Source organism: Telopea speciosissima, unplaced genomic scaffold (assembly GCF_018873765.1).
Source record: "Telopea speciosissima isolate NSW1024214 ecotype Mountain lineage unplaced genomic scaffold, Tspe_v1 Tspe_v1.0012, whole genome shotgun sequence".
NCBI lineage: Eukaryota > Viridiplantae > Streptophyta > Magnoliopsida > Proteales > Proteaceae > Telopea > Telopea speciosissima.
In genome coordinates, this window is record NW_025317348.1 from 622,489 (window position 1) to 693,702 (window position 71,214).

The 71,214-nt window shown below is 46.0% G+C and overlaps 2 protein-coding genes and 3 long non-coding RNA genes across 5 annotated transcripts in view; 4 read left to right on the forward strand and 1 right to left on the reverse strand.

Moving 5' to 3' along the window:
- The first annotated feature begins 17,956 nt into the window (after window positions 1-17,956).
- Window positions 17,957-39,002, forward strand: LOC122647121. The gene is made up of 3 exons (XR_006330804.1): window positions 17,957-17,967; window positions 27,306-27,307; window positions 38,653-39,002. It is a non-coding gene; the product is annotated as an uncharacterized LOC122647121 (long non-coding RNA).
- Window positions 28,161-37,796, forward strand: LOC122647097. Its single transcript, XR_006330780.1, has 3 exons — window positions 28,161-28,534; window positions 29,268-29,270; window positions 37,783-37,796. It is a non-coding gene; the product is annotated as an uncharacterized LOC122647097 (long non-coding RNA).
- Window positions 39,003-46,673: 7,671 nt separating the features above from the next.
- LOC122647066 (ATP synthase subunit a) lies at window positions 46,674-49,568 on the reverse strand. The gene has a single exon (XM_043840583.1). The coding sequence runs from the start codon at window positions 47,429-47,431 to the stop codon at window positions 46,703-46,705; it is 729 nt and encodes a 242-aa protein (XP_043696518.1). The 5' UTR covers window positions 47,432-49,568; the 3' UTR covers window positions 46,674-46,702.
- A 12,876-nt stretch (window positions 49,569-62,444) lies between these two features.
- LOC122647117 overlaps window positions 62,445-71,214 on the forward strand; it is a 14,017-nt gene continuing 5,247 nt past the window's right edge. Inside the window, exon 1 of the long non-coding RNA XR_006330801.1 lies at window positions 62,445-62,457. This is a non-coding gene — a long non-coding RNA (uncharacterized LOC122647117). The remainder of the gene's footprint in view (window positions 62,458-71,214) is intronic.
- On the forward strand, window positions 66,460-67,406 carry LOC122647074 (60S ribosomal protein L5, mitochondrial-like). Its single transcript, XM_043840590.1, has one exon. It carries the CDS (start codon window positions 66,460-66,462, stop codon window positions 67,018-67,020), a length of 561 nt encoding a protein of 186 aa, XP_043696525.1. The 3' UTR covers window positions 67,021-67,406.

Genomic DNA, 71,214 nt, shown 5'->3' on the forward strand with positions numbered 1-71,214 from the left:
GGGCAGGGAGCCAGGATGATCGGAGGTCTACTACAGGCTATTGCATCTTTCTTGGAGAAGCAGCAACGGCCTTAGACAACCAAGCAACTCCATAGCGCCAAAAGGCGCCCTTTGTGTTGTAGTAGGGCCGTTGCGCGTTAGGTAGTAGGGCCGTAGTTTGCTGGCTAGGCCTTTCTTAATGAAAGGGTCGAGAGGATAAATATATCGATCTCGACGGATTCCGATTACCAAGCTCTGAACCTCGATCACTCAATTCAGGCTATTCCATGAGATCGGGGAGGGTGGTCGTAGATCAGAAGATCATCTGGGTCTTCGCCATTTACTCAGTTCAAGTGTCCCCCGTGATAGGAGCACCAGAGCCAGGTATAGCACAGGCAGAGGTGGTTGTTTCATCCGTTTATCGAATTGATCCCACGAAACCAGAAGCAGAGGGAGCAGCCGATGCCAGCCAGCACGTGAACTGATGAACCGACTATCTCTCTCACTTTTAGGGCCGATGAAGAAGAAGCGGGGGAACCTGACCTAACTGTTGATCCGAAACCGGAATGGGGGGATGGGAGGATAGAACCGACCTCACCCGCGACCTCGTTCTCCTATCCGTTGATGATTCGCTCCCCGGTCGCGAGTAACCCGATCGACTACTTTCTATTGAGAAATTCCCCAACCTACAACTCTACTTGCCGATCGGGCTAGGGATATCTTTGTGCCTAACCGGAGCTGGGGAAGGGAGAGTCGGTCGGCTCAAAGCCCGATGGTTGGAACAATGGCATGTGCCACAGGCTATGGATGAGATCTCGGCCCCCACTCCTCAGATCGTGGGGGGAAAGGATGATCAGTCAGTCTCCGCTCGACTAACAAAGGAGATCGGTTATGGACGGATGGAGCCATCAAAGGCTGGTCGAACCAACTGGATCATCACGGTTTCCGGCAGCTATGCGATCATCATTCATCACTTCTCGAATTCCGACAATCCCTCCCGGGCTGGCTGGCTGGCTGACCACTTCCCCTGCTTTTCAACGGCTTTCTTCCATTCCGGCAGACGACGATTTTATATTCCTGAGCCTCTAATGCTAATGCCCGCCATCGCGATCTCAGCAATATTGATTTCTCATGTACGGCCAACCCCTCTTCCCTATAAAGTGTCGGATGCAAATCCAACAGAACGCTAGCATTCCATTCGAGTCCTTATGGTTCGGGATATTGGAGTTGTGGGACATCGGCAGCGTACCGGCTGGGAAAGATAGGTTTAGACTTTTTCCGGGTGGGGTGACCGGATCGAATCCTTCCTATAAATAAGAAGTTTAGATTGATTCAAGCCATTCATTCCTAGACCACTAGGGGAGACACCCACCGATTGGGGGAAAGAGACGTGGGGAGGCATGGGCAGGCACAAAAGGAGCTTCGTCTTTAGTCTAGGGGGAATCCGCGCCGAGTTCATACCTTGATTTGGCAGGTGAGCCAGGCTTGGAGAAGGCTTTGAAAAACCAACCCGTGATTGAAAAGCCATTGCTTCAGGTTCGGGGAGATTCAGCTTTGCTAGGGATTTCAAGCTCGGCACCTTTAACCTCACCTGTTCTAACCTTAAGTAATAAGCTGACCTTTTTCCCTATCCCCCATTTTTCCGAGGATATTCAATTGGTTATTCCGTCCCGGCCGGGATATCAGAAGGGTATAGCGAATATCACGATGGGGCACCAGCAGTACAACCATATCCCTATTCGGTTCGGTCGGGCGATGAAGAAGAGAATTGTTTGGAGTGAGAGAAGAAGCTAAAGATGGTCAAGTGGCAACCGACCTGGACATTTGATTCGGATGAGGCCGGGGAAATTCGAATAGAACAATTGAGTGGGGGATAGGGCGACATAGCCGCCGGGATAGGGGTTCAATGATGGAGGGCCATTGACAGGAAGGAATAGCCGTCATGCCCAACCCGGCTAAGATTTTTGAGTCTTTGTCTTTGCCGGGGAAACGGAACAAATACCGGAATTGGACGACTACTCACTAGTTGGTATGGTTGGCCAGAGGAGGGGAGATAAGAACCCCAGATAGTCTTTCCTTCCCTCATTTCCTGTACGGAGAAATAGATACGTAATGGGTTGAGGTCCAGTGCATCAATCATAGTAGTTTAAGTCCAAAAGTTGCCTCCACTCGACTGCCATAGCCCCCAACGCAAAGGTAAAAGATAAATGGATATGAGGGTACCAAACCTGATGGATTAAGGGAAACAAATCGATGTTTGGTTAAAATCTATTTTTGTATAGGTGAAAGCACTCTTACAGCCGCAGCGAGCATCCGTCTCAGGAAGACGGAGCGAGCTAAGGCAACCTCACCAAGCGTAGGCAACCTGACCAAAAGGGGATAATCGGTAGGCCGAAGGTGCGAAGCTACCCGCCTGCGAGCGTGTGCTTGCAGAGGCGGAGAGTAGGTTAGTCCCTCTAACCAGAAAAGACTATCTTGACTAGACTAGAAAAAAGACTAGCTTTCCCTTCGGTTCGGTCTCTCGTAGGCATCTCTGGTGGGCAGGTGTATGTGTATATAGCTAGGCCTTCCCTCCGGCCCTCCCCTTAAAGAGCGGTAAGTCACTTTTATCAGAATAGACTCAACTCAACTAGACTAGAAAAGATTAGCCTTTCTGCCTTTAGAGATAAGACTTCCTTCTTTCCCAGCGGCCCTTCCCTTAAAGAGCAGTCCAGTCAGTCAAGTCAGGCAATAGAGCAGTAGCCTTCTTTCCTTTCCGTAGGTAGATAAAGTCACTCTAACAAGAATCAATCTAAATGACTCTAAAAGAAATGATAAGATAGCCCTTTTGGTCAGTCGGAAGGAAGATCTAAATATAGTTCAAAAAGTTCCCCACTCCTGCTCGGTTGGAGCGAGCTCGTCCATCCCTTCCCGCTAGGGCCACTCCCGTTCCACGAAGGTGGAGTCAAGGTTACAAAGTAACTTTCTATCATCAATCACCGCGAGTAGAAAGCCTTGGTCTTGTTGGCCCCACTCGCTATCGGATTCGAACCGCGTTTGAATGGAACAGATTTGGAGTCTGTCGTGTTTACCATTTTTACCTAGTTTGGGGGGGCGAAGCCAGATACTTGTGCGGAGATGAGATTGATGCTCCGCTCGCCCTCTTATCGCCACTTTATCCTCTAAAAACCTACCCCTTCGCCGAAGCTTCTGGCTTTTGATCAAGGCCCGTAGACTCTCTATGTTCGTAGTTGTAAGGGAATGTACCTCTTGCAGGGAGTCTTTGGTCCCGAGGGGACCCCTCTTCTTTAACGGGCCGGAATTCTATCTAGACAGTTCCGCATGTGGCGCTTTCTTCGAGCTGTCCATCCCTATTTGCCCCTGATCCCCCCGTGCCGTGGTCCCACTGCAGGTAGCCCCACCCGTCTTGTTGCAGCTTTTCGTCCGTCCAACATAGCAAACTCGCCTTTGTTTGCTCTCCGCTTAAAAGAAAACGCCCCAACAAGCAACGGCCTTAGACAATAAATACGCCTCGCGCGCCAGAACAACAAATGCGCGGGCGCGGTAGCGCATCCGTTTTCTTTGCGGGGAAACACCAACAATTCTCAGATGCAATCATCTCATACCCCGACAACATTGTATATGACCCCCCGGGAATAAATCTGCCATTTTTAGGAGTCAGTTGGAGGATCCCGTGGTATGTGAACTGATTGAATCAGCTGCAAGAGTTGTTCAACTTCCTCTATAGCAGGTTCCAGAGCTGGAAGCAGCAAAGGGAGATTCCAGATGGTTTGGTGATCTCGCCAAGAAAAGCATTCTTCAACTTGATATCATCAATCAGGATAAGGATAGTCCTAAAGCAGCAAAGGAAATCAGGAGGCCCAAGAATCAGTATAAAACCCGCCTGGCCATTACGAACTAAAATACTAATCCCCTGCCTTAGGTGATGTCCGATAGCAACCCAGGAGTGAAAAATGGATGAACCGTCAGGCAAAGAACGCTAATGGACGTGAAGAACTGCCCCTGCGGAAGAGACTTAGCTCAACTATGCCTAGCCCACGCCGGCTCTAGTTGCGTCACAAATCTCCAAGCCCATTTGACAAGCAAGGCTTGGTTAAGGTAATGGAATTTTGCATCCCAACCCAAAAAAAGAGTTGACCGGAAAACTGCTTCCCACCGCATTAAGTGCATGCAAGATCCAAGGTCTTGGCCACTCCATAAGAAATCTCTTTGAATAGCTTCCAACAACCAACGGGAATCCAAAACAGCGAAAGGAAGTCAATTTGAAGGCTATGGAGACAGGATCTCAGTAGTTAGATCTGACCTGCAAATGAGAACAAATGGACCCAGGCTAACCTTTGCCGTCTTTTATTCAACACCAGCTCCCAAAGAGCTTTAGAGCACCGCCCAGTGAATAATGGCAGCCCAAAATAAGTGGCAGGCATGGATTGTGAGAGATGGAAACTGGAGTCAAGTCCCGAAGCTGCTCCCTAATCAATAAGCCTACCAAGGGAGTCCGCCATCCAGATGAATCGGTATGGTCTCTACGAGCCTTGTCTAGTCTCTCTAGTCCCCGGAAAGTCACCATAGGGGTAGATAAGATTGAGTATGAAATCGTGGATACACAAGCCCTGATCCACTCACACCATGACGAGGTGAAACCAAACTGCTGCAGCATCCTCAATATTTCAGAAGATATCAATTTTGATATCTCTTCCTTCTTCCCCGGTTAGCTTTTAGCAGTGGTGAAAGGAAATTGTTAGCTGACAGGGAGACAGAAGAGAGGTAGTTTAAAGCAGAAAGTAGAAAGCCGAGCGGAGGGATGGAAGGTTTAATCTACGAGCCACTTGCACTGAACTGCCCCATTTACTAGTAAGGGCCAACTTGACTTGCCTACCGACCGAGACAGGACTAAAGCGTCACGTAGGCCCTAAAGCACTCTCTCTCCCCAACCCTCTCTCAAAAACTTTTTAAGGTCCGAAGGACACTTAAAGGTTCCGAAGGACTAAATATGCAAGCGGTAGTTCGGTATCAGCTGTCTCATCTGGTCAATCTCATCCCGCACAAGAAGGAGCAAGCTACCTGTACCCGGAAGAGAAAGAGTGATTTGATCTCTCTATAGACCGAGTGCCTTCTCCCTTCGCCCGGAAGGAAAGCACTGACTTGAACTACTTTGACCACTGCGCTTGCCCAGAAGCGAAAGCGAATCCAAACTATTTACTTAAAAAAAAGCGGGGTTTTTGCTCTAAGCCCGCATCTTCAGCTTCTATTGGAGGGGCAGCGGATCCAATCCATTCGAAGGGGGAGCAGAGCAGCAGGCAGGCAAAGCAGGGGAAGAGATATGGATTGAACCGGAAGCAATGCCCTTCGGAGCGACTATTGGAAGTTGCTGATCTCTTTTTCTTGTATTCTCTTCCTTGGGAAACACACCTCCCACATCATCTGTTGTCTCGCATCCATCGGGATGAGTGTTGCGTCTGTCTTATCTTCCCCTAAGGTCTATTGTATTGAAAGGCCATCTCTCGAATCCGAGCAACGAAACGAGGAAGTTGGTGAACCATATAGATATTCAGTAATGAATACGATGTGGATCCGTTCCAAGGCCCCTCATTCAAAACCTCAAGGCGGTGGGACGATTCCTTCTGCGCCCAGGCCCAGTACTAAAATAAATCCTGAAAGACGGAAGGAGGGGGACAGAGCTTGAGGAAGAGGTAGGCGGAAATCAAAAAGGCAGGCGAAGCCATAAGAGATAGGCAGGCAATCAGGTAAGCGAACATTCCGGTAGCAGGCCTTCCGTTCGATCTCTTTCTTTAGCTCCCCCTGATAGAGCTCCGCTATTAACTAAGTTAGGTGAGTAGCGTTTCGTATATGACTTATTTAGCTTTCCTAAATATAGTACCTAATTCTTACTGTACCATGGGCGCAATCAGGCTTTCATTCCTTCCTAACAAGTGGGCTTTCGGGGTGATAGAGTAGCAATCCATTACATTCCACACATAACCGCCCATCCCGAAGCCTTCCTCTCGGTCGCCACGCCACCTTTAGCTCTAGTTGGCATCAAAGGAAAAGGCAAAGGATCGTTTTCACTGGAATGCTTTTAACGCAAGAAAGTCTTGGAATTAATCGGAATAGCCCGATTGTCCGCCTTGCCCAACTTTTTTTGTTGATCGGTGCGTGACTAAAGAGTCCGAACAGAGCAAGACTCGAAAGGCATGTCCACCCACTACTCCTTACTTCCTTTCTCTAGGATACAACGCCGCCTAGCCTGCTTTCCTAATTGGCTTCCCCCACGAGAGCCAAACATCCTAGCTTCCTCTAGGCTCCTCTTCCAGCTTTCTTGCTGTTCGGTTTTCCCCTTGAGGTGGTCTGCCTCATGTAGCGATTTTTCAATTCTTTGGAATCTTCTTGTCGATCCGCCGTTTGGTATAGTGTTTGTTCAGCTCCCGTGTCAGCGGCTGTTGGTATCTCTGGACTTTGGGGCTATTGCGCTCGTCTCTCTGTCGAAGAAGTCCTTCGTTCACTTCCATTGATTGCTTTGGCAGGCGACTTACGACTCGGGAACAACCAAATAGGGCACTTCTTATTGGAATTCCGAAAAGATCTAAAAAAATGTAAATACCTCCTGAAATACCGGTATACTCCTCTTCCCGGCCTTCCTCTCGGTCCCCCTTGGGTTGACCGTAATCGGGACTTGTGTTTTGTGACAGGGCAACCTTTAGGGTTGTATTCCTCTTGGCCTTTATTCACTTTGTCCCACCACTTTGTTGTGTGGCTAGCGGCAGAAAAGGTGAAACCTGGCATCCGATTTCGCAATTATGCTATTCTCGGTGATGATGTTGTAATCGGGGATAGGGAAGTTGCCTTGGCCTATCGCGACATTCTGGATAAGTTGGGGGTGACAATTTCCACCAAAAAGTTTATTATATCCACACAGGGTGCTTTTGAATTTGCAAAGCGATTCTGTGTCAAACGAGTTACTATCGTACCTTACCTGTCTCTATGAAATGTTGCATGATGACAAGTCACTTGTATGGACTTATCTCCGTTGGTCAAAAGTATGGAGTGAAAAGATTCTCCACTTTAGTTAGACTACATGGGGGTGGTTATCGAGTGTTAGCATCATTACAGAATATCCGTTCCAAACATTGGGAACGGGTTAGAAAGATGGCTGAGAAGCCGGTGAAAGGTAGCAATTATCCTTTAGAGTTTTGGATGAGTAGGGGTTACCCGATGGGTCCATACTTGAGAGGGCTCTAAACAAGCGCCTATATAAGGGAACATATTAAACCTAAGGAACTCCAGTGGATTCCCGATGAGTTTACCTTTGATGGAGAGGTAGAGTTCCGTCAGAGGACCATGGTAAGAAACTGGGTCCAATCTTGGTTAAAATATCTCTACTGGTATCATACAACCGCATGGAATGATGATGCGACCCTTGAAGAACTGTTCCAACCTCCCGTTGTAGAAGTACATTGGAAGGCCAGAGACGTGAATTCGCAAGAGTTTCGGACTTTTGGTCTCCTTTGGAAGACCTACGATTTTCTTATTGGTAAGTGGTGGAATTGGTCACCTCCGTGTTTAACGGAGTTTCGTGATCCTCCACCTGAAACATGTTGGATATTCGGGGGTATCAGTGGCAGAGACTACTTGGTCAAGCCTGAGGAGATTACACAACAAAGGGCAGGTAAGTGGGTCATCAAAGTACCGCTTGCTAACGAAATTTGTCTAATAGCTCAAGTTCCGGTTTCCTCTATCTTCTGTTCTGCTCGGCTTGCAACAAAGAGCTTGACTTTGTTGTAGTACTTCCCGGAACAAGAAAAGAAGTGGCTTTTCTTCGAGTGCCGAAACTGTACGCATCTCCCGACACTTCACTAACGGTTTTCTTTCTCTAAGCGTTGTCACTTGACTTAAACAAAGACCTTCTTACCTTTAGGGCTTTCCCGACTGCCTTCCTTCAGATTCAAAGTCTCTACTTCGTAGCCTGCTCTTGCTGGTCCTCCCGGTAAACAGTGTACCGCTTCTTTTCTTACCGCTTCTGACTATTACCGACAGCCGACTGACAGTTCTCCGCATCCAACTGCTTCTGACTGCTGCTTTCTTTAGTCCTGCTTGCTATTACCGACTGCGGAAATCAATTCAAATGATAAGTCGTAGAGGAAATACTTTTTTTTAAACAGCTAACCGTTAAACAGTGAAGTAGACGTACTGCTCTGGCTATTACCTCACACTCCACAGATTCTATCGTGCATTTCTTGCAACACTTTCTGGGCTTCGGACTCATCAAGACACCTCAAAAATCTCTGTTGTGCTCTTCCTTTCTCCCCTTTCTTTATCACCATTGGGCGCTCTCATTGAATAAAACATAGGGGATGAAAGACCTGCCTTTCGTTCCTCGAGTCACTCCTCTTAAGGCACCCTCTTGAAGAAGAAAGCACTCATTCATATATCTTTAAGTTGTGAGATAGGATTTTTTCCAGAGAAAGCCCTCGGGCTACGGTTTGCCACTACAAAGCCTGCAGGTGGAAGAGAGAAAGATCCTGTCTTTCGTTCCCCGTTATGGTAAGCCGAGTCACTCGCTTGACCTTCACTCCTTCTTTATCGGGAAGCTCTGGAATCATAGGTTTCATCGAAATCCTCAGCTTGAAAGTCAGTATCTAGCGGTTCACTATAAAACCGGAAAGACAACACTGTCAATCAAGCCTGCCTTATAGACTCTGTTGTTAATGAAAGAGGGGCCCCGGGCTCTATGTTGTAAAAGGGAGTTCCCGCTTATGCGATTATTAAGAAGAAGAGAAGTTTAGAGGATCTAAAATCAAGAGGTTTGAATCTTCTAAAAGCAGCAGCTCATCCGCCATTCGTGAGATAGGACGAGCCCTAACATATTCTAGTAGCCTTAGTCACAGGGATCGGGCATTCAAGGTGTATGTGCTCTTCCGGTGTAGGAGCTGGTGCATTGGCTTTAGCTTGTAGTGGCAAGCCATAGCTTTCAATTGCTTCCTCCCCGTTCTAAAACGGTTGTTCTTCCGGGTAAGGGTACCGTTAATTTGGCATGTTCTCTAGTGTCGAGACAAGCATTAGCAGCAAACCCAGTATCGGCATAAACAGTAAGAGTAAGAAGATGCCTTTGTTTTTGATCAAGCGCAAGAGCATTCTCAAATTCATTGGATCTTTTCAGCTGACTGTTGAGAGCTTTTCCTCAAGGAGCACGAGAGTTGAGCTGAGGTCATCGTCTTCCTCTGGTTCTTACCTTGACGCAGTTCTCCTGAACAACCGCACCAGGCGGTGCTCTCTCTCTTCAAGGACTTAGGAAAAGCCTGGTATAGGCGGCCGAAAGGTTTAGCTTATGCCAAGGTTCGAGGTCCGATCTCACCATTTGTAATCTTTCAGTGGTATAGGTCTAGGGTAGCTAGGTCTGGTCTAAGGTTCTATTTCTTTTATCTTTGTTTGGCCTATGCAACTAAACTTTTGAGCGGATTGGGTGAGTGGTAAGTTCCCATCTCGTCCTCGTCTCTTCTGACAGGCTTTAGAAGTAAGTTTGATAAATCTCTAAATCGAGAAATGTCTTCAATTGTCATATATGAAGAAGAAAAGTTTGAAACAGTTATTTATTTTTCTGAAATCTCTGAAGAGATGAAATAAAGTATAGAAGAAAGCGCAGCACATTAGGAAAGACAGTCTGTTTATATTTATATAGTAGGTCTAAGTCACTTCAAGCGTCCGTTCGCGTAGGTGTTTTAAAAAATTTTTATTTTTAGTCGAGATTGGGTTGGTGTTCAGTGTATCAGTAAAGCCCAAGATAAAAGGAACGTGGTCTTTTCTAAAGCGTACTTCTCATACCGGGAGGAATCGTTTAGTAGGGACTAATTGGTTCAGATTGAACTTGAAATGTCAATGTTTCAGGTAGGGCTAGAGAGTCAATCAAAACCAAGGTTGCTCCTGTAGTTAACCCTGGGCCTTTACTGACTAAAGAAGGAAAACCACTGTGGGGGGATGATTCTAACAGGTCTTGCCCCGATCTCACCCGTACAGCTGTTCAAGAACAGGATCTCAACACGGCGTCGAGTAGTTCCTAACAGCCTTTTCACACCCGAAAAGGAAGAAGAACCTTATTGATTCCAACCTACTTCACTCGTAGCGAGGATAAGAGCTAACAACAACCCAAATGAACGGATTTACGCTCTTTTCCTTGATCCTCCTTAGGAAACTCTCGAAAGGTGTGCAACCAAAAGGTACCATATCATATGTGTAACGAGAACGGAGAGGAAGAATCTACATCGATCACGATGCGAACAACAAGGTAATGGTGTCCTCGACCAAGCCGAAAGACGGATCTCATCACAATACTTGCTTTCCCTAAACTCACACCTTTCAAAGCGGCTGTTCGGGGTGCCAATCCTCTCCTTGTTACCCGGCCCCTAGTTCTGTTGTTGTCCTTCCGGGGGCATGTGCTAACAGCTCCTACTATTACTTCAAGTGAAGTGAGAATGCTCGATAAGATTGAGATAAGGGCAAGTCTTTAATCCATATATAGATTCGGGGGGGTGAAGGAGATCTAAAAAAAAAAAAAAGCAATAGAAGGTTTAGGGGCTGGTATACTCGAATGAGATGTTCTACCTCCGATGTTGTGAATTCCAGTTGCCTATAATCTGACCGCTACTTGAAGTCGAGAACACTTTCTGTGAGTCATGCCTTAGCTTTTACTTCCACGTTGAAGCCCAAAGGGCTCCCAGCTCTTTCTAATTCAAGTTTCGAATCCCCCGGGTTCAGGCATTGGAGAATCAGCCGAAGAATAGAATATGATATGGTAAGGTTCTAATCAGCCTCTCTCAAGTTGTGCATCCTTCTCTTATGGGGTTAGTCGGCTAAGAGGAGCCCCTATAGAATCAGCTTCACCTAAAATGTTGGAATCTCTACCGCCGAATCGGTGGCTAAGACTTGAACTCTCATTTCAAAGTTTGGTATCTGGGCCTATGATTGAGAGGGCAAGAAATAGAACCAATAGTAGGTGCCGGGCAAGAAGGCCTAGGGAAGGTCGGATTGAACCTTTACTTTCAGCCACCTATAGCTGCAAATGCTGGTTTACCTCTTGTCTCTCTGAAGCCTACTCTTGAAACTTGGCCATATATCTGGTAAAGTCGGTTGACTGGCTTTGCCATGGGCGAGAAACCCATTTATTCGATCGGCCTTAGAAGGGGGAACAGGTGACTGCTCAGAATACGTGGTTGGAGCCAAGGCCAGGGCTTTATAATACGTATGAGAAGAGGAGCCGCGGGATAGGCCTATTATAAAACTATAGGCTGATTTCATTTTACCCTTCCTCTCCGGAGGTGCAGCTATATTGGTAGAGGGACGAGATGGGAAAGGTAGGTAGTGCCAAGGGAAGTAGTTAGAGTGTATCGCTAGAAGTAGGGCCCTAGTTCGTATAGCTACAAAAGCACGACCCTCAAGCGAGAAAGCAAATTTGAAGCACGGGGTGTTGTTAATCCGGTAAACTGGAAATGAAAGGATAAGGTGGCTTGCCAAGCAAATACTATTAGTGAGGAAGGGCTGCCCTCCGCTTTGTAGGGGGGAGGACCGGGCAATAACCGATATAGAAGGGATTGCTACGATCCCTATGGGCCTTACTTCAATACTAGGGACGGAGATACGAGACTTTAATGCTAGCCAACCCTTCATTCCAACATCCATTACATCCTCGTCTCATTCTGCACCCATTCCGATCTATCTATCGCTAACCAACTCCCTCTCCTTCAACAATTACATCTCATAACGGAAAAGCGCTGCTTATACGATTGAGGGGTTGCCCACTTACACAACCAGATATCCATTCATACAACATACACGGGGAAGCGACTTTCTTTCTTTGCTTTGACAGGCGAGAACCCGGGCCGCAACCAGATTTTTATTGATAGCCGCGATTTACTTTTGCTGCTGCTAGGGGGCCTTTAGATACTAAACTTCCCTCTTCAATAAGAAATAGCAGGCATGCGACATTCCCTTCCCATTACTAGTGATTGCTTAAGATCGATGAGGAGCGATGAATGAGGGGGTTGGAAGTCAAGAAATAGACCGGGCCGAAATCCGGGAGTTAGAGCTCATTCAAAAAGTCTCTCTTTTTTTGGATATCTTTTCGAATGAGCTTCTTCGTGAGTCTTTCGGCGGGTCAAATGGAATTGATAGATAACTTCGTTTATCGGACAATTGCTTTAGCGAGTGCCCTTAGTGCGGGCATTTACTTTCAACCCGCAATTCCCGCGCTTCAGGAGCAACTGGTAACGACAGGGACCATAAGTTCGAGTATATCGGAGAGTCCGTCAGTAACCGACCTGGTAGAAATGCAGATTTCGAGTGAAAGCGCTGTGCAGAACCCACTGTATGTGGCTTTTTTAGTGGGAACAGTAGCGCTGCTAATCACTGTAAAAGCTATGAGGGGAAACTGATTCGATTGGATCTTGATTTACCAATAAAGTCTGTAGTGAGTGGTCTTTTATTATTCTTGGACAAGGAAAGAAAGAAGGGTGGGCGGGGGGAGATTTGATTGGTATAAAGTAGTTCTACTGAGAGAGATGGGGGTTCAACTCCCCCTGAATCTGGAAGTGGAGCCTTCAGAAGAGAACTATAAACAACTAACTAAGTCAGGAATAGTAATGGGTTACCTTATCTAGCTTTCAGTAAATGAAGGTATACGCTTGGGCCCCATACTGATGGGTCCCTTCACTCAATTCAAAATAGACTAACTAAACTCAGAACTCACATTCATGAGCGGAGCGCCATGCGTCCAATTAGTTCCATTAGAGAATGTAAGTCATAACAGCAGGTAGTAGACTTACTTACTAACTCATAAGAGTATGGTACCTAACTCAACATCCACTTTTAGTGGAAGTCGAAAACTCATAAGAGATGTACGAAATAGCTGATGTTGGTCATAGCTCAATCAAAGTTGTGCTTGGACATCCGGAAGGTAGAGAGAAAGAACCTAAGGGCAGGTTAGGCTTGAGTACATAGACAACAATGCTTTAAAACGAAATTGTATAAGATAAGTGAACAAGTAAGCTAAAGGCAGACTCTCTTTCTTCTAGGGCAACCTAGAAGGGGTTAGTCGTATGCGTTTTTGGGGGTAGAGAAGACTGGGTACAATCCGGGCAAATGGAAGCAAAACCATCCATATCTGCTTTCAGTCCCTCTACCCGGTGTATGTCATACTTTGAATCGAAATTTGGTAGGTGTGCAGCGGTGAACAGATTTTAAGGTAAACCCAATCACTTACGAGGCAGCTTTCGGACCTTTTCCAAGCAAGGATTCGCGTTCGGAAAGCTGCTTCTACTTTCCACCTTTCTCTTTAAATTCCGCGGGAAGATGCAGTTGGCTAGTAATAAGCTTCATTGAAGGGCAATCAATCCCTCCTTTGAAGTGAAAGACGCTGTTTTCTCCGTGGATGGAGGGAGTGCCGCTGGGCTCGCGCTGGGGGGGTCGCATCCGGCTATATATAAACTAAACCGAACTGCCTACATAGCTTCTTAAGAAGAATCAGACCCCTGTAGTTCAATTTTTGAACTTAGCGACGCAAAAAACTCTTCCACTTAGGAAAATGTTCTTTTTTCTTGTTTATGACGCTCTCTTCTTGCTATCGTATCTCTAAAAGGAAGGAAGGAAAAGAGAAGTGGAAAAGAAAAGGGGGGGGCAAGTGTTCTTCGGTTGCAACGAAGAGGTGACTGAGGAATCTACCTTGGTCTAACAAGGGTAACGCGGAAGCCCGAACCGTAGACTTTTGTCGATGGAAATATGGGAGTGTTCAGATCTTGACCTGGCCTCCTGGAAGCTAATAAAAAGCGAAACCATGCGTAGATTTTCTCAGTCACTTCAAATGTTATCGCCAATCCGATGGCATACAAGCTTTTATTTTGTTAGGAAATGCTTTCCTTTCCTCTTCCTAGCCACTATAATTTTTGTTTTTTATATAATTTGTCTCGAACTGGGTTTGATTGATTATTTTCGGGCGCTGCTTGAAAGGATAGTTTTCTCTCTCGGCGGGCGAGCCCTATCGCTTGCTCTATGTAAAGGAATGGGCTGCTCTGGGGGGCTTGCCTTGGGAATTGCATGTGCTTTTAGGGCGCTCCTTTCTACGGAAGCAACACCCTCTCTGGGAAATATGGTGTTGCCGGATGAGGGCACCTCCGGGACAAAGCAGCCTCATCCATCCAGCAGCAGCTCAGCCCACGACGCCTGGGTTGACAGCTTATTACGATCGCCTTCCCCTTCGTCGGCCCCAGACCAGGGGCAGCTCGCGGCGGAAGGAGCAAATCAAGGATCGTCTTCGGAAAGCTCTTTCGAGATACGGGTTCTACTGGAGCCTTTCCCAGATGACAATGAAAACGGGAATGAAAGGCCCCACCCCGTGGAACGCAATCGCAGCCTGGAGACCTCGTTGCACCAAAGGCTAAAGGCCTTCGGTAACGAAAAGTCTCCCTTTCTTATGGGGAAAACAAAGACCCAATATTTATCAGACGTACAAGAAATCTTAAAGTTGGCTCCTACGCAGAAGGAGTATAATCGTTCCTTAGAGTTCGAAAATAAAGATCTATTTATTCGGGAGCTGAAACACGAGTGTGCTCTCCTTTTCAAGACCGAGCTCGCTCGGCATCCTGGTGTACTAGAAAATTGTATTGATAAATCGCCCGATAAAGCCATCAGCTCTTTCTTTGACGACAAGAGAATAGAGTTGGAAAAAAAACTCGAGGGGGTCGATGTCCGTGTTCGCGATTACGATAGGGCGGAAATCAATCAAATACTAGCGATGAAAAAGGATCTCAATAACCCTAATTCGTTATCTTTTAAAGAACTTCTGAGCGAGTATTTCCCCGATTAGGGGAGCCGGTCCGTGTGCCGGCCCTGGATGTAGCCATTGTAAGTCAGAAAGGCGAACCGGGTAACCAAAGTCACGATCAGTGTGAGGTTGAAATCTAGATGGGCTTTTTTGACCTTTAGACGCGCTGGTTCGAGTCCAGCTCGTGACAAAGAAAGGGCTACCTTTTCTCTTAAGAGAATCTCGATATCCTCACTGAACACAACTTCAATTTAAAATTGAAAAATGCGGCAAAAGGAAGGAAAATCCATGGACCGACCCCATCGTCTCCTGAAGCAATCCCGTTTGGTTCCCCACAGCCCAACATGAGTACCAGTGACAACCCATCCCTTACCCTGGAGCAAGTGAATGCTCAAGTGCAAGAATTGACTAGGTTGGTGGCCAACTTATCTGATCTGATGCGTGCTAACGCTAGGCCAAGTCAACCTGAGGCTCAAGATCATAGCCATCAAGAGCATAGCCACATTCGCCCAGCCCGTGGCGATGCATCGGAAAATCCCAATATGGTCTTAGGAGAGAACGACATCGTGATCAACTCTAACCCCACTCCACAACCCACGGTTGAGTCTGCTGAGACTCGTGCACTTAGAGAGAAGGTGGAGAAGTTAGAGAGCGCCCTCAAGAATGTCAAGGGCGTGGAGGTGCAGGTTGCTCGACACCGAAGGAATGTGCTTCTTCCCTGAGGCAAAAATACCTGAGAAGTTTAAATGGCACTCTGACAAGTTCGACGGGACCGGTGATCCTCGAGCTCACTTGAGGGCCTACATCGGACAGATGAGAGTCCAAGGATTTACCGACCAACAAATGGGCCAAGCGTTTCAACTCACTCTTTCTGGACCAGCCCTTCGTTGGTTAATGTCCCTCGAAACCTCCCAGACTCGTACTTGGGAGGATATAATGAAAGCTTTTAAGAAGTAGTATTCTTACAATACTGAGATGGAACTTACCCGCCATGACTTGGAGACCACTAGATAAGAACCGAAAGAGGGGTTCACGGCTTTTCTGATGAGGTTTAGGAAGAAGGCAGCTCAGATGTGGGATCGCCCATCTGAAAAAGAACAGGTTAAAATGGTCATTAATAATCTGCAACCTCAGTACGCCCAATACCTCTTTGCTCAGCCATTGACTACCTTTGATGGGTTAGCAGAGGCGGGTCAACAAATTGAGAACGCGATTCACACAAACACTCTCCCTAAGACTGAAAGCAAAACCACTGCAGGGACGAGTGGGACAAAGAAGCCCTACCAAGCCAAGAATACTGAAGTAAACACGGTGACTCACACGCCACCGGTAATGATAGACCAGAATCCGGCACCACGCCAAAGGAGGCAGTTCACTGATCTTGGAATGCCCCTAGTTTGGTGTTTAAGAAGTTACAATCCAAAGGTCTGTTGACTAAAGTAAATCCAAGGCCAGTGCCTGATCCTGCACCAAAGTGGTATAAGCCTGAGCATTCTAGTCTTTATCATCAGCAGAAGGGCCATGCCACCGATAATTGTCTTTTACTCCGACATGCCATCCAAGACCTCTTGGATGAAGGAAAATTTAGAATACAGACTAAGCAACAGCCCAATGTGCAGACTAATCCACTACCGGCCCATGACGGACAATCCAAATCCGTCAATATGCTTGAAGAAGGAGGGGATTTGAAGGATCCCTCGGTTTTGATCCAGCCAGTTGAAGGTGAGTTAGAAATACCAGAGTTAGAGTGGACTGCAGTTAATACTGATATCTGGACTATGCTACTGACAATCGAGGCACTTGAGGATGATGAGGTAGCCTTGATACACTTTGATGATAATAAGGATGATGAGGGTTTCGGCTTAGAGGCGTTATTTTCTTAAAACCCTGAAACTAAAGATCCTTAAATTAACATGATCCTTATCAGTGACGGATCCGAAGAGGAATCGGACCTTTATGCTGAAATTGAGAATTTGACAGCTCAATTCGATGCCGAACTGTACTTCGAATCCGACTTCGAGTGCGATCCGGTCAATGAAGGCACCAGAAGTGGAAAAGTGTTCAAGCCGTCTGAATTGAGTGTGGATAATCCCGCCGAGTTGGCTAGGCAGAAGAATAAAGGTGCCACCGTCACTCAACCCGAGCCTGAGAACGAAGTGTTAAAACAGCTAAAGAAGACGCAGGCTAATATATCAATCTGGGGTTTACTGACGGCCTCACCAGTCCACAGAGATGCAGTCCTAAAAGCTTTGGCTAAGGTTCACGTACCATTTGAAATTGAACCAGCTTAACTAGCTAACGTGGTCGGTGCGTTGTATGCAGTAAAAGCCATCATGTTCACCGATAAGGACCTCCCGACTGAAGGGACTAGTCACACCAAGGCTCTGCACATTACCGTGGATTGCAATGGGAACAGGATTCCACAAGTCTTGGTTGACAACGGTTCCGCCCTCAATGTTTGCCCTCTCAGGATTGTAAAACGGTTGGGGTTTGATCCCAACGATCTTCGACCCTCTACACAAGGAGTGAGAGCGTATGATAATACGAGGAGGAATATCATCGGCATACTAGCCACAGATATCACTGTGGGACCGGTTCAATTTAGGGTTGAGTTCTAAGTTATTGATATCCCCTCCTCCTTCAATATACTCTTGGGAAGACCATGGTTCAGATCTATCTATTTCCTTGGGTGGCTAGCCTGCCTTTACATATGCGATTGTTCGCTCGACCTGGCTGCCCAGTAACGAAATATATAGCTATCAAAAAAGCTAGAAATAGAACTAAACTTAGTTGTCTCTAGGAATTCCCAAGCGTTAGCGAAGAAAGAAGCCTACTTGAAGAAGGCTGCCAAGAGGATCAAGCCACATCAAAGGGTGGAGATTATGCCCCTGCATTACATGAGCTTCTTGACTTGGTAATTTTGGGCTTGAATGGATCCAGTTGTATAACTGGTCCATTGGTTCATTATGAGCCAGATCTGAGCTAAACCCTTTGGGTAATAGGCCTCATTCAAGCTGGGAAAGTTTGGTCAGTTAATAGAGCCCTCTAGAAGATAGCTCAGTGATTACCTTCTGTCTCTTTTTCTTTCTCCTCTCCCCCTCTCTTATGGTTGTGCTGCTTTTTCTGTTTCTTACATGAAATAAACTTCTTTAAGTGTGGATGCAGGTGTCTCATGGAAGTCGAATGTTCAGAAAAATGCCTAAAGGTGACCTGATAGTGAAAAAAGCAAATGGCAGGAATCCTTTAACTATGTACAGTACTGTAACGCTTGCACATGAAAGAATTGGGGCTAGATTCTTGAAATTGAAGTGGCAGAAATTTAATGGTCTGGCTAGTCAAGTTGGTGGCACCAGAAATATCTTCTGTCAACTGTTTGGAAATCAGAAGGCAGAAAACACATTTTGGTTGGACAGTTCTTCGATAGAACAGGTTTGTTTCTAGCTTGCAGTTATGTGTGTCACATGTTCATGCATGTATGCGTTTCTGTATTTGCAACTTTATGATTTTCTCTTGCAGTCTCGAACTTCCATACTTTAGAATTTGTCAATGAGTGTTGACCATAAAAGTTCTATTTTTCCCACTGAGTAACAGAAACTCTTATTCTTTTTTAACTTTGACATGTGGTGTCACCCCTGATCAAGAAAACCAGGACCTGTTGTGTGATTCTCATTACAGATTTCTTATCTTCCTACAAACCTTTCTATCACACGACAGACTAGGCTTTGCTATTTCAAACATCCTATCACTTTTGGTAGTCAACCCTTATAACTAACGATCGTGGGAGGAGCAGAACTTCTTTGTTGTTTCTGAATAAGTCTTCCTATACTATGCCAGTATGGCGGAGGTTAACCCCCCCCAAAAAAAAAAAGTAAGAAGAACCTTTAGTGTTAATGTGAGTGAGTCAATAAAATTGATGAGAAGTCATATCCTTAAATTCAGTCATTGGACTGTCTATTTTCAACCAAAGGAGGCTTAAGATCGGTTTTCCCTTTAAGCTGTTGAACAGTTAAAGCTTTATCAAGAGCTATCACCAGTGAAAAAGCTTCCACCCTCCTAACAGCAGTGTCCCACAGATGTGATTAATTTAACTGTGCACTATTGGGTTATTTTTCCATATTCATCTATTTTCATTAGCCAGTAACAAGTTATACCCATATACTCTCAAAAAAAGCCGTACGACTCTTTTCTCCCTAGAAGTAAATTCCTTCCAGATAAAAGGTTCCAAGTGTTGTTTTATTTTAAGAGACTAAGCTGGCAGAAGTGGACTCTCAATTGATTGCTAATTTCTGGGGATCAAATGTGTTGGACTGGATTGACATATCTGCTGAAGGGGCTTTGGGAGGCCATCTTAAGACATATTTAGATTTATTTGGCTGGTTGGTTTTAATTGTTGTGGCTTTATTTATGTCTCTGGTCTCCTCAACAGGCAGAATGGCTATGATTGGGTTGTAACCTCTGTATATTGTCCTAATAAGGAAGGGGAAAGAGTTAAATTCTGGGAAGATCTTTCTTACATCAGATTCTGGAAGAGTGAAGGAATCCTTTAGGGATGCGGGGAAGATAAGTTTTGCTAGAGTCTCATATCCTTGACTTGAACAAAAAGAACTTTAATGTTTGTCTGCTGTGGGGTTAACTCAGCATGAACAGATGGGGGAAGAATCTGTAAGGTGTCATCAACCAGAAAGAAAATGGAGGAAAAAATAGAAGCTCTTTGTTGTTTGAGAAATAGCATAAAGTAAAGGACCATTTACTGACTCTCACTGTTTCTAAGATGGGAGATGGATCCAAAGTGAAGGTCTGGGAGTATAATTGGGTTTGCAAGTTGCCTACTACTTTGGTTTTTCGATACATTGTACAATCTGGTGCTGGATATCAGCACTTGCAGTGTTAGTTGGAGGTTATGGAAGAATGCTGTTAAGAGTTTGTGGTGGGGATATGTCTTTGAACAAGGTTCTTACTATGGAGATTCTGGAGAGCAGGTGGTGGGTCCCGGGTCTAGAATAGGATCTAGGGAACCATGGAGGTGGGAACCACACTCAAACCAGGATGTGTTTGGAAAGATTTGAGAAATACGGGCAAAACTGTAATTTCAGGACAATAGTGGACCCTCCTTGAAGGCTAAACAGATTCTGGGATGAAAAGGTAATTAAATCTGGACAGGGGGCTTTTCTGTAATTAGGGACTAAATATGGTAAATAGATATTTTCAGAGGGGCAAATCTTGAATTAGGAAACTAAAAAAATAAAAAAAAAATAAACTCAGAATCGGTAGTAGGGGAACAACCCAGATTTCAAGAGAAATCTTATATCTTAAAGTGGACTGATCAGATGGATCCCAGATTCTGGTCGAGAGTTCTCATCAGTCAACTCTATCCATTCCCAGATTATCTCAGTTTTCTCAGCTCATCTGCAAGGTGCGATGGGACTGCAACTGGAAATCCCAGAAAACAGAGCATATAAACCAGTTCTGTGGAAAGGAGTAGAATAATAGTAAACTATAGAAAGAATTCACGGAGAAGAGTAGCCACAAAGTTTCAGAACAATCTAGTTAGTATTGGATGAGTTATTACAAATTTTAGCAAGCTTAAACTTGACCAAAAAACAGAGTATCCTCCCAGACTTAGAAAGAAGGAGGGGAGAAGAGAGACCGAAGGAGAAGAGATGGAATAGTCACACCTGAGATTAGAAACTGAGAACTGAACGAAGCAAGAGTGAGGAGAGATCAATCGAACCAACCAAGTAGTCTCCAGCGAGAGCAACAAGCAATCATGAAAAATCTTCTGTTCATTGAACCATATTCTGTCGATGGGGTACATGACTACATGCATATATACATATATTTGTAAAAGACAGGTGATAACTCAAGACTAACTGAACTATACTCCTAATGTTGATCTAAAACTGAAACAGAGTTTGAACCCAACTAAAATTAAGTACCTATTGACAGCTAAAACAGGCATGTAATAATATACGTTAGTTTACAAAACTTAAAAAAATGAAAGACCCTTTCTTTTTTACTAGAATTGAAGGTCAGATTTAGGCCTGGTTCTCCTTGGCCTGGGTTTACAAACTGGATCATATCTATCCAACCAGGCTAGTGCAACTGCATCAACTCTACCTCTCTTGAAAGAACTTGACTCCGTCGAGTTAGGTCTCGAACCCAAGATTCCCTTGTTGTTATCTCATCGCTGAGGTGGCACATATCTTGGGAAAGATGATGGTCGGAGTACAACTTCCTCTGTAAAAGTAGATAGAACAGGCTTGCGCATTACTGGAGGAGAAAACTGTTGCCGTCGTGGCATATCCACTAAAGCATGAGGCAACATCCAATATGTCCGCCCACCTTGCTTCACTTTGATGGTGTTACGTGTACCATCATAAAGAATACCAGCCTTAAGTTGCCATGGTCGCCCTAAGAGAATGTCCCAATTTGGTAAGGGACTGACTAGTCAAGGCACTTGATAGTGAAGTGGCCCAAACTGTAGATGAACTCGAACAATAGCATCAACCTTTTCTCTAGCAGTAGGTCCAAAACCTCTCACGTGAATCGTCTTGAGGAGCTTCTTCCGCGGAAGATTAAGTTCATGTACTAGGTTGGCTGAGACGAGGTTGGCTTCAGCTCCATTATAAACAACTGTTTGGACTACAAATTATTCCTTATCGTGGACGAAAATACCCTTCTGTCTTAAGAGGGGAGCTTTTTCCACTAGTCCATTAGGAAAGGAAGTATGATTAGCCGAGTAGGCTTCAACCTCGTCATCAGAATTGTCGGGTCAATTTTGATCAGGAGGATAACCATCATAACATTCGTCTTCGTCCTTGCTGTCCTTATTTTTTTACTCTTTCTAAACTACGTTTGCAGAACGAGTCTTGTGGGGGCACTTATTGCCGAAGTGACCTTTCTCACCACAATTGCCACATACTATATCTTCAGCCACTCGTTTCCCTTGGAGCTTTCGGGCTTCTTTTCTTCAACCTTCTGGTGCTCAAATTTCTTGTCCTCAGTTCTAGGTGTTGGCTTATAAGCTGAAGAAGTCCTAAGCATTCCCTTCAGATAGCTATGCTTTTCTTCCGCTGTCTCTGCATGAACGGCTGCCACATCTACTGATTTGAAGTCTCCATTGGCAAGCTCTAATCGGATTTCTTTGTTCAAACCACTGATCCTACTCTGGCTCGGAAGGACTTTCTTCTTTGCTGCTTAGCCCCAACGACAAACGAACCGTAGGGCGGGGCATTTTCGGGGAGTAGCCCGCTTCCTCCTTACTTATGTGATGTGAAGTGCTATATGAAAATCAACACCTTTTCTCGATTGGAATACGGATGAGATCAGAGACGCCATCATTGGGGCAAACGATGCAATAGCTTCGGTTAGAGCAAAGCCCAAAATAGCATAACCAAATGATTGTTTTAAAATAAGTCAGAATCGGACGTGCCCGCCCCTAGAATTTAATTTACTCGTGTTAATACATCAACAAAATATGTACTGTTTCCCCCCTCCTTCTTTATGTCATCCAGTATTTCAAGTAGTATAGACGCATCGAGTGTCTCGTCTGACATCAGCTCAATAGCCCGTAACCATTTGGCATCTGACGGTAGCAGCTGGTCTCCGTAAACACACTTAAAGGTCGCCTTGAGTGCTTCAACTAAGGTGTCCTTAAGCGCCGCTTTAAGATTTTCATCATTCTTGGCCTGTGTTTCTTTCTTTTTTATTTTAGGCGGACGCCTCCTTTTAGGAGGGGGACTGGTGGGGGAACCACTCGTACTAGCACTAGCCCTAGTACGAGTACGAGTGGCCAGGGTTTTTGCCTTGTTGGTTTAAAAAAAATTAGAAAGCCCATGACCCCGAGACAGATTCCAATAAAAATATTCAGGTTGTTAGACAACGGTAAGAAGTTTTATAAAAAAGTGAATTTATCCAGTTGAGGCATTCTTGATTGCTAAATTATATGATTCCCTCCAGACAGAAAGAGACTCCTTCCTGTACGAGTAGTGAAGAACTATAGAGAGCTGCGGTTGGTTGTTGACCAACGGAAAGCATGGGATGCACCCTTCCTTTCGAACCATGTCTCTCTGAGAAGCGCTTTTGACCACTGAGCTTCTCAGAGAAGTCTGGTTTGAGCCCCAGGTGCGACAGCTCACTTATTTACTTTATTTACGAAATTTCCTACAATAAATTGGAAAGATAGTCGGGCCCACTACGGTCAGATCGCCTATCAGCTTGAAAGCCTGACTATTCCATCTGCATTCTGAATGATTCATGATGCCGTAACCTGATCGAATCTGTGTCCGATGGAAGGAGAAGCAGAGTTTTCCCTTTCTTTTCTTGCGTTGCGCTCGCTCCTTTCTCTCACGTTGACTCTGGGGACACGAACTCCATTTTGACCGGCTGTCACTAGTTGCTAGCCCTGCTTTCACCGTTCGCAGCTCCGCACCAGCGATCCCAATTTGTATAGGCAGGCTCCAGAGCCAAGCCACCGAGGTCTTCTTTTTTTTATAGCTTCCGCCCTCCGCTTCTCCCCCACCCACTAAAGGATGTCCCCAAAGCCTCCTCCTCTTTGTTCATAGGCTTGTCCTTTCCTCCTGGCGCTGAACGCCCTCGCTTTCTCAATCTTCCGACCATCTTTTTTTCCCTTCTTCTTGCCCTGTCCTGTTCTCGAAGGGATGAGGGAGCATCCGTTCTACTCCCAGCTATAGTCAGTTAAGGAGGCATCAAAACCGACGTTCTACGTCCGTTTTGATGGAGAATCATGCGTCAACAGGTTTTTCGGCGGTTTAAACGACCGAAAAAGCCAGTTGACGGCGAAATGAAACCCTTGGGTCGGTCGCCGATTTCACATATCGGCTCCCTCCCCTGCTTGCTTCGCTCGCTAGGAAGGGCAGGCCCGTGAGGGTTTAAGCGAAAGGAGGACACCAACGAAGACCTAGCAAAAAAGATTCTTCGAAGGATTACCTCTGCACCATCTAAGAGATAAGATTAAGGCGGAATGGTTAATCCCGAGCTTGAATGGGAGACAAGGGAAGCAAAGAGGCCTCATACGAACGGCAATTTAATAGCCGCGGTTTAGGTGGTAACCACCAATTTCACGACCGGGATTTAGGAAGATTGGCCCCACCGCCCTGACTTTTGGGTCTGCTGATGAGAGAAGGCCAAGCCCCCTTCTCCTGAACACTGACACACTCTCGTCGCCTTACTCATCACCGTTTGATCTACGGTAGATCGCTTAGCTCTACTTACTACTCCCCTGTCCGCCAGCCAGAACAAACCTACTTAATATACTCACTCGCCTTCGCTTCTATCTCTTTCTTTAATTAAGCTAGCTCTTGGTTAGCTATGAACAAGGAGTGAAGAATCGCTAAGGCCAATCATTTCCTAGTCTCTCCTATATCCTATTGCTATTCTAGCTGGGATATTCTCTCTATTAAAGCATATAGGAATCAGAGGTAATATTGTATAAGTCTAGTCAACAATCCTTTAGTTCCATTCGTTCGCTTTAAAGCACGAGCTGCGGGAAAGAGATAGATTTTCGATCTTGTACTAATCGCCAATCTCGATTCAACTACAAGCCTGCTATTCACTCGATTGAAAGTCGGATCTTGTCTTCACTCCTAAAGGATCCTAAACCTCACCTCAGAGCTTCACAAGAGCAATCACAGTCGAAAGAGCAAACTGATTCAACAATCGCTATTCTTTTTAACCGCTAACCGTGCCATGAACAGCGTTCAGAGTCGATTCTGTAACAGGAAAAGTTAAGACCGCTACTGCTCTACGCCTTACTAACAGCTATACCACACTAACTCCGTCTATTGCTCCTATAGGTTCTGCGGAATCGAAACTCCCTTTAGATAGAGAAGACTAAGAAAAAGAAGACTTTCTGTCGCTCGTCCCTTCTAGCCAAGCCAAGTCAAGCTTTCCAGCAGTCAAGCCAGATGCGGATTTAATAGCTGCGCTTACTCCTTCAACCCCGAAAAGATCGGATTTGCGCTAATGCGGATTCGATAGCGCCGTCTTCTTCCTTCACACAAGGCCATGCCTTTAATACGACAGGACCAATGGCAACTGATGAAACAAGAGAAAAAGCTATCGAACCACACTAACTAATTGGCCTGGCCTATCCGGTTCTATAGATTATACTGCCAAGGTGCCAAGCTCAAAGCTTAAAGGCAAAGATCACATTCCTACTGTCAAGCTAAAGGCGAAAGAAGTGGCTTAGCTTAAAAGCTCCTCTTCATAGACACATGGGCGATCCAAGGATTTAGGTTCAAATAAATCTCCCCTTCGAACTTCGGATTCGTTCAAAGAGAAAGAGTAGTACTTGCTATTTCTTTCTCCCTCTCGCCACGTGAAAGCTGCTAGTCGAACTAGAGCCTTATTCCCGTTCCTGACCCATAGCCAATAGGGCACTTACTCTACCTATTGAGTTGAGTTGTCTCCCCTCGGGTGTCAAGGTAGAGTGATTAGAGCTTACTTCTTCTTAAAGGGATCCATGTCATTTCACTGAAGACCAAAGACCGCTTATTATTCTTTTTCACATGAAACCATGAACAGGGTTCACAGTCGAGTTGAACAAGAGCAAAAGGACTGACCTCTTCCCCTAACCCTCGGCTCACCGTGAACTGGGTGACTTTTCACTCCCTTTAGTTCAAGCGGAAGACTAAGACGAATCAGCCTTTCGGATAGTACGTGGGATCTTCTACTTAGAATACGATAACGATACCACCAAAGGTGCAAAGCGGCTAGGTCTGGGATCGATCCCATCTAGCAAAGAAAGCAGTCACGCCAGAAAGAAGAAAGTCAAGCTTGAAAGCTGCCCTTATTCCATTCCTTCAACATCTGCAGAGCTAACCCCTGAAGTGACTGCAGGCCCTTAATAGTACCCTTCCTCCAACTGCGCTTAGTCCTTCAAACCTTCAAGCATCAGATTCGTTCACAGCTTTCCTCCCCGACGGTCTAAACCAGGTATGGTATTCACTCGATTTAAACGGGGATCAGAGCAGGAATAGCCCTTTTCCTTTTCTTTTAAAGAAAGCGAGGTACGTGCCGATTTCCTATTAGCTTGTGTAACTCATGTCACCTAACGAATCAATTAGCTGTACTGATGAGCTAGTTTGCTATATTTTGTGTGTCTACATGGTTGATTGGCCGGCTTCCCCACTACTTGTATTGATTTCGTCCCCCTGTATGCTGTGTACCGCGTGCTGGCTTCACTCCACTTGAAGAGAGTCTCTTAGTCACCAGTGTATTAGAGTTAAGAGAAGGGGAACTATTTACAAGGTAGCTTGCTTACTTAGTGCTTGTGCTAAGGAAGGGATTCGTGTACTGATTGCTGCCTACCTCTTTGCTTTACACATTAACACAGCAATCTTCGCTTACCTGATTGGCTTAACACAGGAATGCTTACCGAAGCCCCTATCTGTACGCGCCTGCCTTGAACTCCTGAATGAACTCTAGAACTAAAGGAAGGGTGATGCTTGTTAAACAAAGCAGCGTGTGGGGCCGCCACGTATAGCTGTAGTTTATGCTGTAACTGTAGTTTATGCTGTAGCATCGGTTATTGCTCTGGTTACGAATGACCCAATCTATCTATGGCAACAACCCCTACTTTTAGTAGATGGAGATGCGCACCTAGGAAAGACGGATAGACCAGACCCACTACTGAGATAGACTGACAGAGAGGCTACGGTAGTGCTCCTAGAGTCTGAAGCACCATCCTCGTTTGTTTCGTTCTTAAGGCACTAGGAAAAGAGACGGAAAAAGCGCGGAATAGACCTAGGTGTCGGCCAGTGCCGGGGCAGAGATAGGGACCATGAAAGCGGGAAGCGAAAGACAGTAAAGCAGGTTCTCGTCCCATACCCTTCACTTGATTTAGGGCCTAAGGCTAACGTTCCATTGTCCCCTCCAGTGCCTGTACGATCTGATCTTTCATTTCAGGTACTGGCTCCTCAAGTACTTCGAAGACCGATCAAGTCCAAGCTTGAACCACCGGAATCGGCTTGGTCATCATGTCAGCTGGATTCTCTGCTGTGGCAATCTTCTTCACTGTAATAAGACCCTGAGATCACATCCCGAATGAAGTTCACTCTGATATCAATATGCTTGGTCCTCTCATGGTAGATCTTCTTTTTGTTCAGATGTATGGCACTCTGGACATAGGTGTGAACAAAGCATCATTCCGTCAATTCGTAAATCTACAATAGCGATAACTCTCTTTTAAAACACTGTAGCAACAGTCGGCACTCGAGTTCTTAGTACCAGGAGGTGCAATTAGTGCGTCATCTGTTGTCTTGTCCAAGTCTTTCTCACTCGCATTCTCTTTATCGAATACTTCGTGAATTAAATCTCCCAACCTGTAAGTAGAAATCTGGGCGGGTAGCTTTCTTGCTAGTTGAAGGTCTCTTTTGGTTGCTTAAAGGCATTCTCGCAGAAGAAGCCATGTTTATTATTAGTAAAAAACTAGACTTTCCTTGGTCCTCTGGGTCTTTGTAACTAGTTGCCTGCCCGAAAATGCTTTCAATTTTTCTTTTAGACGTCAACTTCATTTGCTCTTGCCTTGTGTTAGCTCAGGCATGCTTCCTCTTGCTTAATGGCATCCCTTGTTGCTTGTTTGCTTTCCTTTTCCTTCTCTAGAAGAATACTACCTCAGTCTCTAATGCGCAATCAATCAGTTGCTTGCCTTGCCTGCGTTAGGAGAGGAGTGAACGGAGGAAAGAAGAGTTATGGCATCTGAGTTGAGTTAGTTAGCCTGAAGGACAACGGTTGGCATTTCATTTAGTAATTCCTCGAGCTAAGGAGGTAGGGCTGGGCTAGCAATAGCGCTACGAATCTAAGAGCTATGAGCGAACAGACCGCGGAGCTGTCGGGGCCCCGCAGGGACGACCTGAGTTTGAGAGAAAAAGCCTAATAGTTCAAGGTGGCCTGATTCTTCCTGTTATGCCTTAGAACCCTTAGGGGAGTTGGCATTAGTGTTTGAGAGTTACTAATTAAGACTCCGTTCGATTAGCTACAGAAAGAGCCTTAGGGCGCAGTTCTGTCCGGTCTCTGAGCCGGCGTAAGACGAGACCAAGTGAGCGGTGCAGTCTAGAGAGCGAATTGAGTTCCGAGTGATTGCTTGGTAAGTAAGTGACTTAAGGAGTGTACGATCAGAGAATGTTAGGTTTCCAATCAACTAGAAAACTTTAGTCTAGCTTCCTGAATCGGAGGTTGCAAGATCATTAAAATATTAATGTAATGGAATTGTTTCGGAGGTCTGAACCAGAGCTAGGCAGCTTACAGCTATTAGCTATTTGAGTTACAAAACGAGATCGAAGTTCGAAAGAAAAAACCTAGTTAGGTACGGAAGAACGACGAGAGCTAAGCAATAAATCTAAGAGTGAGGTCTTGGGTAGCAAGATCTTGAAAGAAGAGTTATGTCTTCCTTCCGGCTTTGAACCTGAAGGAGGAGTGGCAAGAGTTTAGTTAGGCAGCAGTACTTCCTTTTCGAGTTTCAAACCGCCTTCTCGAGAGAGAGAGTTGGTCATAGAACGAGCTCCGCTAAGCGACTAGCTGGCTTGTTTCCTAAGTTCGTAGCTCAAGTTTACCTTAGCAGCAGCAAACCTTACTTAGCTAGCGCTACCTTTAGAAAGCAAGTTAGCTACAGCTGAGCTGCCTTACTCTAACAAGTAAGCAAGTAAACTACCTTTCCTAAGCCTAAGTTTACCCGGCCTAAGCAACTACTGCAACAACAGTTCCCTACCCGGCTACGGGCTAAGCTCACTCGTTTACCCGGTAGCTCCGTTCACTGCGTTCACTGCTACGTTCCTAGCTCCAGTTTGACTTTAGCTACGAACTCATAACTACTAGTTCTCTTAAAACATAAACTCATTCATAACAATGTCAGCGCATCGGGATTATGGTTTATAATTGGTCCAGAATAGGCCCTCCATCCGCCTATTATCTGACTACCGTTTGTTTAACTCAACAACAGCAACTGCGTTGCCTTACTTGGCTGGAAGTACAAGAAGGTGCGTAGCTTGTTAGGAATTAGCTGGCTTAGAGATGAGAAGACTGATTAGTAGTTCTATTACATAACTCGGGCGTACCTGCTTGCTTACCCGCTCACTCGAACTGTAGTTCTCGTTCACTTCTCCTAGCTTTTTAAAACAACCTGATCGGGACCTCTCCGAGTTCCCTCTTTCGGCCGTAGATCACTGAACTATGCGCCTATCTTCGCTTTTCGATCAGCCGTAGCTCCCCGTTCACTTAGCCTACGAACTACTACCCGGCTCACTCGAACAAGAACTCCAGCTTGGCTCACTTCTGGCTCGCTTAGCCCTAGCTCGAAACAGCCAACTCACTTCGCCTACGCAACGAAGAGAAGTAGTTTACTTGCTTGCTTGCTTGCTTAGCTCGAACATGCCAACAGCATTCCGTTCACTTACGTCGTTTACTTGTTAGCTAGCGCTATTCCATAATTTGCTTTCAGGGAATCTAAGGTTCTGAAAGAACGTAGTAAGTGGTGAACGAAGTTTACTCGCTCGTTAGAGGAAGTGAACGGTTGGCTCGAAGAGGGAAGAGATGCGCTAGCTACTTGCTTTGTTAGAAAGCTAATACTGTTGAGAGGTAGCGAAGAGGACAGATAGGCTAAAGAGAGGTTAGCGCTAGCTAGTGTTAGAGAGCTTGCTGGATGAGAGCAGAGCAGACTAGACTGAGTTCCACTTCCATACTCCAGTTTACAGAGGGCTAATGGCTGGCTTGTTTGTCTAGTCCCACCTCTTCACCCCAACCTCTTCCTTCCTATACTAAGAGTCATATTCAAAAGGTATCCCAACACCGGTAATGCCCCATCTCTTAGTCAATCCGCTACGCACCTTAAGCGCTAGAAGGAATCCGGAAATAGGTTCACCCCTTAGAAGTGCGGTAGTTCAATCCTTGCCTTGCCATCGAGAGTGAAACTTTATCCAACTCTTTCAGACCCTTAGTGGAAAGCAGCAAGGAGGAGAGCAGCAGGTAATTTATTAAGGAAGGAAGAACTCTTAGACAACGAGAGGCGTAGCGCTTATCGTTTAAAAGGAGATTTCTCTTTCTCTAGATTTATCTTTCGAGATGCGAAGTTAATGTCATAGAGGCATATTTATATGTAGTGGTTCTCCCGAGGCACATGCGAACTCAGAAGCAACAGCAGCATTATCTTTAGCATCCCGCAATTCCTGCTTCTTGATAGCACAGGAAAGATAGAAAACCAGTAATCCAGCATCTAGATCTGTTAATTATGGAATTGATTTAAGTAAGAGTTACCGCAAATATTTCATCTTTCATAGTCAACTCTCTAGTAGCGTTAAGAAGTCACTCTTCTAATACGAATACTGGTATAAATCATAGCTCCTTTCCTTTAGCTCTTACACTAAACTAAGTAGAGTCTATATCACCGTAAATGCTGAGATAGAAAGCTTTCACTTAGCCCTCGGGCTGTGAACCATTGTCACTCGTATGGATGTATGTACCTCCGCGCCTAGAAGAGAGCTTTCACTGGGGATTAAAACAATAGGGGGTACCGGGGGGTGATATTGGCATGTATTCCCCACGGAGAAATTACCATTGAGAGTATACATACGTATACCTCTATTATTATACCCGGCATTCGCTGCCATAAGACAGCCCTGGTATTCCCACATTGATTTTTTCTAAGACAATGGATTTTCTGCTAACAGCGGATTCTATTCCGAGAAAAACATCGAGAAAGAGAAAGATAACTCTTATAGTCTTCTTAGGCTCTGGTGCAAGCTCCGATATTTAATGAAAATCTTTTCCATTTCCTGAGTTGATGAATTTCTTTTGGATGGATAAAAGGTTATTACAAGATGCTCTTCCCTTAGTCTTATCCTATTTTCTCTTCATTCTCGGATGTGGCCAAGGGAACAAGCAACGGCGCAACGCGCGAAAGCCGTTTCGCGTTAGCTTGGAGTTTTCTTGCTTGCCCTACTTTCCACTTTGAAGCCAAGCCAGCGCTGGGACAAAGGCGGTAGAGGGCGGCGGGTGGGGTCGGCAGTAATGGCTGTTTCCCCTTCCTTCTTTAGGGAACAAGTCCTTGGCAAAGATGGTACCGAACCCGACCTATCCGGAAGAAATGATCCCATCGATTCTCATTCTCAAGCTGAAGCATCAAAAAAGAGTACTTCTTAGAGAGCTACCTTCGCTGATGACAAAGACAAAGGGGCAAGGATCTCGTGGAAATGTCCCATCAACAAATAGAAAGAAGGTTAGCCCGAGAAAGCACCTTGGTTTAGGTTCTTTTTCATTGGCATGTGATAGGGCGGGGTGGTCTACCGGTGAGAGCCAGAAGGGAAAGACATACATGGCACCAATCTAATCTCAAGAACTCTGATTCAACCATTTCTGTGTCGCTGACTGGGGTCTCTCCCCCTCTGGGGAATCCATAGAAAGCAAAACAATTCCATAAAGTGACAATTTCAGCTATTGCTGTCGGTCTCGATTCATTCTCTTTTCTAGTCTGATCATGGCATGTGTCACGCTCATCTATTCTATAGTCAAAGCAGGAGCCCCTCCTTAGCAACGTGCCCCGGTTGTCATGTTTGTGTTTGTGTGTGTCTGAATGTCTGAGTGGGACCTTTCCTCGTGAATTGCCTTCTTCGAGGCATGATCAGGGGCACTCTTCAATGGTACGCACGGGCCCTTTCTCGATATGGGTCATCCTTAGTTTAGTATACTCAAAAACTCCGTTTGGTGGGTCTAAAGTCAAGACCAAAATCTCCTCTTTTCGGAAGAGCGTGAAAACTTGAAAACTATGGCCAGATCTTGGTAGGGAAATGGGGCTTTCCGACCCCTTGGGGCCGGGTACTTGGGATCTGAAAGGCTTAGGCTTGTTCTACGCTTTAAAAACTGAGCTTCACGGCGATCCTCGAATTGGGAGGAAGAGAACCAGCACCTGAACGCTTACTCTTACTGCTCTTCTCAGGTTCACCTCTTTTCTTAGGATTGGCTGCCCTGAGGTTCTTGTTTGGAGTCATTTGTTTATCACAGAACAAGTCCCCCTCAGTCACTGCCATAGTTGACCCAGTATCAACCCTCTCTTCCAGATCCTCGCTTCTATGGGCCAAATCACTCTCCTCGGGAGTTATCTCCTTGACTACACCCTTCTCGGCTTTGTTACCCAGACACTCATCCTGAGCAATCTCTTCCGGTTCAGCAGTGTCCAGATCTGGCATCTTTGCCTCTTCTTGTTCAGGGTACTCTAGAACCGCAAAACGGTTCGGGCTGACTAAGTCCAGTTGGGTCATTCCACTAGCACAACTAGTGTCCAGCCCCCCCCCTTTGCCATTGTCACTACTGGTACCTGACCCCGTCGGCTCGACATTTTTGCAAACACCGACCCTTACTCAATAGGGCAATGAAAAGAGGAGAACGAGGACAGCTGACTACCGCTAAAAGTCAGACTACGAGTACACATTGTATGATTGAAAACTGCCGCTGCGTACTACCCGGTGCTTGCGGGTCTGACTGGTGCCTTCTCTCCAACAGCTGCTTCAATCAATGTTAAGTCTGACTACGAGGCTTCTTAGCCCGCAGCTGACTACTTATTGAAAGACCGAACAGGAAATTCAAAGTCGTACTACAACAACTGTAAACATTCCCTCCCCGCTCTGACTTTGATCGACTTGCCCACACAGCGTCTTTTTTGAGAGAAGAGGTCAAGGGGCTAAGTGACTCTCGAAAGTCGTCTTTTGTATCGCGTCAAGAGAAATGACATAGATAAGATCATTGCTTGAAGAGTTTCATTGTCGAATTGATCTCGGAATTGGATCCCAATAGTAGCTGCTGCCCAAAGGTGCTTTATGAAAGCCGGTCCACAGCAGTGAAAGTACGATTGATTCCGTCGATCGAACGAAAACCGCTTCTTGCTTTTTTTTGCTTCTCTGGCTTGACTACTCTGCTTGCTTAACACAAGTGTGATTTAACCTTCACGGACCACTTCACTACCCGACTCGAAAGCAAGAAGCAACGGATTGAGCTGCGCGAAAGCCGTTTCGCGTTAGCTAGGCCGTTTTCAATAAGGGGCGCGTTAGCGCTTTACTAATAACATAGAAAGGGCTTTTTTTTTCTCGCTTGTTTGAGACCATTTAAGGCTTTCTTCAATCGGCAAACAGGGGATGGATCGGAATCTGGCAAACATACAATCTGAATCTCGCCCCCCAACTAGGGCACTACCACACTCGGATTTACGGACGAAATCGTATAGAATTGGGGGCAAAGCGCACGGAGCAAAGAAGGTCTTTACAAGCCTTCTTTCCATATAATTTTCTTATTATTACTCTATCTGATGAGAGGTAGCAGCATCTCGGCCAATTCCAGGGTTCACGGCATTCTAACGGGTTACTGCCGTAGTTGGAGCGAGTCACAATTCCGATTCCATTTGAACGAGCATTCCTACCAATTCCATTTGGAGGGGTAGCAGTAGATCCTGTCGATTAACTCGGTTCGGTCCAGCAGCTGTTCCGGGTCCAGTACCAACATCAGTAGCACTACCATGAGTTGACTAAGCGGATGTTGCACCAGTAGACCAGACCGGGATAAAAATCCATAGCCAAATCTTCTGGGTCCAACAACAGCATCTAAGGAAGCGAAAGCCCAACCCCCTTATTTAATTGTTGAAGGCCTAACCCCCTTATTTACGTATTCGCGAAAGCTGTAAGTGTAAATGTGTAAAGGTTCCGTCGATGTGGCCCAGATGATTCAATAGCCAGTGTACAAAGTTCTAAATCCTTTGGACGATATTCGGATGGAGGTCACCTTGATTCACGGTTTTTGCTCAACTCAACAATAACTCCTCCCTTGCTTCTTAGGTCGTTCAATTTCTAGGCGAGGGTGGACCGGTACAACCAGGGTCACACGGGTGCAGAGGAAGAAAAGGGCCGCTCGAAGTCAAAAGCGCACGAGGGTGTCGCGCTTCCCGATGGACTGGCACTCCGATAGGTCAACCGCTATCGGATCCCCAGTTCAAAAAGACCCAGTTCCAATCTGCAAGACGCATAAGGGGGTGGATGCTTTATATGTATGCCCTTCCTTGAAGCGGTCAAGTCTTTCTTTATTGCTCGATTCGGCTTGATTCGTGGAGAGGTGTCGCTGGGTGGAAATGGGCGATGAAGGTATAAGAGAAAAGCGCAGAGCTTTTTCCTTATTCAAAAGCTCACTAGTAGTCGCTTAAGGCAACAGGGAGGCCTTTCATTGTTGTAAGTAGGGGAGCCTCCTCAATAATAAGGTGCGAGTAGCTTCTCTTTTTCTCATTGAGTCGGATGAATCGAGGGCGTTATAGCGCCTTCTGATATAGTAGGTTTAGTCTCAGTTTCCTTAGGTTCATTTGGGTATGGAAAGGCAGAGGAGGCACTTGTGGAAAGGCTTACAACTAAAGGTGCAGGTTTGATAGGTCTAGTTGAGTTGTTTGTTTATCAACCACTCTGCTAGTCGGCGTTGGCTCCGCTTGTGACTGACTTTCATGAATTCCATCTCCCCAGGATCCGCGATGCCCTGGACGTGTTTATACCTGCTTCTTTGACTTCAGCGAAATCGCTGACCTTCGATCGCTACTTTGACGTGCCTCTTTCAGAGCCTTTATCGCTTTAGCTACTAAATACGGCACGTCAAACTGTGATTGATATCCGCCGGTGTCGGTACCTACGACTGTGGAATGCTTATTTTATGTTATTAAAAGAGAAACTCAAAGTAAAAACTATACTTTGTCTTGCACACTGACTTCAATCGTATAGAGATTTCCCACTGTCTGTGTCGATACCAGAAACTACGACTGAAACCTACACCGCTAACGAAGGGTAAGTGATTGCCTACTTTCTATGTCCGGAGACGCTTACTGCACTGCTTCTTCTGTCAAGGCAGGCAGGCGGTTATCAGGATGTAGTCAAGGAGGTAGGCTTAGAGCCAGCAATAAAGCTAGCAAAGACAGCTCTACCGCGAGCGAGTAGCCTTTGCCAAAGAAGCGCTAAGAGCTTACTTGTTTGTTGCCTTGCCAAAGTTAGGGGATGTCAGGAGTGAGGGAGTGAGATAGAAGTTTCACAGTGAGAAGTGTAAGGGTAAAAGAGAAGTGTCAGAGTTCGAATAGAAGGTAATAGAGTGAAGGACGTGGCCCTTAGGAAAGGGCACGAGAAGAGGAAAGGAAGAGTTGTAAGGAGAAGCTACTCTGTAAACACAATCAATAAAGAGTTCCGTTAGCGGTCTTCGATGAACAGAGGCGGGCTAGTAACAGATTAACAGATGAAGCCCACGGAGCGGTAACGGTAAAAGATCCCTAGTCTGATAGCTTCAGTTAGTAGTTTAAAAGCTATGTTTTGAGTGTGAGTTCCTCTTTCGACACAATAATAAGCAGTGTTGTTACCGTGTCCAGTATCGACAATGCAGTCTACAGATGCGGGCACAGAGTCGGCTTAGTAACAGATTCATTCAAAGAGGTTAGTTACCCGTCTTCGATTTAAAGATTCGGTTTAGTGAGAATAGCTCTAGTCTGAGAGCTTAAGTTATGAGTTGAAAAGTGAAGTATGGGCGGGGACTTCCTCTTTAACCACAATAGGGTTCAAGCCTAGCGCGCAGAAAACAGAGAAGAAGCAGGAGCCGAGCAGTCCACCGATTCGGCTATCAATCATTTACTTGCCTTGCCTGCGTTAGGAGAGGAGTGAACGGAGGAAAGAAGAGTTGTACCGAAGACTTTCTCTTAGCATACAAGACAGAGTTCCCTTAGCCGTGCAGTGAGCGGTACTCCGTCAACAGAGTCGACAAGGCAGTCATAGGTAGCAAGACAGAGAGTAGGATTACCAGTCCCCCTTGCTTCTTTCATAGGTAGGGGCTTTCACCACTGCAAATTGTTCCGTTCCTGCATTCATTAAAGAGTGAAGTTACCGGTACTCCATCCACAGTGCTGTCATAGGATCCTTCCCCGGATTCGGGTTAGTCTTAGTCTCCCTAGCGGCTTAGTCACAAGCTCCCTGCCCTCTTTTTTTATAGCTTATAGCAGAAGTCAGGAGTGTGCAAGTCTAGTTGTCACGAGCAAGGACTTCGTCTTTCAATAGAAGAAGCATTATCGAGTGCAGTCCAGCGCTTCTTTTAGGGGTAATAGCCCTAAAAGAAGCAGTCAACGGTAGCCGACACCGGTTTAGTTACCATAGCCCTAGTCTTTTAGCGGACTCAAGGTGACTTCTAACCTGTCGGTTAGCCTCAGAGCACACAATAAAGAGTGCCGTTGGCGACTCTGGTTTCGGGTCTTTCTCAATAGTCTTATAGCGTATGTCAGGTAGTTACAAGTGAGATAGATGTGTAACTAACCTCTAAAACTAAGCCAAGGCCCGCCGATTGAAGGGTAACAGAAGGTAACCGGTTAGCGAGCGGTGTCGGTAGGCGAAACAGTGCCTTTGTCGGCTTAGTCTCTTAGCGAGTCAGGTGCCTTTGTCGGCTTAGAAACAATTCCCTCGATAAGCGCTGGTTAAAGGGCTAAGCTCAATTCCCGAGAGAAGCAAGCGCTATAGAAAGAATAGCTTTGAAGCCACGTTTAGAATGGTCGAATAGGTAACAACATACGTTTATGGCGCTGAGAAGCTTGAAGCCAAGTATTCAGCTTCTGCTGGATTATCCGCTTCTTGAAAGGCAGGCTCAGTCAGGTTCGCTCGCTAGTTATATGCTTAACACATGCATCTGAGGTCAGAGGTGCCGCTAAGGTGAACGCTCAGCTTCCACCGCTTTGATTGGTGATTGCCTATCTTGCTTCAAAAACGTGCTTCACCTCCATTGTCCATCAAAATACCATTTTGTTAAGTTCAACTCGTCACAATGAATGTCCTTTTCTGAACTTTGAACTCCGCTATCAGACGGGGGATTTACTAAACCGAAAAGGTGGACTAAGTACCGCTAACCCGAATGAATCGATGACCGCTATCGACGATGGCTATTCTCACTAACCGGATACGCTAACGAAACTGTTGACTTCAATGCCTTAGTGCTTTGCTTCTTCTTCTGTGTGTTATCCTTTGCTTTGCTCGTCTTTCCATCCTTTCATTCCTTCCCCACCCCTCTCAACTAATTATCCTTAACTCATTATCCGCATTCCACTACCGCTTCCTGCTAGCTAGTCAATTCAAAGTTTGACCTGTCGGTTAGGAAGGCGGTTCAGGACGAGGTCGAGCACTAGAAGTCACCGTACCACCGGAGAAGAGAGAGAAGAGGAGGACGCCACGGTTGGCCGCGAGGAATCAGACCCGTTCCCAGAGGAAGGCAAAGAGGAGGCCGAAAATAGAGAGGGAGCCCCGATCGCTTGATTGCACGATAGAGGGCCCAGATCGGCAGAGTCTGCTTCGCGCACATTTTTAGTAAGCATGCCCGGAGAAGAAGGAATAAATAAGCTACCATCGAAACGCACTATCTCAAGGTTTGGGGAAGCCAACAGCGTTAGATGGGGTACGCTTTAGGCCGGGGCTTACGACTTTCACCCCCGGGCGCCGCTAAGGGAAGGGCTGCACCCGACGGCACACTCCACGCTAGGGGAAGGGAGGCGAGCTCACCCCGACCCATAGTCGGGAACCCTTGCCCTTGGGTTGACTAGCGTGTATGTAGTTTCAAGGGCTAATCTAGTTGCATCATGTGTTAAGCATATGTTGATGAAAGCAAGGATTGCCTTTCTTTCCCCTCTCATCTAAGTTTTGGTTTCCTCTAGTTTCGAAACCTCTGCTTCCAGTGCTTTAGTCATTTTAGAAACTTTATAATAACTTGCATACTATAATGGGAACTGGCAGAACTGGAGCGGTTGCTGGGTGTACTGGAGCTGGGGCAAACCATCGGTAAGGAAAATCTCCATGCCCTTCTCTTCTTCAAGCCAAGCCTTCCCTAGCCAGTCATCAAGTCGGAGACGGAGCTTAGTCACTCGCGGGGATTAGTCATTTCTTTCTGCTTGTGCGCCTGACCATCGGGGATCATAGACCAATAAGGAGAGGGGCCAGTCTTGCTACTCACCATAGCACTTCCCTGGGAAGACGGGATGAGGTAAGCCAATATTCATATTCCAGTGCCGACTGCATGTACGACTAATTCTTAGATGCGTCATAGAATGATGCTGACTTTATTCGCTGTCGCTCATAGGATTCGGCTCATCATCTTCTCATGAGCTTTGACATGATGAGATAACTAGGTTTTTCTAGTCTTGCCAAGAGCGTTGTACGCGAGCCATCGTTGCTCGGATTGGAGAGCTCCTCCGGGAAGAGAGTTTCTTTAATATGCGCAGGCTGCTTTCGGTTGGTTTCATAAGGGCTAAACGCCCCCTTTCTTTGTTATGGAAAGGGGTGCCTAATACGGAGTTTATGAGATAGGCTTTATGTATTTTGATGGGTGGCGTGCCTCTTCACTGGCCTTCTTTTCCTATGTAGACTGGCTGGCCAAGGGTTACACTCTGGCTTGGCATTGGGATTTATAATACCAACCCATATTGAATCTAATTGCTTATCGAAAGCATTCTGTGAACTAAACCCTTCGTGACGCCCGCCTTCGGATACCCCCTTTTTTTCCCTTAAAGCTTCTTCGCCTAATGAACAGAGACCACTCTATTTAAATGTCAATTGGTGGGCCTTCGTCGCCTGCTTTCGACTCATCTGAATACACAGAGATTTATACTTGCTCCTAGTCTGAATACAAAGAGAAGAAAGAAAAAGACCAACCAAGCCCACTCAGGAGATCCTACCAAAAAAGATCAACAGAAAGAATAACGCTAGATGAAGGGGAAGTCGTTTACGAGTTCGGGGTAGAGCTACAGAATAGCTTTCGATGCCAAGAGTTCCTCTTCCAATCTTCGCCTCTTCATCTTCCTAACCTAAGACGAGGAGAAGGAAACGAAGTTAGAATGCCAATGCTTTTCACAGACGGAGATGGACGAGAGAACTTTTGTCACCAAAGACGAGACGAGCGGGAAAACCCTCACTTCTAATAGTAGGACAGCAAGGCTGCTGCTTCAGAGCTTTCACTTTCAGTCCCTGGTTCAAAATCATTCTTATTTCCGGGCGGAAGGCAATCAGTCGAAAGAACGAAAGTCAGAGAAAGTCGCAAGCAAGGGTGCTCGTAGATCAGCTCGACCACCGGGAGAGAGTGCTCGTAGATCAGGGATTTCGATTCCATTCCTTTGAATTGGACTTTGAAGCAGAATTAGACGCGGATTTGAAGTCGCCAGCGGACTTACCCGATGTTTTCTCCTTTTTTTGGGGCCCCGGGTCAGGAGAGCTGAAAGGAGAGTCAGTATAGAATACTGGTAACCGCTGACGAAGGCCATTATACATTCGGGAATAAGTGATGAAGTCTTCAGTTCAGAGTGACGAACAATTCACCAATGAGCTAAGCCTTTGTAGGCGAAGAATTGGGGACAAAGGAGATTTCGACTAGCACTTCCAGAGTCAAGTAGACTTCCCTGCGTTCCCAAGGGCGTCCCCTTAGTATCCCCGGCCAGTAGCAAGACCATACGCTGCTCACGCTCATCTTATTTTGAATTCCACCTTTCGTTCATTCTCCTAGAAAGACAAAGTCATTCAATATTAGAGTAACAGGCTTGGTTCATTTTTCGCATTTTAGCTAAAAGCTTGAAGAAAATAGACAGCCCTTTAGAGATAGGAGCGGCACCGGACTAGTTCTACTTAAGCCATTCCGTATCCGGCGGATTTAGCCGATGATTCAAAGGCGGATCACTCATCCGCGGATGCCTAGATTCCTACACTAAAGACTTTCCACTCAATTCATTCTTTTTTCGAACGAGTCAAGCTCGCCTCTTCATCCCACAATGAGGCCTTTTCGGAATGCCATGAATCAGACCTGCTTTTTACTTTGTTTTGATACCAGCGAATGCTCTTCATAAGATCCACGAAGCATTGCGAAGGGCATGATCGTCTTTGCTTTAGTACTGCACAAAGCTTTCTCCTTGTCAAGAGGCATCACTACCTTATTTGCAGGTGGTCTTTTAACATTGCTATAGGCGCAGGTGCTACTGACGCATGGACGGTTGCTAAAGACTGCTACCCTGGGGAGGCTCGATCGATTAGAAAGGAAGAATGGGAAGTGCTAATCATTGTTACCATGCATGCACGGGGAAGAAGCTCTAGTGGCTTTCAAGGTGAAAGTCGGTTCTTTCAAAGCTAGCTATTTGTAGCCGCCCTATTTAAAGGGCTAGAAGAGGTTTTTTTTACCCTCCCTGCGAAGTACTGATGTGAACTCCCTCTTAGTGAACTAAAAGGAAAGAAAATTCTTTCACAAATGACACATGGGAGAGATCAAAAAAGGGCAATGCGTCTTGTATGAGAGTCCTCTTTCTGAATGGAAAAGAGATTTGAATCGGTTTAGTTTAGCTTGAATTTAGGAGTGAAAAGGAAAGCATACAATCTTCATTGCCTCATGGTGAAGCACCTACATTGCAACCTCTACTGCCTCTACTAGTCCTTATGTTATGTATTGAGCACGCCCTTCCTTCTTGCTATGCTATGAAGAATCCCCTGCAGGCTTTGCTTTGGTCTGCGAATGCTACCTCTTCTACAGCCTTCTCAACGGGTGATGAACCAACCGCAGTGTCTGAACGTGAACAATCTGAGATTGCCTCATCCTTCGCGGCTGTCTGCGTTTTTCACTACCTTCCCCGGTCCGTACCTTTGAAAGAAGCCTTACCACCAGCAAATGCTGGCTCTGATTAAGAGTTCTTGTTTCCGCTTCCTTGATACACTTGGTTCGCTTTGAAGACCGCACCGTCGCTGACGTATGTATTTAACCTTTTTTCTTCCACTCCATACGATGTGATGGCTGGAGACTGATTTTGACTTTTCTCTGTCTCTGGACAGGTCTATAATCTTCTTTCCTCTCCCCGGATCTCAAGAATCCTTGTAGAGAGCCCCCGCTCCCCTAGAAGTGAGTCTCTTTGGAGAAGAAGGCTCCGACAAGAGTGAGCAGGCACGCTCTTCTGAATGTGGTTCAACATCCAGGGCGCTCTCTATGTCAATACCATCCGTTTTAGTCTTTCGTGAACTCAAAGAATAAGGATAGCATCTCGCCACTCTCATTCATAGAAAGTCGCCCGGAAGGGCAAACAATCTCCTCTTTTTATCATATTTGGTATTGTATCTATGGCAATCCGGAGCAGGCATAACATTCTCAACTACAACCGCCGTATTCACTCGTTCTTTGGGGTTCTTTCACTCCTTCAATCAGAGGCCAAATTTCACCGGTCGTGTGGGTGAAGGGAAAGGTTGTTGAAGAGGTTCCGAATTCGGGGTGGAGCAAGTACCTATAGAAAGATCGATTCCTTAAAGACTCTATTGGCGTCTATAAAGAATTTGATCTTTTAAGTAAACCAACCGCTTTCACCGGGAAATGCAATTCAAGAATGACAATTAGCATTACCTCACTGAACCAACTTCTTCAATTATCTACTTGCAGGGTGGTCGTAGATCAGGCTGATTGAATCTTTCGTCTATATTGGGCTAAGACCTCTATCTTGCTATTAGGTAGGTTTTTCAAAGCCTTCAATCTATTTCCTTTTGTGCTTTCCCGGGTGGCTAGCCTGCCTTTGCAGTCCATATTTCTACTAGATTTTTCGGTTGAAGAACTAGTAGCTTATCACACCGTTCAATTGAATCAAAGAAGCCTTCCTTTGGTTCTACCTTTCTCTCTGGTTGAGTACCTTCCTTCTATGTAGTGAATTCCAGAATAGTGCGATGGAATGGATTCAATGACAGCGTCCCTCTTTCGGTCTTGATTCGATTCTTCCATGGGGTATGGAGGTTGCATGGCGGGACTCCCAACTGATTGAATAGGTGATTTCCGATCTAAAATGGTCGAGGAGTAGGCATTGGCAACAGCAACCTTTTCTCCTGTCTTTCTTTCCGTTTTTGTCTTCCACATGCCTACTCGATCGGATCCTCTTCCCTTCCCTTTTCTAAAATGCCTGATTGGTCTGCAATCAGTTACTGATGCTTTGTTGAATGAAGAAGAAGCTTGTTTCAAGATCATCTGTTCCTTCCGCCTCACTCCTCACCGAAACCAGAAGGCACACTACCAGGCCAGGTAGGTAGTCCGATACTTCTCCTCTGATTATAAAGAAAAGAAACCTCCCAAAATTCGTGTTGTACTGTATTAGGGGAGGCGGTGAAAGCCCTATATATTTTTTTTATATAAAGAAAAAAAGATAGATGGTCATGGTTTATTCTATATTGGCCCGGGTGGAGTTGGATTGGATGTCTTGGGTGACTCTCCAATCAAGGTCCCAATTAGGTTTTCTCTCTTCCAATCAACCAAAAGTAGATTTTTTTTAGTGTGTAGAACTCAATGCAATTTGCCACTCCGAGCCAAAAATGAGTGGCTTGTAGTGGTTTTTCAATAGGGAAAGTAGTTTCTCTCTGAACCTAGAACTAGATGATGAATCAAAGTTCTTGCTTTTTTGAGTCAATATCATCTTTTTAGATGTTGGAATTTATTTAGGAAAATGCCTTCATGATCAGAGCACGGAGTATTTCAAGTAAGCCAATTTTTATCGAATTAGGACCGCCTGGGGGCGGAGTTCCGTGTTCCAGAAATAGCGCTGTTAGTTACAGCGGATCGGGTCTAAGGCTCTGTGACTAAGAGCGTCTTTGACTATTTTCATTCTCATTTGTAAACATTGGATTTAAAAAAACACACACACATTCGGATGGATGGATAATGAAAAAGAAGAAAGTGTTGGGCGGGCCCATCTCTAAGACTTGCTCATAAAAAGAAAGAAGGCTTTTAAAAAGGGGTTTACAGGAGGGGTCCGGTGCTCGCTTAGTGGCAAAGAGGTTCACTCAACAATATGGGCTTGATTATGAGGAGACGTTCAGCCCTGTTGCTAAGATTACCACGGTTCGTCTCCTTGTTGCCATTGCTGCAGCAAGGCATGGGCCTTTATATCAACTAGGCTCTCATCGAGACCTTTCTTCACTACGGCAGCCACCTCCAGGTTTGACTTTACCCTTTTCTGATCAGTACAACTCTAATCTGGTTTGCCGTCTTTATAATACAGTCGCGAGCCAACTAGGGAAAGTACACAATCGGAACTTGAGCTGTTGTAGACTGAAGTCTTGCAGATCCTAAGAAGAGGATCTGCAAGACTTCAGTCTTTCCCCGCTCGGTCATTGGAGTTCTGACCTTCTTTACTGAATCCTGTCCACAAATATCAATGTGGGATTATGACAAGCAACAGTCTCCAGGTACTAAACCTGGAAGTCGCAATGATTAAGTCTTTCTCTTCCATGGCCAGCTCTGTCTATCGCTTACAGCGCCTTGCTCACAAGCTCTTCTACGGTTCGAAAGCAAGATCCTCGAAATAATACAATTGACTATGTCTTGAACGTTTGTCTTTGTCTTGGTTGGCTTTGTCACGTCACTGGAGTTAGCTCTGCCTTCTCGCTCGCATCATTCGCTCTGTTCGTTGGGTCCTATCTTGTAGATCCATCAGTCGTCCCCGTCTCCCGCTGAGACTTGGAAGCTGGCCGAGGAAAAGTTGACTTTAGAAAAAATAAAATTTTTTTATCCATTATGTCGAAAATTCTTGATGAAAAGTGGAGGTTCCCGCTTGTGCGTTTGACCGGAAGGATTAGTCACTAACAGAGGCGAGCCAGTTCATCAGTTCGAGGGCCAGCCCAACAAGCTTACCTTTTTATTTAAAAACGGGGAAAGGGCTTTTTTTATAGAGAGAGAGTAAAGGGAAGGAGTTGGACCAAGGACGAGATACGATAGACGACCCGCAGAAGGGCTAGGGCTATTGACCCATTGACTCACTTATGGCGCAACAAATGGCAAATGGAAAGGTCGAACTCTCTTTCAGAGCCTTCCTCTTGGGGAGCAGACCTAAGTGTATTTAGAAAGAGACCGGTTCTTTCCTCTCTTTGAATGTTGCATTGAGTGGTCCTATTGCCGACGGAAAAGGCAAGTTTTCGAGTTCCAGTGCGTTCTGTACCTCTTTCCTTTGAAGGCTGGCTGACTCACAAGTATCAACAGCAGTTACGGGATCACTAGTAGATTATGGCAGTTCATGTTCTGGGACATTTTTGGGGGTCAAGTTACATAAATGAGAGAGGCTATCCGGCGATCCAGGGCGGAGGTCAAGCGCAAGGGAAGTTCTTTCACCGTTTCCGGTTCGATGTTTGTGGCGAGGCAAGGGTTTGCCGATTTCTTTTCTAACCAATCACCATTGGAAAGCACCCCGGAGAGAAAGCAAACTGAAGAAGGAAAGACATCAATCAATCATAGTGGGAAGCGCTGCAAGCTGCTTACTAAGAGGGCGCTATTTAAGGGGCACGCTCGACAGCCAGCCACTGTCACCTTATCAACTGCCCTAACTCTAGTCCTTTGAATGGTACCCGCCCATCAGCCATGAAGTTACCGGACCAAGCGCGGAAAGACTTTCATCTGCGCTGTCAATTTCTTTTTTTTTCGAGCTTTCGGACTTCTACGAATGGATATTGTGCTGGGAGATCAGGTTAGGGGATTGTGACCACCGGAGATTGGACAGAAAGAGATTGAGCGGACCTATTCACCGACCTGGAAGCAGACCTACTCGCAGACCCTGGAGTTGACAGGGCATCGGCCTATATTATCAAGCGTCCTAGGGCTCTCCCTGGCAAAAGAAAGAACCAGCATAGGCACACAGCAGGAACTATTCCAAATGTAGAGTTGCAGGAGCTGTGGAACTATAAAAAAGCCGGATGGCTCGCATTTCTTGGATCGCTACGTCGCTTATAGAAAGAATGATCACTGGGCGAGCAAGCTGAAAAACTACAGCGCGCGCTAGCAGCATGCTTCAAAATGGATGCGCGCGCGTTAGCGCAACGGTGCTCTACGATCAGCTTTACTCCGCCCAAGTGCTTGCTGGCTGCGCTAACGCGCCTTTACTAATATAAAAGATAAGCGCTTATTTCTACTTATTTCTCAAAGTCAAGCAAGAAACCTTTCGAAATTTTACTTACGCCCAGCAAGAAATCCGTTGCGCGGTTAGTAAGCTTGTTTGTTTTATATCATATCAATAAAGGCGAAAGATTGACTGGAGCAAGGGTGGTCTACGATCACCGGGTGAGCGATTTTATATCAAAAAAGGCTTTCCTTTGTTTGATTGCTCGTTAGCGCTTTAGTTTGATTGCAGGAGCGAAAAAGGGCAAGGCATCACAATGACACCTGCGCCCTCAACAGCCCACTTAATGACTCTCATCTTGTCTTTCAGTTCGTCCAGCCGTCTTCTAGCTTCGACCAAAACCTTCTCAGGGTCCGCCTGAGGCGGCCTGGCCTCTTTTGCTAATTGGTCTGCTTCTTTATTGAGCTTTCGCGGGAGGACCCTTAAGATAGCGCCCTTCTGTTTCGATTCCTTTTTGGGAGATCTTCGGATGTCTTTTTGATTAGATTGAGGAGCCTTCTTTCTGCCCTGCCGTGTATCCTGTGTCATCCAATGGAGTTCCTTATTCATGCGGACTCTTTCAATCAATACCAATGGGAAGAGTCACAAGGGAATAAGAGAAAGAGGAGGGAAACAGCCAGAGTAACACCTTCATTGCGTTTCCCTACGGCTGACAAGTGGTATCAGAGCCAAAGGTTAGGCCAAGCCATGGCTAGTGGGAAGAACCCGTAGGCTAGTGCCGTCGAAGAGGCTCGACGGGAGCGGACTCGTGATCGTGTGGATCGCCTTGTTACACAACTGAAGGGACAGATTTCGAGCGGCTTCTCTGGAGAAAGATAGGCTGGTCAGGCGGACCATGATGGAAGGCCAAGGACAGGGGGTCGTGGAAGTGTTTCGAGCCCAAATGGGTGGCCTGACGGACGAGGTCACCATACTAAAGAAGGCCGTAAGCAGTGGCTCGACGGAGATGGTTCGAATCAAGCGAAACCAAAGGCATTCGTTGGCACCCGAGATGCTAAGGCGTTAGAGAACAATGGGATATGGAGCGGCTTGTCGGACAACGTCCGAGGAGGCGTCGGTGAATACGGCTGCCATGTATCTTGATGGTTCAGCCAAGTTCTGGTGGCGGACCAAAAGACGTAAAGAACGCGGAGCGTGAAGTGCAATTAGATCAATTTGGGGGACGAGTTTCAGGCAGAATTGAGGGTTCCTGCCCGGTTGTGGTCCGCCATGTTGATGAGCCTGAAGCAAACAGGCCCCATACGCGAGTATGTGAAGGCCATCTTTCGTAGTTCTCCCTGGACATTTTGGATATGACGGAAGAGGACCGGCTCTTCGATTTCATGAAGGGGCTCCAACCAGCGCCAAAATGTCCCTTTACTTACTAGATAGGGGGGGGGCGGCACAGGCAGCTAGCCTGCGTCATTGAAAGTACTTAGCCAGGGGGAGTCGAGACCAGGCCAAGGGCAAGGGCCTAAAGTCTCGAAAAGGCAAGGACTCCAAGAAGAAGCCAAGCCTAAGGCCAAGAACAGCGAGCTCAAGATCAGGAGCCAAAGCGGACCGATAAGAAAGAAGGAAGGCTTCATCTGCTCCAAGGCAGAGCGACTGCCCTAAAATCAAAATGGAAACAGTGAGTTTCTTCCGGATTAACGGATCGTCCAACTGGAAATGATAACAGAATGCATAGGTCATTAGAAGGAGTTCCAATAAGCGGATAATTATGGTATACCACCTTACTTATTTCCTCTATGAGGGAGAAACACAATTGAAGAAGCCAAAAAACGTGAGCGCCTAGCGCGATACGGCTTTTTGGCCGTATCTTGCTGGGCAAAACGACAATGTTTGTTAGCCAAGGAAAATTACTCGTGGTAAAGACAAGATAGACTTTGACCATTTAGGAATCTTTTTTTTTCGAAAAGGGGGAAAGTGGCTCCCTCCGCTCGCTCCTTCACCTCGTAAACTCGGTAAGCTCACCTGATCTACGACCACCCTCGCTTTTGTTCAATTATAAATTTTTAACCACTTTGATGGAGATTTGTAGCATCATTCAAGTAAATACAGATTGAGATCGTAGAAACATGAGCTTGTGATATAGCTACACCTAATTCCGGACCGGTTAATGCAAGAACTATAAATAAAGGACCAGGATCTCCTATGAAATATAAAATATCATTCATACATAGCATAGTCCAAGCGGACCCACTTAAAATCTTTACTGAACTATGACCGGCCATCATATTAGCAAATAAACGTATTCCTGAGCTTAATGCGCGAAAACAATGAGGGATTAGCTCAAGGAGTACTAAAAAAGGTGCTAACGGCAGTGGGACTCCTGCGGGTAATGAGAAGCTTAAAAAATGAAGCCCATTTCTTTGAAATCCCACAATAGTAATGCCAATAAAAATCGGAAATGAGAGACCCAAAGTAATGAGAAAATGACTTGTAACTGTGAAGCTATAAGGTATCATACCCTGGGGATTACGAAATAACGAAAAAGTAAAAGTGACCGAGATGCGAGGGGAAAACTTTTGTTTAACATTTCCGGAAAGACCACCTATTTGTTCGTTTACCGGGTTCGGCACGAAATCATGAATAAGCTCTACCAAGGATTGCCAAGCATTTGGTACTGAGTTTCCCCCTCCGTTTTTAGTAACAAAATGAACCAGAAGTAGGACCAAACTGAGAGTTAGCAGCATAGACAAAGATGGATTTGTGAATGATAAATACAAGTTTCCTATATTCATAGGAATCAATGGGAGAATGGCAAATTGCTCAAGTGGGCTGTTGGGCGTAATCGTAAGAAACACTTTTTATTTCATCCCTGTAGTTCCGCTTCATGCTCTAAAAATTCAGAAAGACTTGTCGGAAATCGCCGGTTGGGTTGGTCCGACCAAGAAAGGCATGGGAGCAAAGAATCCACTCCCTCAGCGAAGAAGAAAGTCCTGAGCGCTAGCGCGCCAGAACCAAGCAACGGCTAGCGCGCCCTTTAGAGTAAGTAAAGCGCGGTAGCGCATCCAGCAATCAAACTACTTCGCCCCTAACAGAGTCAAGGCAACGGTGCTCTACGATCAGCTAGCTCAGCCGTTGCTTGGTTGCATGGGGCGCGTTAGCACGCGCAGTAGTTTGATTGCTGCTAGCGCGGCGCTAACGCGCAGTAGTTTGATTGCTCCATAAGCGCTGACGCGCGCCAGAAAGAAGCAAGTCCTTCCGCGAACAAGCAACGGTGGTCTACGATCAGCTAGCGCTCAGGACTTTCTTCTTCGCTTATGGACTTGCTTGGTTCTCGCTTGGGCCGAGTGTTGTAAAGACTGGCTACCTATAAAGATCCATCACTGCACACTTTCTATATATCTGTCTCCATTATCGGCTGCATGCTCTAGTTATGAATCGGGTATAGAACCAATGGGGATGCTTGGTTACAATTCCGAATCCGCTATTACTGCTTTAGTTTTTGTTGTTTTTGATGTCGAAACGGTCTTTATCCATGGGCAATGAGTTTCGATGTATTGGGCGTATCCGTCTTTATAGAAGCTTTAATTTTCGTGCTTGCTTATCCGGTTCAGTTTATGCATGGCGAAAAGGGGCATTGGAATGGTCTTAGCTCCTGAATATTCAGACGAAAAAAAAAGGAAGGGTGCTGCTTCACATTGAGACAGTGTTGAATTCAATGGAATTTCCCTTACTGGCTGGATCCTCTTATTCCTCTCGACTCAAGGGTAGGTAGCTACCTCAACAAGCAGTTTTGTTAGTTATGTTGGGTCGCCTCTCTTTCTCACCTTGTTGTTCACGTGACGCTTTCCCCCGATCGGTGGTCGGGGGGGCAGTGGGGCTCTGGGGAACTACCACCACTGCTACCCCCCCTCCCCAATCGATGTTTGGGTGCTTTCATCTTTAGGGTTCCCTCCGGTGTGAACTAGAGCTGGAAGACTGCCCTCGTTCCAACGGGGTGTTTGAGCTTAAATAATCAAGTGTTCCGCATGTGGCTCTTTCTTCTCGCTGATCGCTCTCGGATTTGCTAAGATCAGGGCAGCAGTCAGGGGTTCAGGAAAAGAGAAAAAGCTGCGTACCTAACCTAGTCTTAGTCATTTGATCGCAGCATGTCGGCCGTCTCCATGGGTAGCTCACGACAGAGGGCAACAGGCATCTATCTCTCGTCTAGGTTCTCGTTCAATCTGTTATCGTCCTACCCGAGCAATGGACGAACTCGCTGTTGAAGTTCCGGCAACTTGTTCCCTTCGCCGCTACACTAGGAGAGAAAGCTCTGTGAGCTCCCGAATGTGAATGCCTCTCTTCTCTCTACGATACGGGATAGCTCAAAGCCCGATGGTTGGTTAAACAGGAACGAAAAGGAATAGAAAAATATCGGGGGAGGGTGGTCTACGATCACAACCGAGAAACCAGGAGTTCTTTCATGGAGCTCTTCTTCCCCGTGGTTGTCGTCCTTCACGAAAACATCTCTCAAGGGCGGGTCCGTCCGCAACAGATCTATCATATCAGGATTTCAAGGTTTTCATAAGCAACTCCGCCGCTGCTGGAGAAGAGGAAGGCATTTCGGGATTTCGAGCGTACTACATATCTCTGAAGACGGGAGGTTTCATCCTAAAGAAGGTTCTATCATATCCCGTCCCAATTTAGCGAGGGATTGAGGCTTCAAAGGCTGGACTAGCTGCTGCTACGCCACTCGAATGAATCGGTCGCCTACGACTTCACCAGTGTATATTATTCTACGGGAAATCTGAGAATATGCTATTCGTTGGTCGTGCAAGACGGGTGGTACCGGTGACCCTGAACAATTGTGCAACGCAGGAATCGGTTTCGTAGCCTTCCTGAAAGTCATCACTCTGCTGGTGATCGGACTCTATGTTCTGATGTGCATCGTTCTGACTTTGGGCTACCTTGTTGTGGTTTGGAAAGCCTTTTTTATTAGGGTAAGTTAAATTCCGGATCAACAAGCTCGACGAGAGCCACCTCGTCAGTCCTTTTGCTGCCCCGTTCGGTTATTCCAAATTGTAAGTTTAGTGCCCTTGCTATCGGCAATGCACCTCCTCATTTCTATACTCCTTGGAGAAGGACATGGGACATAATGAGATTGGAACACGAAAAATACATTTTTTTTTTGCCTCGTGTCATAGCCAAGATTGAATCGCTATGAAAGAGCAAGGTCCGTGACGAAAATGATGAGGAGAATCGGGAGGATCCAATCGATTCGATAGAGGTGGAGCAAGCCCTACCGGTGCCGGCACTATCTGTTCCATTACCTACGCCCCTTTACTTGTTGTCCGGCTGGTCGAGCTAGCTGTCGCCCTTTACGTCAATAGGGGGGTTAGGATCAAGGGATGGTCGAGCTGATCTACGACCACCCTCTACAGTATTGCCTGATCGCAAAATTTTATTCAAGTCGTCCTTCCGATTAAGGCCCATCTTAGAGAAAAATGGATGATCACAACAGCAGTGCAAGTGGGGTTGATGGACCCTAGGCACGTTATGATCAGATTTTCCTCCAAGGAAGATTTTATAAAGGCTTGGACGAAGGAGATCTGGGTCATTAATGGGCTCGTTTCTTTCGTTGGACGCCTTGGTTTAATCCAGCAACTGAATCTGCATTGGCACCGGTGTGGATCTCTCTCCCTCATCTTCCTTTGAATTTCTTTAATGAATCATGCCTCAGATCTATTGCAGGAGCTATCGGAAAAGTTTTGAAGATTGACGGGCCGACTAAAAGACTCTCGAGACCTAGCTACGCTAGGGGTTGCGTTGAGAATGATCTAGAGAAGCCGAGACCAGAGAAGATCTGGATTGGAATGGGCAAGTGTGGTAAGTTAGGGAGATGGCAGCAGATAATATACGAAAAAGTTCCTGGTTTCTGTAGTTTCTGTCGCAAGCAAGGCCATGATCTCTCGAACTGTCGTCTTAAAGCCAAAAAGGTCGAAAAGATCTCTACTAAGCAATGGGTGCAAAAGACATTCACATCCAAGATCAATTCTACAAATAAGAGAAAGAAAGTTCAGAGCTCGTTTTGCAAGAAGATAAAAACAAAGATATGGGTGCAACGTCGTCGGAGAATGCTCTTGGATTGGAGAAGTTAATAAAGACTGCTGTTACTGAAGCGGGGAAGGATAAGGACAGATCAGAGGGAAATCAAACTACTGCAACTTCAATAGACACAGGGAAAGATGGAGCCAAAATAAATGATTCCTTGAGGAATGATCCTAATGAGTTGATAGTGGTGAACGACTCTCTGCAGGAGAAGACTGAGTTTGGTAAGCATCTAGATGGGGATGCAGTTACACCAGTGAGTTTCATCTCTGAGGAGGAGGACCAACGTCGGACAGTAGAGAGAACTCGACGTGAAGCTATTCTCAAAGATAATCCTGTGGATGCAGCTATGGAGGGTGATCATTTTGAGATGCTGAAGAGGGGCTTAAAAAGTTAAAAAAGTTCCCCTTTATGCAGCCCTAATAAAGCCGAGATTCTTGAAGATTGGGTTAACAATCTAACTCTCGATCAGGCTATTGAGAAGCTAAAAAAACTCTCTCGAGAGAAAAGACGGTTAACAACTTGGTTACGAATGTTTACGGAGTAGAGATGTCAGGAGATGAAGATGAAGGTCTGTTTGAAGACAATGCCAAGAAATCCAGAAAGAGGCTGCTGCTTCAGAAGTTGGGGAAAGGGATGCTTACTAGGTCCAAAGTTAGGACCACAGATGAGGCAGAGCAAAGCTATCCAATTAATGGATAGCGTTCTGGTATGGAACATCAGGCGGGCGACTAAGCCCCCCCTATTGGAGTAAGGCCGTAGATTAAAGGAGTGGATTCGCCAGAATAGATGCTGTATAGTAGCCATCTCAGAGCCTATGATCAATGCAAAAGAATGTTTAAGAATTAATATAAGATTGAGGCAATCTTCTATTACCATCACTAATGAGAATTTCGGCAATAAAATATGGGTTTTCTGGGATGAATGCATCGAAGTGCTTGACTCGGTTGTAGCAGATCAGATTCTCTCTCTTAAGGTACGATATAAACCTCTGAATGGATTTTTCTGTGCATCATTCATATATGCTAAATGCAACAGAGTAGAAAGGAGGTTGCTTTGGGAGGAAACGCATGCTATTGCTCAGTCACTTTCTATTCCCTGGATGATTGCTGGTGATTTAAATATCATCAAAAATCCGAATGAGAAGATTGGGGGTGCGGGTCCGGACTAAAATGCTATCTATGAGTTTCGTAGTTGTGTTGAAAATCTGGGGCTAGTGGATGGTGGCTTCGCTGGTAGAAAATGAACTTGGTGTAATAACCAAGAAGGTGCAAGGTCTATCTGGGCCAGATTGGACAGGGTTCTTCAACACAAGGAGTGGGTGAACTCACTGAACAACCTGAAAGTGCAGCATTTGGCAAGGCTCTCTTCCGACCATGCCCCTCTTCTCATCAATTTTGAAGCTTCTCAGTTTAGGGTAGTTTTAAATTTCATAAAATGTGGCTGTCTCACGATCCATTTTTATATATGGTTAAACAATCCTGGGATGGTCCAGCTTATGGGAGTGAACTAAGCAAATTCGCCTTCAAGTTAAGAAGACTTAAAGAAGACTCAAAAGTATGGAATCGTAATGTATTTGGTAATGTCTTCCAGAATGTCAGAAATGCAGAAGACGACGTCTTGGCTAGAGAGCACGACTTAGAAGTGAATAACTGTGATGAAAATCTCAGGAAGCTCAGAGATGCTAAAGTTATGTATCAGCAAACTCTACTTCAGGAAGAGACCTTTTGGAGGCAGAAGTCCAGGGTGAAATGGTTGGCTGAAGGTGAAAAGAACACTAAGTTCTTTCACTTGACTGTCATGCAGAGAAAAAGAAGAAGCCACATCAGGAGAATAAAGTAGGAGGAAAATTCTTGGGTGGAAGATCGGGAGAGAATCAAAGCCGGAGCCGTGGAGTTATTTCAACCTCTCTTCGGATTCCCATGTTAAAGATGAGTGATCTACGACCACCCTGTATTCCCAGTTTCATTACTGAAGAGGACAACGCGACTCTGACCTGACAGCCCTTCCAACACTGGATGAAATAAAGGAAGCTGTTTGGAATATGGAAGCAGATGGAGCTCCGGGTCCAGACTGGTTTTCTGGTCATTAGAACATTGGCTGCTGGGAGATTCAAAAAGAAGACCTTCACAAGGCGATTGTGGAATTCTTCAGGGCTCTAAACGAGCGCCTAGAGCTATTAATGCCACCATCATTACTTTAATCCCTAAAATAGAGGATCCTGCTTCTTTTTCCCATTTTAGGCCTATTAGCTTATGTAAGGCACCTGGGGAAGGTTCATTGCCTTCCCGGGTGGGCGGTTTAGCCAACCGCCGCGCATCCTGAGCACCCTTTGGGTATCTGACGTAACTTTACTAAGTTATAGTCGGATAGTTCTCAAAGTTCTTGTTCGATGTGTCTGTGGCGCGCCCAAGTAGGCAGAGATGTATTACTTGGGAGACGCCAATCGTTTCTCGGCGACTTGTGATCAAGTCGGGTCGTCCAGTAAGAGGAATAGAAATCCTGGTTTGGCAAACTGGGATGCCCCCCCCCTCGAGGAAGGAAACTTTCTTGAATAGGGCGAGGCTTACGTTCTGCCCACCGCGACAAGAATGAATTAGGCAACAATGAAACAAAATGAAAATTTTTCTTATCGTGCTTTATTTTCCATTTTGGAACGGTGCTCAGTGCGTAGGTGGCAAAGTGTTCCAAACCTCGGCGTATAGTTTGACTTTTCATAAAAGTTCAACTATGCCTCTTCAGCCGCTTGACCAAGGAACGTTGTATTGCCTCTTACTTGTTCGCCCGATGGGTTTGTCAGACTAGGAAGAAAATGGGATGGTTGGGAACCGCATTTTACATAAAGTCTAGTGCGGTTTGTCTCCAACGATTTTACGGTAATTCATCAAAACAGATTCATTTACCGGTCTCCATTCCCCGTCTCACTTAACCGCTCGGGAATCCCTAGATGCATTCCCTCATTTCATAGAAAGAAGATAATGAGGAGAGATGGTGAGGCGGATCAGTTGGTTCGCTTCTACCTTGAATTCTTTTCTATATCCAAACTGATCCTTGTTAGAAAGAAAGGTGGTTTTGGGTATGATTCCATTGGTTGGAAGCCATCCTCTGTCCCTGTGGATTTATTTAATTCACTAGGGGCGATTGCATTGGATCTCGTGAGGAGCGCCTTCCGGCGCACATGCTCTTAAGATTCCAATGAATCTTGGACTTCGGTGGGTACCTCAATGGTCATCATCTCCTGTTAAGGATTCCGCAGTGGGTGTGAGTGGCTTTGTTAAATCGCCATTCCACCGCATGATCTGGGAGATATTTGCTGTCTCCCTTTGGGATAAGGCTTCTATTCTTGGGGAAGATAAAATCTGTCCTTCGAGTCCTAGCCGATTATGGCCATTCACGATGGATTTCAGAGATTGGGCCTCTCGGTACATTGTACCGCTCTTCTGTTACTTCTATTTTCCGTCAGTTGACTGCCCGGGTTGACTCTCCTGATTTTGGATCGTTTCCCTGGAGTATATATCAACATGTTGCTTCAGTGGATTCTATCTATTGTCGGGCCGCAGCCGCTTTAAGTGGTCTCCTTACATTTGCTTATGGCACATGTATGGACATTCTTAAGCGATGCGGTGGAGGATTTAGTGATGATGAGCTTCAACCAATGTACCCTGTAGGGAGATTCGGGTTTAAGGAGGAAGGAGCAGGTAAGGTTCGTGTATTTGCGATACCTAATGCCCTTAAACAGGCTCTGCTTCGACCTGCCCATGATTGGTGTATGGAAGTGTTGTCTCGCATCCCTATGGACGGGACTTTTGATCAGTTGAAGCCGCTTTCGCGTCTTCGGAAGACATGTTGTTTATTTAGTTATGATTTGTCTTCTGCAACTGATCGCTTCCCTCTCAATGTGCAAGCTGTCAGAATTTCAGCGATCTGGAATTATTTAGTTGCTTTTGCATGGGTTGTTTCTGGCCTTGGCACGAATGTCTTTTCGGCCCCGGCGAGTAAAGATCGTCGTGTTGGTCCAAAGTTTGTGTGTTTCAATGCTGGGCAACCCCTTGGCTATCTTTCTTCTTGGCCTCTTTTCGCATTGTGCCATCATGTAATTGTGTGGTACAGTGCCGAACAGGTATACCCCGGTCGGACTTTTCGCAATTACGCTCTTCTAGGCGATGATATCGTCATAGGAGACGATAAGGTTGCGAAGGTTTATAGGGATATTATGGACCAGTTGGGCCTGCCGGCGCCTAGCTAAGACGCTAACTTCTTATATCGGGGCTTTGGCAGCCTAATGGCCGCCCTAATTCTGGAGCGGGACTTATCCCCTGTATCTGTTAAAATGATACGGTCAACCCGATTTAGCGTGGCTTGGATGCCTGTGTTACGATCCGTAAACTGCACTTCGTTAAGAGTTTCATTACGCTTACGGGGTGCGGGGTACCGGCGTTATTCAACTGCGCCGAAGGAGACAAGCTACCTGGGTATAACCGGCATTGGTTCCGTCATGTTCTTGTGGCCTTCTCACCTGGTGGAATCATACCACTACCTTCTCCATCCCTCCTATTAGGGAAAGGGACTAGTAACTACACTTGAAATAAAGCCCCTTTCTTTATAGTAGGGGTTGGGGGTTGTTAATACGTATATAATAGACTGGTCTACGGAGGAGTCACGATGCGGGAATTGAAAAGGGATGCTACTAGGTTCTTTCCGAAACCCGATGGAAAAGATTGAAAGCCACCGGAGATAAAGGAATTGGATCCAATCAATGAGATGGGATACAATGATACACATACTCATACCTATACTTTCTAGTTGATACTCATACCCAATTCCATTGTATCGAATAAATGATGGGATACAAGGGAATAGGATATAGCATCTATTTATTTATAGAGCGGGGAATAGGATAGAATAGAATGAAATGGAATAGGGGACAGATTCCAATACTGGAATAATGGAATCCAATTAAATGGATGGAATCGAATAAAGGGAATCCATCCAATCAAGAGGATCCATTAAAACGATATATGTACTCATACCTATACCTTTCATTCGATACTTATAGCCCAAGTGCTTGAATAGTCATAGTAGGGGATTCTTGCCACTAGTATCACTAGACAGCCCTATCAATTGGAAGGAGCGGCAATAGAGAGGACACTATTCAAAGGGGGGTTGGGCCGGGTAGGCATAGACAGGGAGCATGCCTACTAAAAGAAACCCACCCTACTGATTAGATGAATTGAAACTCAATATTTTGATCCAGACTCTAATCATTTGATACTTAACCATATCTTCACACCCGTTCATTGTACCCATTAACGAACCAACCAACAAAACTGCTACTATCTACGTTTTAGAATCCACCCCGGACCTTCCACTCTACCCACAACTACCCAAATAGAAAGACATGCTCCTTAAACCGCCACTACCCCTCTGGAAGGGATTTCATCCGCAGGTTCAGAAGGGAAGGGAGGATCGGATTAGCTATTAGTAATAGTGGCAAGAAGCCGCGGCCCCGGGCTGTCTGATGAGTGGAAATAGCTACTAATCAATAGTTTTTATTCAAGATACAACCACAGATGGGGAGAGGATTAGTCCGTATCGAAGCCCGAGAAAGGGAAACGGATCGGGTTAATACGTGGATAACAGCAGAATAAAGGATCTTTTATCTGATAGCCCGGGCCAACCAACAAGCTAAGATCAGATAATCGAATAGAAGGGGATACTCATCTTAGATTATGGGATGTGGCAACTGGATTAAGGGAATAATAGATGGCACTCAAGGGATCTTCGCCCGGGTTTACTAATGCAAACAACACTTCGAGTAAAGGCGCCCACTATTAATAAGATCGAATAGAAAAGGAGCCCATCCGGAGCATTGATAAGGAAAGAGGCGCAACCAAGACCAGGGAAGGAAGGGGGATTTGCCCACTATTGAGGTAGGTAATAGTAGAGGAATTTAAGTTTTCACGTTTATATATAAGAGATGGTGAAGGAAGAGATAGTGAAGCAGTAATTCATGATAGTAGGGAATCTATATCTAGGTATTAGCTAGTGGCGCCCCAAGAAATAATAGGTGGAATCAGACCCGGAATCAATGGAGAAGAAGCAGTTTCAAGTGAGGGAATGAAACTCTATTACGAGACTATCGACCCCCGGCCCCGTATATTATTAGCGAGGGATTATACGCCTCCAACTCCCGGAGCTTCAGTTACGAGAAATCATGATCATCAAATCTAGTCCGCCCACCAGTAGATATAGAATCCGCAATCAGCAATAAGTCATAGCTTTATAGTGCCGACCCTATTGCCCTTCCCGTATATCCCAATACAGACTACCTCCCCAAAGTTATAGTGCCCACCTCCAGTGAATAGAGAATCGGCAAATGAGAATAAGAGTGCCCGGGCCCGTATATTCATTCAAGTCCCCCTCCCCCAGCACCATCTAATGGGGCGAGAGCAGACACTAGTGGATGAGGGCCGCAGAGGGGAGGATAAGGGGAACTATCACCAAGCATCATCGAAAAAGGCAACCATGAGCAGACTCTTACACGAGGCAATGGTTGGATATACTCCCCCATCAAATGCATATACTCTCATTACCTGCTCCATGAGGGAATCGATGATCAGACTCAACTATCAGGGAATCGATTATCTCAACCAAGCATCGCAAATCCACCATTTACGGTTTATGAAAGAATTCACCCCCATACCTATCGGTTGCATCCAATTACCCTCATACATACTAGATCATATACGTTAAAGGGGATAGGTGATAGACTGCCTACTACTAAGGTTTCACTTCTCTCATACTGGGTTGGGAAAAGCATCGATATCCAGATTTTGGAGTAGATTCAAATCCATTATATTACAAAAGAAGGGGGAGAATAAAGGATCGATAATTTGGCTTTTTCTAGGAGAAGCACCACTAGAGACTTATTATTCAGAGAGAGGGTGTGGTTCTTAATTGATAAGGGAAAGCAGGGAAGCTTCAATGATATAGGGCCAGCAATCCTGAAATAATAGAAAGCGGGTTGAAAGTGGGTGGGTTAGTGCTGTAAGCGAGCCACCCCTATTTATTTCGAAGGGTTTGGTTCCAGCCAGCCTGCTTTTCGAAGCTGGTTCCCTAATGTTGATAGGGAGAGAGTGCTCTACGATCAGCTCGACCACCGGGAGAGGAACTCACCGACCGAAACAACAAAGATGAACAAAGGAAGGAGCGCCGCTTGCACCCAATCAGTGGTAATAGGCCAGCCAAGGTCGGGTGAGGCCGGAGTCTCGAATTCCCTACCTGCTGATGAAGAAGCAGTGCACGCAGAAAGAGAGAGTGAGGTTGGTCCGGGCTAGTACCAATATAGGCTCAACATGCTTTAGGATGAAAGCATGCCATGAGCCCTGGGAGTTTCACTCATGGAAGGTAGCTTTAGCTTGCTTCCATTGGTAAATCATATCGGAGGGGTGGGTGATCCCGATTCGATCATCGGATGGGCTGTGGCTGTCCTCTCCCGTTATCAATTCCTATCCGGCATTGGTAAGTTCAATTTCAAGCTCGGGCTGAGTCTAATATCTCTGCTTCTTTCATCCCTCCCAGAGGAAATGCCTCCCCTGCCAGCTTTATCGGTGAGTCAGCCATTCGGGAATAGATCCCTCCCTCTGGACAAAGGGGCATAGAAACGACTGAACCAAGCATCTTTCCATCAGCCAGGTTAGGGAAAGATAGGAGTACTCCTGGGATCGAGATCTCTTTGCCGGCAGATCCACGGGTGGAAGCCGGCGGAGTCCACCACATAAAGAAAGCCCCTCCTTTATTTGTTTTATCAGTGGGATCGGCCCAAACACTTGACTCGGAAAAGGTGGGCTATAGCCTCTATATCGACGGAATTGAGAATTTTCGGGAGAGAATGAAGCAGCGGGAGAGGCGCGAAGTCACTCGCCCTATAGAATGAATAAGGTTGGAGAAGAACGCCGGTCCCTCAATCCGAATCGGGTAAGGCATCCATCAGAGTGGTTGGGGTGGGGTAGTCTATCATCCCTGCTGAGGCGGGTGATAGGTCTAAATGAGCAATAGGGGATCGCTCTGAGGAGGAATACTCGCTCGCTCAACCAACGGGATCAAGAGCCCCAGCTCGCTAGCGCACTCCTGAAAAGAAAAGGCCTTACTAAGCGAAGAAAAGCCTTACTCAACAAGCGAGAAAACTACAGGGCGCGCTAGCCGTTGCTTGTTCAGTTCTGGCGCGCGCCTTACTCGAGTAGGGGCATCTATACTTACTACTAATGGCTAATGGGGCCGTTGCTTGTTTCATCGCTTCGCTGGGTTCAACGTCAAATTATTCAAACAAGAAGAGGTTGTATTTTTAAGAATTTATATAAATTCTTAGCTGCAAGACCAAAACAGGGTGCAAAAAACCGAAAGCCCTTCTTTGAAGTTCCTCCCAGATACATGGCTTACATACCCGGCTCAACATTCTTGGAAAACAATCGAATCGAGGCCGTTTAGGACTTGGCCATTCAATCTTGTGAACTAATCGAGACCGAAATTGGAGAAGGAGATACGAACGGAGAGGAATAACCAATCGATGAAGGAACATGAAACCATTCTGTTTCAATAGAGGTACGGGAAACGGTTGGGGGCAATGAAGTAGGTGAAGTGGTTGGATTTTGCGAGCTGTTCCAACCACTGCTGGATGTGATTCCAAGAGCCGAACGAGAATGAATACCACACAGAAGAGTCAAGACCGGGCTCCCTAATGGAATGTTTAACCGATCCATTCCGGATCGATCGAATTGGTACGGAAGTTGTAACATGGGAAAACCACAGAAAACACGACTTATTTGAATAACCCGGTGACCTACCAATTGTAGAAGTAGGATCTTTGGCAAGCAATAAGCACTTAAATAATACAATTCGAGTGTACCATCTTCTTTCTCATTTCGAGGAAAAGGTTCGGGAGGAAAAGGAAACAACGGAGGGATCCGAATCGGACCTAAATGGGAATGACATGAAAAGTCTTTTTCAAAACCGATCATTAAGGGCGTTACGACGATATACGAGAGGAATGGATAAAAACTCGTGATTGGTGTGGAGGGGAAGATCTGTTTATGAAATAGTTCAAGAAAGAGTCGTCTCATTTCCTTACTTCTTCGTTCTTTCTAATTCATTCACTTCAAGGCTGGTTCTGAACGCCGCGTAATATCATCTTCAACCAACCGGAACCTACTCGACTGAAAGGAGAGGGCTTTCGGTGCGGCCACTAAAGAATTGCTTAATAACTAAACAGCTGCTTATATACGCTTACTAAAAGACTGACTTTCATTAGGCCAGCGTGAAACTAAGAAAGAGAGATGTGCCTAAGGCGGCATGCAAGCAAACTGTGCACGCTAAGAGAAGAGGAGAGATGTTCGCAATTACTACCAAAAGAAAGCCGCCCCTATTAGAATTAGAGTAAGGGGGCCCGTCACTTCGTTCGTACCTTCTTGGCTTAGGCTTGCAACTGAACTGACTTTATGGCCTTGCCGCCCGCCGCTAGCAGAAGCTAAGCGCTTGAAAAACGCGCTAAGAAACGTTGCTTCTGTCGGCCTTTCTGTGCAACAGTCCACCAGTAGCGGAAGAGAGGGTTACAGTACATACTTCAGTCTTCCAGTTCTTACTGCAGCTCTTTCTTACCAGTCAAGTAGTACAACAGCTGTATCTTATCTTATAGCCCGGCGCGGCGGGTCGCCTTTTGAATGTTGTAGATAGAAAAAACTATTAGATAGAGAAGGAGTAGGTGGGTGAGTGAGTCCTCACTGACCTGAGCGATTTCGATCACCTAGCAGGCAGCTGAAGCCGAGGCGTATCATCAGATTTGACTAATAAGGAAGGAACTCGAAGTGAGACGGCACCGTCTTGTGCAACGCAACGATAGTTGGCCCTCTATCATCTTCTATCTGGTAGACTTGGTAAAAGGGCCCCTCCATTCCCTGGATCGACCGCAGCTGCCCCTTATGTTAGGGGGGGGGATCAAGTTCCTTGCCAACTATCGACCCCGATCTCTTTTCATTTGTTTTGGGTATTACCTAGCCTAGCCTTCGTCAATCACACTAAAGCAGAGCACCCAACTATGGCCGTTGCCATAGCCTTAAGGGTTAGGTTAGTCAATCCGGCCCGAGACGCGTTCGTTGACAAAACCGCCGTAGGAATGGAGACCTTTCAATAGAGCGGAGGCGAACTGATCAACGATAAACAGCCCTACTCACTACAAACGAATACACCACAAGATCGAACTGCACTCATGCCTCTCCCGCATCAAGTTGACCGCCCCCCCTACGTAGTGATTCTATCAATCATGTACGTAGGTAGGACCCTCCATTCTGATTGGTAGATCATGAATAACCAAAAAAACCAATTTGCACCGGGCGCACTGCGCTTTCCCTTGCCCAGATGTTCGCCTTTCTAAGTCAAGTAATGGTGACCCGCCGAAGACTGGAGCCTCGTAACATGTTGACGAAGACCTCCGAACTGAGGGTTCGGTCAGTAGAGGGGACGACTTTGCCTTCCCGGAAGAAGAATAGCCCCGCTCTCTAGCCGACTGATCCCGTTGATCATATAACTGGGAGGGAACGTGTCACATTAGAGGTGAACGATCAGAGGTGTCCTCTAATCACCACGATGAGGCTGGTCCCTCTTTTAGTAGACTCAGCTATGAATATGCATGAAGAAATGAATGCCGGGCTCTTTCTTTCACTGCTAACCCCAGCAATCAAACTACTGCGCTAACGCAGCAAGAAAAGGCCTACTCTAATCATAAGGGCGTTAGCGCCCCATGCAACCAAGCAACGGCTGAGCTAGCTGATCGTAGACCACCCGCCCCGCCTTAGACAAAGAAGAAACTCCCTCAGCGAACAAGCAACGGATTTCTTGCTTCCTTTATCTGATCTGCCTGAAGCAACAATCAAATAGGCCAACTAGCGCGAGTCCTGAACTCAAGGAATTCTCCAAAGCGAGGCTCCGTCACTGACTTACCGCAGCCGTTTTCTTGTTCCCTATATCTGATTGCTTTCACAGGCCGGCCTTCTGCTTACAGAAAAGAGGATTTCAAAGAGAGCGTAGGCTTACAAAAGAAAGGCTGTTTTCGATAAACAAGCAAAAAATAAAAGAGGATGAACAGAAAAAAGGAAAGAGCTTGCCAGAGAGTACAACGGAAAGAAGAAGAGTCATTAAGAGAAGGGGAACTATTTACAAGGTAGCTTGCTTACTTAGTGCTTGTGCTAAGGAAGGGATTCGTGTACTGATTGCTGCCTACCTCTTTGCTTTACACATTAACACAGCAATCTTCGCTTACCTGATTGGCTTAACACAGGAATGCTTACCGAAGCCACTATCGCCTATGCACCTATCGACCGATGACAGGAAAGGGAAGCAAGAGATAGAATAGATAAAAGAAGGAAAGCAAGCAACAAGGGATAAGCGAGTAAGCTAATGCCAGCCCTTTGATTGCTCCAACGCGCATCAGTACTCAATTCAGGGAAGGAGATCGACCAAGCAAGAGAGAGAGCGGACAGGCGGACAGCTTAGACCAATGATAAAGACAAGGGAAGGAGATGTGCTACAGGCAGGGATAACGATTGTTGACGGGAGGACGACTAATATGAATTCTTGAGCTTTGCTTACTGCGGGACACTACTATATGAAAACTACGAAAAAAGGATTGGGTTTCTCAGAGAAGAATGAGACAATAGGTTTCATTTAGTAGTATGAATGCTACGTTAGGCGATTGGAAGTGATGGCTCTCGGGGGTCGTAGATAATAACATTCCTTTCGGAAGGCAGTTCAGAGATCAGAGTTTGATTCTCTTAGGGCAGTGGAGGTCAGAGAGACTAGGCTTGGACGGTAGTGAAAGTTAAGTCAGTCACAGGGCTTTTTCTTACGTCAAGTCCCTCTTTCAGTTATTAAAGCTCTTTATTTGTTTGAAAGCTCTTTCCATCATTTAAGCTGGCTCGCTCTTGTAGCTCGCACAGTAAGCGAGTCGGGTTCAGGGCATTTTAGAAGGCTACTTTGATCAATCCACCTGAAGCAGCAGCCTGTACTCTTTCTCTTTCAAGTAAGGTTATTCGCTCTTTCTATCAAACCGTTGTTAAAGCGGATCAAAGACAATCTGTCTTGTTCTGGTTCCGGGGAGAAGGTGTTGCTAGGATATGAATTTTCCGTGCTCTAGGGCTTTCTTGGACTTCTAAGAGCAACAGTTCTAAAACAATGAGGGAAGGTCGTAGATCACTTCTTTAAATGCAGCGTCTTGATGGATTCCCGTTTGCTTTGCTTGCCGAACTGTGAACTAACGCGCAGTACTTTTGGTTAGCCTGTACTCGAGGGCAAGTCGTTCTAAAGGTACACTCGGTGTTGCTGTTAGGACATAGGTGATTGCAACTATTAAATGTTCCGCTTCTTCCTTTCTGTTCTAGAGTCAAAGTAGCGGTGGTGATTGATCAATTAACTCAGTTAGGGCCGGGCATGTTCGGTAAGCCTTTCCCTTCCCTGCTTCAAAACGAGCTGAAAAACTACAGTGTGTGCTAACGCACTACGGCTTTTCCGCCTCCGTTTGTTGGGAAAGAGCAAGCGCATCTTCGTCAGGTTTTCAAGTTTCAAGAAAAGCAAACACCACCAGAGACCAACAATCAATCTCTTTCACAGAAATGGAGTGGCATAAAAAGGAAAATGGGGGAACTAGAACAAGATGGCAGCTACGCAACAACCATTACGAATCTCTAATGTCTTGCACGACTGATTGGGCGAAGGAAACTCGAAGCTTGGGGTTTTAGGGGGAGAGAGGACCCCGGTCGTTCAAGAGACGATGGTGATGCAGAGATCGATAACAGAGAGCGACGGTAGGGAGGGCTAGGAGAAAGCAGGCAAGGAAGCCAAAAAGCCAAAGATCCCGGTAAGCCGAAGCGATCAGGTAGGATGAGCAGCCCAAGAATGGCTCCGACATAGAACAGAGGGACGAGTGAGCTTCCCGCACAATGATAATCTAATCAGATGATTGAAGAGTTAAAAAAAACCACAACAAAGGGATAGTCAGAATCACTATTTCACTTCGGCCTTGCCATCCACAGTGTAGCTATTGCAGCCGCTGAAGCAGCTATTGGGCCAGTCTTTCGTCGATCCATCGTAACAGAAAAAGAAACTCGTATCAATCAATCGAATTTTTTCGAATGTTTAAGAAAGTCCGTGATTCATTAGAAGTTTGCCGTGGGGCAGCTCACTTAAGTGCGAGGGAGAAGACGTCCCAGTCTCAAATCGAAACACTGATCCTCTTCTGTTCTGAAAGATAGTGCCTCTGAGAAAGCCTCTGCCGCTCGAACCAATCCCATTGAGAAAAGGACTGTGCCTGTTCCCATTTCGTTAACTGTTTGCACCACTCGCAAAGGAGACAGCAAGCGATCACTGCTTATATACGCAACAGGGTATGTATTCCCACTCGTAACAACCGGACTTAGGAATAAAAACCTTGAAAGCTCCATTCCGGGGTTGAAGCTCCTAAGGAAGGCTAACCTTTACTTCCACTTTTGGCTAACCTTGACTTTCACTTTTCCCGTGCAATCAAGACCTCATAACCATTCCTAAACAGAGGAAAGAGCTACTAAGCTACTAGGAAAGGGCTACTACACACACGTAGGCTACTCTGAAGAAGCTTTGCTCCCTGCCTCTCACCCGAGAGTCAGTCACTCCACTCTCTAAACTACTCTAAGTGGATGTTACAGGTCCTGTTTCCAATAACAGCTACAGCAACAAGTCAAGTAAGAAATAGTTGAAGAGGATCCCCGATTAATCATAAAAAAAGAAAGAAGTCAGTCTCTGGATAAAAGGACTGCTTTGCTCCGGCGGTACCTTTCGCCGTCACGAAGTTCTTCTACTCTAATCTTCGCAAAGGAAGGTCGGCTGCCTTTAAGTAGTAAGTAGGGGAGTTAGTATTGAGTCAACCATTGTTGCTCCTCGAGAATGGCCGGGTTGAGGTGCGAAGCTGCTCAGCGCCCCGAAGAGTAGTGGCTCCGCCGTGTAGCGCGCCGGCTGAGGCGAGACCTTTGGGGTATCAACGCTCAATCGAAAGAGAGAGCAACTAATATATGCTTAACACAAGGCCCCTGGAACTCCTATCAATAGGAGACGAGCTTCATCGCCTAGGGAAGAGCATAGAGCGTGCGGGCGCGCCCTACTACCATCTGCGAAGCTGCGGCGGGATAAAGAAACATCCCCGGCGTGTTACAGACGATCAAAAGTCTTGGGTCACTATTCCTTCAGTGTCCTTCCCCCGAAGCTCCCAAACCGGTCGACTATTCATTAAATGAAGGGAAGGGTGAGTCAGAAGACGAAGAGTGATATAGTAAGTGATCAGTGTGTGTGTGAAGGAGAAGTGAATGCGCGCCCTATTGAATGAATAAGGTTGGAGAACAAAGGCATCATGCCATTCTATTCGGTCTTCCATTTCGCCCCTAACAAGCAACGGCGCCTCGCGCGAAAGCCGTTGCGCGCGCCTGACTCTCCATTGGGCATAAGAAGCCTTGTCTTTGTTGTTCTGGCGCGCTAGGAGCTCAGGGAGTTTCTTCTTTCTCGCTCCCTTCGCTCCACTAGCCTTGATTGGCGGATGGAAGTACCAAGGTGCGTCTGGTGGTATCGTATATAAGATCACGGCTGCATTTAGGGAGCCCGAAGGGCTTCTTCAACAAGCCGGTAGTGATCTCACTTTCGAAAGAGAGTCTCGACGTGGCGGTGTACACGTAGCTCCATAGCGGAGCGGCTACCGGGCGACCGACCTATCGGACCTGGTAAAAAAGCAAGTGAAAGAAGGACCAACGACGATCCTATCCTAAAGGAGAAGGAGGAGGAGGTGGGCTAAAAGCGCCTGGTCCGAAGCGAAGAAATTCTGAGTTCATGCCACGACGATCTATATGGAAGGGCAGTCTTGTTGATGCATTCCTGTTGAGAATGCAGAAGAAAAGAGATCTTCTTTTGAACAGGAAAATTGGGTTACGTAATTATTCACCCGCGCCAGACGATTCGGATGCCCAGGGGGCCCTCTTTGAGAACTGGGTGTTCAACCCCTTCGATGAAGGAATCTCTCCAATCTGCTCCGAAAACGTCTGGGGAGCACCTCCACTGCCAAGGTCCCCCTCTCCCCCCTGCAATTCCGACGAACTGTTCGCAGCTTTTATTGCGCAGGGCCTGAGGGGCGCCTCTTCATCCAAAGCTGCGGCTGACCTGGCCCCAGTGGATGAGGGTCCGTCTTCTCAAACAGAGGACACGGACCGGCAGTTTGACAAGCCGCTGATTTCGGACCTCCAACGGAGGGAGGAGCTGGATTTGCGTCTATCTGCTCATGTGAATGCAGGGAATGCAGGAAAAACTACTTTCGCAAACAAGGAAGCCCTACTTCGCAAGCAACTGCTTGTCGAACAGAAAGTAGAAAGCATTCTTCGTGCAAAAGGGGTGAAGCCCGAAAGCATTTTATCGAATCGACACAAGATTCGGGGATATGTGCTTTACCCCGACGGCTCCCCTGTGAACATAAAAACGTTGAATTGTTATTTAAATAAAATAAAACATTATCCTCTCGAGAGCACTCCAACTAAAATAATAAAAACTGCCAGCCAAAACCTCGAGCTCAATCTCCAACTAAAGACAGACTTTCGTGTTGAAGTTTCATTCTTACCACTATCTTTTTGAAGCAGATAGAAAACAGTGCTCATTCTATAGATACTGGAAAAGCCAACTCATGTTTCCACTCCATTTTCATTACGAAGATGTCTCACGGCAGGATCCGTTGCTCAAACCGAATCACGCCAACGTTATGGAAGTTCCTGGATCGTGTGAAATAAGAGTAGTACCAAAGGCACCCTCTGATTTCAGAATCAAAAATGGAAAATTGGCTATGGAGATTCCGCGCGGTCAGAGATTCATACAGACACAAAGGGGTTCGACAGGAAAGTCGTTTCGATCCAATCCATTCTTGGGGTCCGAAAAAGACAAAAAAGGAGATGTCAGTGACCTAGCACGACAAAGCACTCTCCGAGGGCATGGAATGTCTAATTTTTCGGTCAGAATCTCGACAGTAATGTCTCTGTTAGATTCTCCGGTCGAAATACGGGAAAACTCCATTCAATTCTCGATGGAAACGGAGTTTTGCGAATTCTCCCCGGAACTGGAAGATCATTTCGAGATCTTCGAACATATTCGAGGGTTCAATGTGACTATTGTCACTTCGGCCAACACACAAGATGAGACTTTACCACCGTGGAGCGGCTTTTTGCAAAAAGATGAGGGGGAAACTCAGTAAGATGTCGGAGAAGCGAAATATACGAGATCACAAACGTAGATTGCTCGCGGCTAAATATGAATTGAGACGAAAGCTTTATAAAGCCTTTTGTAAAGATCCCGATCTTCCTAGTGATATGCGGGACAAACATCGTTATAAGTTGTCCAAGTTGCCAAGAAATAGTTCCTTTGCACGAGTAAGAAACCGATGTATTTCCACTGGTCGCCCTCGTTCCGTATATGAGTTCTTTCGAATTTCTCGTATCGTTTTTCGTGGATTAGCATCTCGAGGTCCTTTGATGGGCATAAAGAAATCGTCTTGGTAGCAACCACCAAACCAATAGAACAAGGGTTAGCTCTGCAGCTGGTCCACAAGCAAGGTAAGTAGGTCCATTACCGGCCGGCTCCGGACCGAAAAGACCTAACGGAGTAATCCCTTATCTCGGATCGGAGATGCTAACGGGGCGGGAATCGAAGTGGGGGACCTCTCTACCGCACCTGTCTCCCCAGACATAGACTACGTACAGGGTAGTACTCTTGGAAAGATAGAATATCACCGCGTGAACATTACATGTTGTTACGAATGTAACTCCCGAGGGATCGACCACTATTCTTTTTATAGTAAGGCGGAGAACTGTTGTTCATTGGAGCGCCGGAGTGCGGAGGTTGTTCCCACCATTGAAGTCAGAGTGTGGGACTGAGCCTTCCGAATGAGAAAGACCAAAAAGTGATTCGTTTCGTTGGTAAAACCAACGCCAATATCATATTGACTTTCTCTCGTCCAATAAGAGTTTCCGAGAGTGACTTTATGAAATTCTCTCCTTTCCAAAGCTGCGCAAGGCGGCCCCCCCAGAACAAAGCCCCACCCCTCTTTCCCCCCTTTAATGAAAGACCCTCGCCCCGCTTCCTATTCATTTGTGGGTCGGGACCCTAGGGCTTTTTGTTTCCAGAGGTGATTTCGAGAATCAACCAACCGACAAATCCGTAGCCCAGGTGACTCACAGCCTCCCTCTCGCCCAAATGAAATGGGATGATGAATCAAATATATAAGCTTTTTTATTGATTCAGGGCGCAGCGAAGCCAAATTCAATCAAGGCAAAGGGGGGGCTTACTTTTCCTGACGCTGAGTCATCCGAATCGAAGAATGTGCTAATGGAACAGGAATAGTTTTCAGATGATATGGACCCCCAAGAGATGAGCGAGAACTGAACATTGCTTGGGGGTCGCACTCTGTCCCGCTTGGTGGACGAATTCTTCTCTCCTTTTAGTTTTCTTTCTCCCACACACCTTTGCCCTCTTTCACCAAAGAGGAAAGAAGAATCTTCCAAGCGGACAGAGACCTAAATTTCCATTAGATTCATTCCTAAGCTTGCTTTGTTGCAGCAATATGATCAGTCCGAGAGTGCTGGAGAGAAGAGAAAGCGGTAAAAACCTCTCTGATTCGGTCACCGAGCAGTCGGACGACTCTTCAGTAACCTAGGATGACCCCTTCGACGCTTCTTTCGCTGTATACCCCCTCCATCCTTCGGAGGTGGAAGAAAGGGTACTATATTTATCTATATTAGGGCCCCAGAACGCTAAAAAGGTGGGGAAACAAGAGTTGTCACGATAGGAAAGAGAAATGACTATAAGGAACCAACGATTCTCTCTTCTTAAACAACCTATATCCTCCACACTTAATCAGCATTTGATAGATTATCCAACCCCGAGCAATATTAGTTATTGGTGGGGGTTCGGTCCGTTAGCTGGTATTTGTTTAGTCATTCAGATAGTGACTGGCGTTTTTTTAGCTATGCATCACACACCTCATGTGGATCTAGCTTTCAACAGCGTAGAACACGTTATGAGAGATGTTGAAGGGGGCTGGTTGCTCCGTTATATGCATGCTAATGGGGCAAGTATGTTTCTTATTGTGGTTCACCTTCATATTTTTCGTGGTCTATATCATGCGAGTTATAGCAGTCCTAGGGAATTTGTTCGGTGTCTCGGAGTTGTAATCTTCCTATTAATGATTGTGACAGCTTTTACAGGATACGTACCACCTTGGGGTCAGATGAGCTTTTGGGGAGCTACAGTAATTACAAGCTTAGCTAGCGCCATACCTGTAGTAGGAGATACCATAGTGACTTGGCTTTGGGGTGGTTTCTCCGTGGACAATGCCACCTTAAATCGTTTTTTTAGTCTCCATCATTTACTCCCCCTTATTTTAGTAGGCGCCAGTCTTCTTCATCTGGCCGCATTGCATCAATATGGATCAAATAATCCATTGGGTGTACATTCAGAGATGGATAAAATTGCTTCTTACCCTTATTTTTATGTAAAGGATCTAGTAGGTCGGGTAGCTTCTGCTATCTTTTATTCCATTTGGATTTTTTATGCTCCTAATGTTTTGGGGCATCCCGACAATTATATACCTGCTAATCCGATGCCCACCCCGCCTCATATTGTGCCGGAATGGTATTTCCTACCGATCCATGCCATTCTTCGTAGTATACCTGACAAATCGGGAGGTGTAGCCGCAATAGCACCAGTTTTTATATGTCTGTTGGCTTTACCTTTTTTTAAAAGTATGTATGTGCGTAGTTCAAGTTTTCGCCCGATTCACCAAGGAATATTTTGGTTGCTTTTGGCGGATCGCTTACTACTAGGTTGGATCGGATGTCAACCTGTGGAGGCACCTTTTGTTACTATTGGACAAATTCCTTCTTTCGTTTTCTTCTTGTTCTTTGCCATAACGCCCATTCTGGGACGAGTTGGAAGAGGAATTCCTAATTCTTACACGGATGAGACTGAGCACACCTGATCAGTGAAAAATTCTGACACCAATCATTTACGAGTGAGTATTACACCCAGAATTGACAAGCGGATGAGTTTTCTAGTTGGCTATGTTGATATAGCTTAGATAGGGAAAAGATACTCTACTATAGGGTAGGGCTGAACGGGGGCTTTGTTCCCGAAACTCCCCTCCGCTTCCTTCCCCTCTTTCGGCCACGAAAGAAAAAGAAAAAGATGGGCATGAACAGCCTTAACATATGTATCAACCACCTGATCCCGACTCTTGGTACTTAACCAATACGCCGCGCCGGCTCTTCGACCAAGGAGGCATTCCTACCAGAATGCCGACTACTACGACTAATACGACTAAAGGGGGGAAGCAAAGTCTCCAACATTGAAGGCTTCGCTCGCTCGCCCCTCCCTATTAATGACTCGGCCGAGATTGTCGTCCAAGCAACTAGACCAAACACATGGATTGGCGAATCAACCCAGCGTAGAAAAGCCCTAACCTAACAAGCAACTCCATGAGCGCCTCGCGCGCCCTGTAGTTTTCTTCGTTTGTGTAAGGCCTGCTTTCTCCTTATTAGTAAATGGTGCTTGAGCGCTGACGCGGCTTTTTGGCCGTATCTTGTTGCTGATCGTAGACCACCCTTTATTAGAGTAAAGGCGCGACTACTCATTCTTAGGCATGCTCATCCTCGCGCCTTACCTTTGCTTCGTCACTACTATAAAGAAAGGGCTCCGTTACTGGAAGGTGGGGGTCTCTTTCTTCCGCTGGTACTGGCTTGTGTTGTTGGAGTTTCTTCATTGGCCGGAGACCTCTCTAAGTGTCTGGCAGTACTGGCCAGGAAGCATTTGGACTTCCCCTCTTTAAGTTTCTGGCAAGTACCTCCCTGCTCTACCAGTGCTAGTTGCATGCTTCGCTCATGGCTTGCGTAGTGCTTACGCACTCCACTCGCAGCTTCCTCGCTACTGGTCTCTGGAGGGCAGTTCATCTTGTACAAGTTCTTCCTTGAAGACTGTCTGTCTCCTCGTCGACTCTCCCACGGCTGTATGCTGTTGTTTGACTGAGAGACTCTCGTCTCACCTCCTGTAGAGACCTCCTTCAACTTCCCAGGATTGTTCTTTCGCTTCTTCTGCACGACTTCCCTTTCAGGACTCTCTGAGATCTTTTGAAGTCATTGTGCGGAAGAAGTTTCTTGTAGCCGATTCTAGCCGCCTTTTTTTTATCATTCGTGCGAACTGCGCAGCTTTCAATGCTGTCTCATAAACCTATTCGACTTGTACAACTTCAGAGGAGGGTTGCACTGTCGAACAACTTCCTTGGTTTGGACACATATCTTTGGGTGAACAACTCGGGCTAGATGTACTTAACAGGAAAGATTTCATACGAACCATTAAGGTAAGGAGAGGGGACTTTACACTTAGGTTTTGGAAAGTG

What these genes read in the sequence shown, in the direction of transcription:
- LOC122647074 (XM_043840590.1), top strand. Translation starts at nt 66,460, where the DNA reads ATGTTTCCACTCCATTTTCATTACGAAGATGTCTCACGGCAGGATCCG.
- LOC122647066 (XM_043840583.1), bottom strand. Translation starts at nt 47,431, where the DNA reads ATGAATATAGGAAACTTGTATTTATCATTCACAAATCCATCTTTGTCT.